Here is a 72,089-nt window from a genome sequence, read left to right on the forward strand (position 1 = left end):
ACTGCAGGTGCCCCTAATCACACTGGTCTGTCCGGAGGTCCCAGAAGGTAGAGAGGAGCCCCTTATAATTATCTGGACGAACATGAGAATTTACCCTATTCTTATGGATTGGCTTAAAAAAAAAAAAGAGAGATCAACCATCGGGCTGTCCCAGTTATATTGTGTGAAAGTGGAAGACACCTCTAAGGAGAGAGATGGCCTGTTTGACGTCTGTTTTCTAGGAAGTGAACTCCAGGGAGCAAGTCTTTATTACTGGAGAATGGGACTTGGGAACGGCAAAGGGAGTAAAGCATTGTATTAAGCTCAAAGATGACACACCATTTAGGAAGCATTCCCGGAGGATCAGCCCAGCAGACTTTGAGGTTATGAGGAAACATTTAAAGGGGCTATTAGAGAACCAAGTAATAATTGAGTCCAAAAGCCCATATAGTAACATAGTAACATAGTATCTAAGGTTGAAAAAAGACAATTGTCCATCGGGTTCAACCTATCTGTGGTCTCCTATGCACGATTATTTTGTATAAAATGTTGACTGAAGTTGCTGACTGCCGTTCCGATTAACCCCTCTTTTTTATAATAACCATAGTGCGTGACTATGCCCCGTAACCCTGGATATCCTTATCCATTAGGAATTTATCTAACCCATTCTTAAAGGTGTTGACTGAGTTGGCCATTACAACTCCCTCAGGCAGGGAATTCCAAACACGTATCATCCTTACCGTAAAAAAGCCTTTACGCCGTATTGTGTGGAATCTCCTCTCCTCTAACCTGAGCGAGTGTCCACGAGTTCTCTGTGTTGACCTAACCAAAAACAGGTCCTGCGCAAGATCTGTATATTGTCCCCTTATATATTTGTAAATGTTGATCATGTCCCCTCTTAATCTCCTCTTTTCCAATGTAAACATGCCTAGTCTGGCAAGCCTTTCCTCGTATTCCAGCGTCTCCATATTCTTAATTAGTTTGGTCGCCTGCCTTTGAACCTTTTCTAGCTCCAGGATATCCTTTTTGTAATAAGGTGCCCAGAATTGTACACAGTATTCAAGGTGTGGCCTCACAAGTAATTTATATAACGGGAGTATAATACTCTCGTCCCTAGCATCAATTTCCCGTTTTATGCATGCTAATATTTTATTAGCCTTCTTTGCTGCAGTCCTACTTTGGGTACTACTGCTTAGTTTGCTATCTATGAGGACACCTAAGTCCTTTTCCACAGAATCCCCTAATTTTACCCCATTTAGTAGGTAGGTGTTATTTTTGTTCTTGTTACCACAGTGCATTACCTTACACTTGTCTGTATTGAAGCGCATTCTCCATTTTGCTGCCCAAGCTTCTAATTTAACTAAGTCATTCTGAAGCGACTCAGCATCCCCCTCCACATTTATAACTTTACACAATTTGGTATCATCTGCAAAAATTGACACCATGCTCTCTAGACCTTCTGTTAGGTCGTTAATGAAAATATTGAACAATAGCGGTCCTAATACTGAGCCTTGCGGTACACCACTTAGCACTTCAGTCCAAGTTGAAAAAGATCCATTAACCACACGCGCTGCTCCCTATTATCTAACCAGTTTTTAATCCAAGTGCATATTGTGCTTCCTAGCCCTGATTCTTGTAGCTTGTAGATAAGTCTCATGTGTGGTACAGTATTGAACGCTTTGGCAAAGTCTAAAAAGATTACATCCACCTCTTTACCCTGATCTAGGTTTGCGCTTACTGTTTCATAAAAGCCAAGTAAGTTGGTTTGACAGGATCTGTCCTTCATAAACCCATGTTAATTCCTTTTAATGACCTTATTGACTTCAAGGAACTTCTGAATACTATCTCTTAGATTACCTTCCAATACTTTGCCCACTATAGATGTAAGACTAACTGGTCTATAATTACCTGGTTCAGCTTTACTTCCCTTTTTGAATATAGGCACTACTTCCGCTATACGCCAGTCTTTGGGAACCATACCTGATATTACTGAATCCTTAAAGATCAAAAATAGCGGTTTTGCAAGTTCAGAATGAAGCTCCATTAGAACCCTTGGATGAATACCATCGGGACCTGGTGACTTATTAATCTTTAAATGTTTTAATCGGTCACAGACTACTTCCTCGCTTAAATAAGTACCTATCAGTGGGATATTCTCATTATTGAGATTATATGTTAGTCCCTGAATTGGGTCCTCTCTAGTAAATACTGTTGAAAAAAACTCATTTAGTGTGTCCGCTATGTCATTATCAGTTTTGCTTAAGACTCCCAACTTGTCTTTTAAAGGGCCTATACTCTCCTTCTTTAATCTCTTGCTGTTAATGTATTTAAAGATTTTTTGGGGATTCGCTTTGCTTTCCTTTGCTACTAGTTTTTCAGTGTCTACTTTAGCCGCTCTTATTTCCTTTTTGCAAATTTTGTTACATTCCTTATAGTGCTGAAATGACTCTGCTTCCCCGTCAGATTTGTATTTTTTAAATGCTCACCTTTTCTTGCCCATAAGTTCCTTAATCTTTTTGTTAAGCCACATCGGTTTATGATTTTTATTCCTTTTTTTGCTGCTCGTAGGAATAAATTTGAGTGTATTTTTAGCTTGCAGGAATTTAAGTACCTCTAGTTTCTCTGTAGTATTTTTTACTAAAAACAAACCTTCCCATTCAATATCCCTGAAAAATACCCTCATCTTTTCAAAATTTGCTTTGCTAAATTTTAGAGTCCTAGTTGAGCCAGTATAGGGCTGTTTATGGAAACTGATATTGAATGTGACCATATTGTGGTCGCTGTTTCCTATGGGTTCCCCTACTATAATACCTGATACCAAATCCCCATTGTTTGTTAATACCAGGTCTAAGATTGCATTGTACCTAGTTGGTTCCTCAATTAGTTGAACTAAGTAGTTATCATTAAGTTTGTTTAAAAACATATTGCCCCTAGCAGTATCACATAAATCGTTTTTCCAGTTTATCTCTGGATAGTTAAAATCTCCCATCACTACTATGTATCCTACTCCTGCTGCTCTTTCAATTTGCTTTAGTAACAATTCCTCATCAGATGCGTTGATACCAGGCGGCCTATAGCATAACCTAATACTAACTTTTTAATTCCTTTTTCCCCTGCATGCAATTTCTTCCTATAATGTCTCGACAGTGTCTACAGTCCCCTCCTGAATATCTTCCCGTATATCAGGTTTTAAAAATGGCTTTACGTAAAGACACACCCCTCCACCCTTTTTATTTAGTCTGTCTCTCCTAAACAGTGTATAGCCCTCTAGATTGACTGTCCAATCATGAGATTCGTCCCACCAAGTTTCAGTAATGCCTATAATATCATACTGTTGTCTTGCTGCAAGTATTTCTAGTTCACCCTTTTTACCAGTAATGCTTCTGGCGTTTGCATACATACAACTAAGATAAGTATTTTCCCTTTCGTTAGGGACATCTTTCACCTTATGTTGCAATGATGACCTGTAATCGTCATTGGTTAGTGCTTTGGTAAAATCTCTTTTAGTACCCATGTTAGTAACCTTACTGCCTGCTCTTACCCTACCCCCAACTTCTCCCCCATTTCATTTACTACCGCCATCCCCACTATTCTCACTGCATGACCCGTAGTTTCTAGCTAAACCCTCCCCCCAGGCTCCTAGTTTAAAATCTCCTCCAACCTTCTAACCATCTTTCCCCCCAGCACCGCTACCCCCTCCTCATTCATGTGCAATTCATCACGACAAAAGAGATGGCTCCTGACTGAGAAGTCCGCCCAGTGTTCCAGGAACACAAACCCCTCTTTCCTGCACCAATCCCTAAACCACACATTTACCTCCCTAATCTCCCTCTGCCTCCCTGGACTAGCGCGTGGCATGGGTAATAATTCCGAGAATATTACCTTAGATGTCCTTGCCTTCAGTTTCTTTAGTAAGTCCCTATAGTCTTTCTTAAGGACATCCCACCTTCCGCTAACTTTGTCATTGGTGCAAACATGCACCAAGACCGCCGGGTCTTTCCCAGCCCCTCCCAACAAACTATCTACCCGGTCCGCGATGTGCCGTACCCGAGCACCCGGGAGACAACAGACTGTACGGCGATCACGGTCCCGGTAGCAGATTGCCCTATCTGCTTTCCTGATGATAGAATCCCCTACCACCACCATTTGACTAGGTACATCACTATCTTTTATCCTAACCGCGCCAGAGGGACCGCTCCTCTGGATGCTAGAGGGAGCAGTCTCCTCCGGCACCGTCATTTCTTCACTATCATCCTCCGATTCCTCGTCCATTCGGGAAAATTTGTTCTGGTTTTATAGTTCGGAGATGTCGAGCCTCCCCCTCTTTTTCTTCCTTCTAATTGTGACCAAGCTGGCTACCTGATCATCATCCTCTTCTACCAGTGACCCCTCCCACAACTCCTCCACCGTTCTGTCTAAACTTCGCTCGAGATTGTGAATCTCCCTCAGTCGCGTAACGGTTTGCTCTAGATCAGTTACCTGGGCTTCCAGGGCAACCGTTCACACACACCTCGTGCAGATGTAATCACGCTGGGCCGGTAGCTCCAGGTGTGCATACATCTTGCACGACATGCACTGAGTGAGGTCCCCAATCACAGCCCCTCCCATATTGCTTGTAAGGTCTAACTCCCTGTTACTCTCAAAGAAAAAGCAGCAAAAATAAAAAGTAGAAGACAAACAATCTCACTTATACAATAATTAAGCTGGCTTATACTTATCTATCTTTGTGCAGTTCTTGGTCCTTCACTTTTATGCAGCCGTAGTACTCTCTCCTGTGGCACCTATACTCCACTTAGCAGTTGCAGTTGTTCCAGCTCACTGCACCTCCTTTTCACTCGGCTTCCAGCTCCTGCTTTTGCTGTTACCAACTCACACTTACAAATCCAAGCAGCACTTTAAAATACAAGCCCTTACAAAGAGAAAGCTCCAAAGAGTCTAATCACTGATTATATAGGCTCAGCCAGCTGCTTTAGTCAGCCCCTCCTCCTCCTGATTACTCATCATATGCCTTACCGAAAGTCGTGGCACGGAAGAAAAACGGAAATATCCGGATGTGTATCTATTATAGGACATTGAATCAAAGAACAGTGGCTGATCTATACACGGTACCCCGGATAGATGAGGCCCTAGATTGTTTACAGGGGAGTGTTCTATTTTCTCTTACGTCCTAGAGGATGATGGGGACTCCGTAAGTACCATGGGGGTATAGACGGACTCCGCAGGAGACATGGGCACTCTAAGACCTTTTAATGGGCGTGAGCTGGCTCCTCCCTCTATACCCCTCCTCCAGACCTCAGTTAGATTCTGTGCCCAGAGGAGACTGGTCACAAACTAGGGGAACTCTACTGAGTTTCTCTAGAAAATACTTTTGTTAGGTTTTTTATTTTCAGGGAGCACTGCTGGCAACAGGCTCCCTGCTTTGTGGGACTGAGGGGAGAGAAGCAGACCTACTTTACTGATATGCTCTGCTTCTTAGGCTACTGGACACCATTAGCTCCAGAGGGTCGGAACACAGGTGTCGTCCTCGCTGTTCGTCCCAGAGCCGCGCCACCGTCCTCCTCGCAGAGCCAAAAGATAGAAGCCGGGTGAGTATAGGAAGCAAGAAGACTTCAAAGGCGGCAGAAGACTTCAGATCTTCACTGATGTAAGCGCGCAGCGGTCGCGCTGCAAGCCATTGCTCCCACGCACACAACGGCACTGCAAGGGGGGGGGGGGGGGTGCCCTGGGCAGCAATTTTGACCTCATATATAGGCTGGCACAAGTATAGATACTGCTGAGGCAGTATATAAAGCCCCGCCAGTATAAAGAAACAGCGGGACCGAAGCCCGCCATAGAGGGGGCGGAGCTTGTTCCCTCAGCTCTAACCAGCACCATTTTCTCCACAGCTTGCTGCAGAGAAGCTGCTCCCGGACTCTTCCCCTGCTGTACACAAGTAACAGGGTGCAAAACGAGGGGGGAGGGCACATTAATTTGGTGCAAAATGTATTATTATAAAAGCGCTTACTTGTCTGGGACTTTGTTTCAGAACCACAGGGCGCTGGGTGTGTGCTGGCATACTTTCTCTCTGTCTCTCCAAAGGGCCTTATTGTGGGTCTGTCCCCATATCCATATATCCCAGTGTGTGTGGGGTGTCAGTACGTGTGTGTCGACATGGCTGAAGCGGAAGGCTCTTCTAGGGAGGATGCAGAGCAGATGGTAGTATTGTCTCCGGAGGCATCGCCAACGGCTAATTGGGTTGACATGTGGAAAGTTTTGAATGCGAATGTGGCTTTATTACATAAGAGATTGTCAAAGTAGAGTCCAAATGCCAACCAGGGAGTCACTCCATGGCTCTTACTGTGTCACAAGACCCTTTAGGGTCCCAAAAATGTCCCTTTACCCAGATAGCAGACATTGATACTGACACGGATTCCAACTCCAGTGTCGACTATGATGAGGCAAAGTTGCACCCAAGGGAGGCAAAGCGTATTCAATACATGATTATTGCATTAAAAGATGTATTACATATCACAGAGGACCCGTCTGTCCCGGACCCACGGGTCTGTATGTTCAAGGGGAGGTAACATTTCCCCATCACATGAGCTGAACGCTTTATTTGAGACGGCTTGGGAAACTCCAGACAAGAGGCTGCAGATTCCCAAGAGAATTATAATGGCGTATCCTTTCCCCTCACAGGACAGGTTACGGTGGGAATCCTCACCCACGGTGGACAAGGCCCTTACGCGCTTGTCCAAAAAGGTGGCCCTACCGTCCCCGGACACGGCGACCTTAAAAGATCCTATGGATCGCAGACAGGAAACTACCTTAAAGTCAATTTATGCGACTACGGGAGCCCTGCTCAGACCGGTGGTAGCGTCGGCATGTGTGGGGAACGCAATTGAAGCATGGGCAGATAACTTGTCATCTGACATGGACACCCTTGATAAAGACAGTGTTTTGTTTACATTAGGTCACATAAAGGACGCAGCGTTATATATGAGGGAGGCTGCGAGAGATATTGGGCTCTTGGATTCAAGAGCAAATGCCATGGCAATTTCAGCTAGGAGGTCACTGTGGACCCGCCAATGGACTGGGGATGCTGAATCCAAGAGACTTATAGAAGCTTTACCTTACAAAGGTGAAGTTCTGTTTGGGGAAGGCCTTGCGGACCTGGTTTCCACAGCTACCGCGGGTAAGTCTTCTTTTCTGCCTTACATTCCCCCACAGCAAAAGAAAACACCTCAATAACAGATGCAGTCCTTTCGGTCTCATAAATTCAGAAAGGGGCGTGGTACATCCTTCCTCGCCAGAGGTAGAGGTAGGGGGAAAAGAACACCAGCTTCGGTTAGTTCCCAGGAACAAAAGTCCTCCCCGACCTCTACCAAATCCACGGCATGACGCTGGGGCCCCGTTGCGGGAGTCTGCACCAGTGGGGGCACGTCTTCAGCTCTTCAGCCAGGTCTGGGTTCATTCGGACTTGGATCCTTGGGTGATAGGAATTGTGTCCCAAGGCTACAAACTGGTGTTCGAAGAGGTGCCTCCATGCCGATTTTTCAAATCGGCCTTGCCAGCTTCTCTCCCAGAGAGAGCAATAGTTTCGGCGGCTATACAAAAGCTGTGTCAACAGCAAGTGATTATCCAGGTTCCCCAGTTGCAACATGGAAAGGGGTTCTATTCAACCCTGTTTGTGGTCCCGAAGCCGGACGGTTCAGTCAGACCGATTCTGAACCTAAAATCCCTAAATCTATATTTGAAGAGATTCAACTTCAAAATGGAATCTCTCCGGGCAGTGATCTCCAGCCTGGAAGGACGGGATTTTATGGTGTCACTAGACATAAAGGATGCATACCTTCATGCCCCCATATATCCTCTTCAGGCGTTCCTGAGATTCATGTACAGGATTGTCATTACCAGTTTCCGGCGTTGCCGTTTGGGCTTTCCACGGCCCCGAGAATTTTCACCAAGGTAATGGCAGAAATGCTCCTGCGCAAGCAGGGTGTCAAAATTATCCCGTACTTGGACGATCTCCTGATAAAAGCGAGATCAAGAGAACAATTACTGAAGAGCGTGGCTCTCTCTCTGAGGGTGCTACAACAACACGGCTGGCTTCTAAATTTGCCAAAGTCGCAGTTGGTCCCGACAACTTGGCTGTCGTTTTTGGGCATGATTCTGGACACGGAACGGCAGAGGGTTTTTCTCCCAGTGGAAAAAGCTCTAGAACTCCAGAACATGGTCAGGGTTCTGCTGAAACCAAAAAGAGTGTTGATTCATCAATGCACTCGAGTGTTGGGAAAGATGGTGGTGGCCTACGAGGCCATTCCGTTTGGCAGGTACCATGCAAGAACTTTTCAGTGGGACCTACTGAGCAAGTGGTCAGGTTCCCATCTCCAAATGCATCAGATGATAAGCCTGTCCCCCAGGGCCAGGATTTCTCTTCTCTGGTGGCTCCAGAGTGCTCACCTTCTAGAGGGTCGCAGGTTTGGAATTCAAGTTTGGGTTCTTGTGACCACGGACGCGAGCCTCCAGGGTTGGGGAGCAGTCACACAGGGAAAAAACTTTCAGGGAATATGGTCAAGCCAGGAGGCTTGTCTGCACATAAACGTGCTGGAATTAAGGGCCATTTACAATGGCCTGAGATAGGCGGGGCATCTCCTTTGCAACCTACCCGTTCTGATCCAGTCAGACAATATCACAGCCGTGGCGCATGTAAACCGCCAGGGCGGAACAAGGAGCAGAGCAGCAATGGCGGAGGCCACCAGGATTCTTCGCTGGGCGGAAAATCACGTAAGCGTTCTCTGTCCGCGGTATTCATTCCGGGAGTGGACAACTGGGAAGCAGACTTCCTCAGCAGACACGATCTCCATCCAGGAGAGTGGGGACTTCATCAAGAGGTCTTTGTAGAAGTGACAAGTTGTTGGGGACTTCCTCAAATAGACATGATGGTGTCACACCTCAACAAGAAGCTTCGGACATATTGTTCCAGGGCAAGGGACCCTCAGGCAATAGCAGTGGACGCGCTAGTAACACCGTGGGTGTATCAAGCGGTCTATGTGTTCCCTCCGCTTTGTCAAAGTCAGAAAAATATCACGCTGCACGTTGCCATGTATGCACCTCATGCGCGTGCCTGCTGCACGTGCACATTCTCTCCCGTGCGTGCGGATACATGCAGCCGCATGATGGCGCCTCGGCCATGCGCTCGAGCGCGTGGTATGTGCATTTACGGTAGACTTTGTGTGCGTCTAGCGGGCGACTCAATCGTTTAATAATAGAACCAAATAGCTCGTTTTATAGATAATGTTCCCCTTAATGATAACTGTCAGTTTGGTTAATGTGACTTGTTCACGGACTTGGGAATCCCTCTTTACGTGGTACAAAGGGTCTGATTAAGGTTGAACAGCTGTGTCTGTTACCTAACTGAAGAGTATTTTACTAGCAATAATCCGGTGTTGGTTAGGTAAAGATTAATCGCTCCTGCGTGTAGTTATGACCATTAGTAGTTTCTGGACATATTCTATATTTGCAGTTCATTATCCATGCGGCGGGAATCCGGAGATTCCCACCCACCTGAGCTGTTTAAAATAGTCACAGCCCACCTGTTCAAACTAACCTATGACCTTTTGATATGATGCGAGGAGACATTCCTGTGTCCAATGAACAATGAGATTGTAGGTCCCTTTGTAGTATACTGTACCCAGTGTATATAAGATCAGCCAGCCTGAACAGCACTCCCACTCTCTCCACAAACGGTTTTCATATTGACAAATTCGGGGCTGGTACCAGGCTGCGCTGCGATTGTTCCCAGTGTGTGTGTAAGTAATTCTCTGTGATTATCCCGCTCTTTGTTTGTATTGGCCACATTCTCTCTCTCTCTCTGTTTAGTTTAAGACTGTAACGTTATTGTATATTTCTGTTTAGATATTCTGTTAGAATTATATGTTAGTATGTAGTGTATGACTTGTAAACTGTTTTACCCCTTTTCAATATAACTAAAAGCTTGTTAGTAAAGGTGTTGGATCCTTAGCACGGTATTGTGTGTTCATTACATTGCAGAGAGTAATAGGGGCATCTCGATCGCTCAAACAGCTTTAGTGTTAACAAGGTTAAGCAGCGTTATATCGCTACAGTGTTTCAGTACAAGGTTTAAAGTATAAGAATACCCTTTCTGTGTGTCATCTTGTGAGCGTCAGCGCCGCTCGTGATCTCCTCGTGGTCTCGAGAGTCCGCTGCGCTGATAGCGTAGCATTACGGTTGTCGCTCGCCTATAGCGTGCTCGATACCACGCATTAAGCTGTGAGCGAGCGTGCCGCATGTGCGTCTCGATCACGGCCTAGCGTATGCTACGCTAATTACGTACCCTTACGGTACCCCATACGCTAATTGCGTTCTGTGTCTCTTACCCATTATTGTAAAGTTATAAGGTAATCATAAATCAGCATTATCAATTGGCGGCTCGTCCGTCCTCCACATATCCGCACTAGCGAAAACAAACGTTATCCATCAACAAGGGCGGGAAGGCAGTATCCCTTCGTATCATGATACAGTAGTGCTGACTAGATAAGCGCCTGCTTCGCTAGATTGAAGGAGTGCTGGTGGGATCCGGAACCGGAGGTATGAACAATACGCTATTGTTTTTTTAAAACTGTTTATTTCTGTTTTGCGTACGCACGCACGCACACACACAACTGTATCTCTTTTTCATTTGTGTATTTTCACATATCACCTTCCTGTTTGCCATTTCACAATTGATAACGTGCTGAGAAAGATTTGTTGCTATTGGTAGTTAAAAGTTAAAATTAATACTTAAAGGAGTAATTATAAAAACACGCACACAGCCTGGCCTAGTTAAAGGTTGATACAGTGGAATCTGTGTGGTGTTCGGTAAATGATTATAGCTAAATATCATTTACATTGATAAACGTGTTAGCTGTTTTATTGTGGACGTGTCTGGCCTGCGTACACGTGTCTCTAACAAAGGGGCAGAACGAGTGTACGCGACGCAAGGGTCAACGCACGGAGCGTATATTACGCAACGGAGCATCTGGGTACGCCCACATAATACAAATCACACGATAGTATTATTTTAAACAGGCGAAAAGGAGGCAACGCGATAAATAGCGCAAGTCAATTTCAGTGTCCAAAATTTTAATCTAATAGACCCTTCTCTAATTTGCAACCCATCTGGACTAGACTGGGTTACTGAATGAAAGGGATTTCTGCGCAGAAACGAAAGTAAAGTGTATATGAGGTGAAAGAGTGTGTATACATATATATATAAGTTTCTAATTTTTGGGGTTGAACCAAAGGAAATCGAGTTCTCGTGAAGGTACATACGTGTAAGTGACTGCATGGTGGCTTGGGAGGCATCCCTTGTTAAACATTAAAAAAGAGCATTAGAGTATAGCAGACCAGGAGGTCTACTGTAGCACAGACCAGGAGGTCCAGACAGACCAGGAGGTCCAGGTACAGCAGACTAAGAAGTCCGCTATAGATAAAGAGTAGCACAACACCAGAAAGGGTTGGTGCGGAACCCATATAGGCCATTAAAGCTCAGGCTGAAGGAATTCGCAGCCACAATTTTCGATTCCACTGGTCGCTCCGCACATAAGATTAGTTGCTAATGTGCAGAACGATTGTACCGCACGTAATTGTGTGCATTAGTTAGTAACTTGACCCAGTACCATTTGCGTACGCTAGAGGGGTCATAAACGCTATTTGTATATTCTAACGTGATTTGTGTAACATTTTTTTTATTTTAAGGGAAGTTCGCTAGTCACTTGGGAACTATCCAACAACCAATAGTTACTGGAAAGGGTTAATTGCTCTTCGGATCACACCCACATGTTCCAGTAATTAGAGGTTCAGGTCGCAGGGGCCCTAGGTTGAGTACGCCAGCGCTAAGGCAGTGTGTGGGCGTATTGGTCGACGTGGGCGAGTGAGTGGAGTACTCGGTAAACTTCGCCGCCGGCCTACCCCGGACATCTTGGTTTTGTAAGGGTTTGCTGAAGACCCTGATTTGAAGGTCAGAGGTAGTGAAAGCAACACCTGCAAGGATGGGGGCCAGTTGTTCAGGTAGGGGGCGATCAACCTCGGTTCGGGTTGACTTAATAAACCGACCAATCGGGTCGGCAAGGTATGTAATGTGTGAGAAATACGGATCACACACAGAGGTTTTGTGTGATAAATGGGAGAGAATGACTGTGCACGATGGGGAAAAGTTCCCACGGGTAGGCAGTTTTAGCCCAGATGTGTTGCAAAATCTAAGGAGAAGGATATGTCTCATTAAATCTGCAAAGAGACGAATCAAACATTATGACTATTTACAGTTATGGCAACAGGAGGGTGAAATACAGAGAGGATTGGCTCAGGCGGCTGGATCTAACCCTATCAAGAAACTGATAGCCACGGCGCCACCGCCACCATACATAACAGGAGAGCGGGTGGTCACAGAGAATGGCACACTGGTGAATGATAAACATGCACTTAGTAACTGTATAAATGTTAAGAATAATGTGACTAAGATTATCGATGCAAATACTAACCCGTGCAAGCTATACCCTGTTTTAAACTTTCCCCAGGAGTGTGATCAAGAGGATGAGCCAACAACAATATCGTCACTCTCTCTAGCAGCCACCATAGCAGAAACAACCGTGGGCACGGCCCAACCCATAAGATTAGCGTCAAAGCCCCCTAGCGGAGGGACAGGTGAGGTCGTATCATCTGGTAAGTACGGCACCATACACTATGCTGAAACCATTTCACCACATGTTGTAGAATCTACTCAGAAGGATGTTATTGGACTTAATCCCGTTAGGGTAATAGCAGTGCCAAATGGGAAAACTGACACTTCAGGAATCACTCCTGTCAGAAACATCGCCATGCACTGCCCCTTTTCCCGAATGGAATTAAGAACAATGGTGTCTGAATTCCCTGATCCTAGGAAAGATCTAGCTGCTAGTCAGAAATACATTAGAGATCTAGGAAATACTGTGGAGCCCAATAACAAAGACTGGCAGATATTGCTGAGGGCATGTTTACCCTCCAATGTCGACTCAGCAAGATTTTTAGCTGACTGTAAATTAGATGAAGATGTACCCCTTACGGATGTGTACAATCAAGATAATGTAAAGAGAATAAATTTACAATTAAAAGAGTATTTTCCAGCTGTTGCCAAATGGAATAAAATTTTTACCATCAAACAAAAAGAGGGAGAAACAGCTGCTGATTATTTTCATCGGGCACTACAGGAAATGGCTAAGTATACAGGCATAGAAGATATTTCGACAAATGTAAATCATAGAGCAGTAGCAGTATCTGTGTTAATGGAAGGTTTAAAAGAAGTATTAAAGACAAGGGTACAGACCACCCAACCATGTTGGCGAGGTCTGTCGGTGGCTACTTTGAGAGAGGCTGCTGTTGATCATGAACGGAATATCACCAGACACAGGGAGTCACAAAGTGATAAGTTAATGGCCGTAAGTATACAGGCCCTGACCACAAGGCCATCTCTGTATAAATCTCCGACCCCTGTGGGTAAGTCAAATGTGGTAACTTGTTATTACTGTCATAAAGAGGGACATTTTGCACGAGACTGTAAATCAAAGAATGCACAAGGATCATACCAACCCCCTAGACAACGACATAACACACGAAATTGGGAGCAAGGACCGCAGAGACGGAGTTATGAGCCACACGCAGGGGAAACAAAAAGGTATCCCCCAAAAAGAGACTGGCAAGTCACTGATAGATCCCATTTACCCCCTTCACAGGTAATAGCTGCCAACACGATACAGGGAGGCCACCACGCACCATAGGGGCGAGGCCACACCTGTAATCTACAGCCAGTGAAATTAATTGCGAACCTTGGAAGTGAACCCGAGGTTACAATTGATGGAGCTGGTAAATCTCTAAATTTCCTTGTAGATACGGGGGCGGCCAAGTCAGTGATAAATTCGACCGTGGGCATGAGAACCACTGGTAAAACAATTCCAGCCATGGGAGTAACAGGAGTAGTACAGCACTACCCTTTAAGCAAACCCGCAGAGATTACGATAGGGCCTTTGCATACCAAGCATTCTTTCCTGCTGGCTGCATCGGCTCCGACTAATCTCTTAGGGAGAGATTTACTGTGCAAAATGGGGATGCGTCATATACTGTACTCCTGAAGGTGTGTTCATGGATATACCCGAAAACCACGCTCAGGAAGCGCAAGATATGCTAGACTCCCCAACAAGATTAATGTCACACACTGTTATTGTAAATAGGTGTCCGTCCAAGGTAGAAGAAATGATTTCCTAGATACCGGAGTCACTTTGGACCAAAGATGGACAAGACACTGGATTGATGTCAAATGTAGCCCCAGTAGTTGTGCAAGTAAAAGATGGTAGGATAGCTCCAAAAATCCCACAATATCCTCTGAAGCCAGAGGTGGAGTTAGGAGTTTACCCTGTAATAGAGCGCTTGCTACAACAGGGCATTCTGGTAAGGACATCCAGCACTGCAAATAGTCCCATCTTCCCTGTTAAAAAGAGTGGGGGAAGGGGCTACCGATTAGTGCAGGATCTAAGAGGGATCAACAAAATAGTTGAGAGTCAATTCCCCGTAGTGCCAAATCCAGCTGTCATCCTAATGCAAATCCCTCCCACTGCCAAATTTTTCACTGTGATTGACCTCTGCTCCGCTTTCTTCTCGGTACCCCTGCACCCTGACAGCCAATACTTATTTGCATTCACATACAGAGGAGTTCAATATACATGGACTCGCTTACCCCAAGGTTTCATAGACAGTCCAAGTATTTTCTCACAAGCCCTGCATGATTGTTTACAGTCTTTCCAACCAGTGAGTGGATCAGTATTGATACAGTACGTGGACGATTTACTACTGTGTTCAGATTCATTGGAAGCTTCCCTGAGAGATACGAAACAGCTCCTGTCTCATCTTTCAGACACAGGACACAAGGTTTCCAAAGACAAGTTACAATTATGCCAGACTCGTGTGAAGTATTTGGGACACTGTCTAACACAAGGACTGAGACACCTTACCGCTGATAGAATTCAAGCAATTCGTGACATGACCCTGCCACAAACCCAGCAACAGATTAGAACGTTTTTAGGAATGTGTGGGTATTGCCGTAACTGGATCCCAGGTTTTTCCATACTAGCCCTACCTTTGCAGGAGATGGTCTCATCAAGTAAACCTGATCGGAACTCGCACACGGACGAATCCGAGATGGCATTTGAAAGACTAAAACAGTGCCTAACACTGGCACCGGCATTAGGTATGCCTGACTATGGGAAACCCTTTGAGCTGTACGGAACAGAGAGTGCTGGTTGCGCAGCAGGTGTCCTAACCCAGAAGCATGGTGATGCCAGCAGGCCGGTAGCCTACTACAGCGCTCAGCTAGATACGGTAGCGCTATCCCTCTCCACATGCTTGCGAAGCGTTGCAGCGATAGCATTGCTAGTTACAAAAAGCGAAGACGTAGTGCTAGGACACAACCTCACAATCCATACACCACATGCAGTGTCAGCCTTACTAAATTCTGCCCAAACCAGACACGTCTCATCAGCGCGGTTTACAAGATGGGAATTGGCACTGATGGCCCCCGTAAACATTACCATAAGGAGATGCAGCGCATTAAATCCTGCAACGTATCTCCCAGGTGTGCCTGGACAGGCACAAAGGGTGGAGGATGAGAATAATGGTGAAGGAGGATTTAATACAGAGGATGACACACATGATTGTATGGAATATTTGACCCAAAATTTCACGGCAAGGCCTGACATCAGTGACAACCCACTGGAAGATGTAGATTTTACTTTCTACACTGACGGTAGTTGTCACAGACAGACGGACTCGGGAGACTTGTGTACTGGATACGCAGTTGTAGATGACCAAGGTACCATAGAAGCAGAACCGCTAGGCCCACCTCACTCTGCCCAGGTTGCTGAACTGGTTGCCCTAACCAGAGCATGTGAATTGGCTAAGGGCAAGTCAGCCAATATCTACACAGATTCTAGGTACGCCTTCGGGGTAGTCCATGATTTCGGAGCCCTATGGCGCCTCAGAAATTTCATGACGGCAGCTGGTACACCGGTAGCGCATGCAGCTCAAATCAAAAGGCTTCTAACAGCGATACAGGAACCCGACAGAGTGGCTGTTATCAAGTGTAAAGCTCACACATATAGCCAAGACCCGGTATCACTTGGTAACAGCCGAGCAGACGAAGCTGCTAAATCAGCAGCTAGTAACCCCATACAGACAGACAGTACACGACTGATGGTATTTAATACTGTAAACACACAGAAATTGTGTGAAATGCAAAATTTGTGTTCCCCACAGGAAAAGGCAGTTTGGAAGTCAAAAGGATATGACCAGGAGTCCTCAGGACTCTGGACAGATGGACATGGTAAACCAGTGGCACCAAGAGCATACCTTCCAAGTCTAGCGGAAGCAGCACATGGGCTGACTCATCTAGGCAAAGAAGGGATGTGTAAGCTAGTAAGAGCTTATTGGTGCGCCCCAGGATTTTCTTCCCATGCGGGTAAGAGAGCGATGACATGTCTCACCTGCTTGAGGAAGAATATCGGAAAAGCAATACCGACAGAGCCATCTCATATCCCTCCAACAGATGGCCCTTTCCAGGTGATACAAATTGATTTCATACAATTGCCACCTTGTAGAAATGTAAAGTATGTTTTGGTCTGTATTGATGTATTTTCAAATTGGGTTGAAGCATTTCCTGCGGCCACAAATACCGCTGTATTCACTGCAAAGAAAATTGTGCAGGAATTTGTGTGTAGGTACGGTATCCCTAGAATAATTGAAAGTGATAGGGGTACCCACTTTACAGGTGAAGTCTTTCAAACAATGTGTAAGTTGATGGGAATTAATAGTAAGCTGCACACTCCGTACCGCCCCCAGGCGAGCGCTAAGGTGGAAAGAATAAACAGCACTATTAAAAATAAATTGAGCAAGGTAATGACTGAAACAGGACTGTTATGGCCTGAAGCTTTGCCAATCGTATTATACAGCATCAGAACCACTCCCAGGTCCCCTCTTAATCTGTCTCCTTTTGAAATTCTGTTTGGTCGACAACCCCATGTTATGATTAACCCCCAGGATGATTTGAAATGTAACAATGAAGTAACCGTAAAGTACTTGGTTAAGATGAGTAAGCAATTGAGGAATCAGAATGATAATCTAAAGTTGGTGATTCCTGATTTGCCAGACAGTAATTGTCATGACATTGAACCTGGGGATTATGTAATGATACGGAATTTTCTACGCTCAGGTTGCCTTATTGACAGATGGGAAGGACCATATCAAGTCTTATTGACCAACACAACTGCTTTGAAGGTTGCCGAGAGAGAGACTTGGGTCCATTCGTCTCATTGTAAAAAGGTCACTGACCCAGAGAGGTCCCGTGATAAAGAACAGACGGTAGAGGTTGTATCACTAGAGTGTCTGTTCAGGAAGGATTGAGACGACACCTGAGCGCTGAGAATAACAAGACCGGAAGCTTGTCGAGACAGATTTCTTTTTCCCATTTGTTATTTTCTCCAGTTCCCACCTCCCTCCTATTTCCTTTCCCCCTTCTTATTTTCCTCCTTTTTACTCCTCAAAGATGGACTTGCCCCAAGAGACTGTGATCCGGATTTTCCTGTTGACCATGATGTTGACCAGAGCAGTCTGTTTTCGGTGAGAGTACCATGGAGGTCGAGAAAGGATCAGGAATGGGTTCTGATGACCAGGATGCAGGCGTAGATTTCCAAGAACAACATAATCTCCGAGTAAAGGCGAGTATCAGAAAACGATCTGGTAGCATTGACAATAGAAGGAATTGTGAAGGATTGTTAGCTGAAGAGAACTGCATCTGTAGGCATTGTGACAATATAGTTGAGGATGGGTGCATAAAGAAATGTCAGTCCAGTTTTAATGTCCACATGGACCGGCATCCATTGAGTGACTATCACTCCTTAGTGGGTAAAGTGTTAAATCAGACAGACTGTTGGGTATGCTCTCAAGTACCTCAAGGCCATAGCAAATCAGGACTAGTACCATTCCCTTTAACGGTAGGAGAGGTACTTGAGCTAAGCGGTGGGAGGCCGGTGGACAAGAGGTTTAATATCTCTAGTCCTCCTAGTTTGAAGCTCCACCAATATCATGTGGATAGGTCCTTAGTGTGCTTTAACATTTCCAATCCCCGAAAGCTGGGAAATTGGGAAGTGTCATGGAGTAATCAAACCATGACATTCTCACATAGAGCCGACAGATTGCCCATAGACACAGAACTTATACGCCAGATAGCCGACCATAGGAAATTCTTTCGGTATAGGTACACCTTAGGAAGTAGGATCATGCGAGTTGGAGAAGTATCACCAGGATACTGTGCACAGATCGTACAAACTGATACGTGTACTAAACAGATGGAAGAACTAGGGCTAGGAGAGTTCACATGGAAAATTTGTAATATGGTTATGTCACACTCCGTCCCATATGTTCTCCCCGATGATGCATACTTCATATGCGGGAGGAAGGCGTATAAGTGGCTTGCCCCAAACTCAGAAGGGTTATGTTATATTGGAAAAGTACTGCCTGAGGTAATGACTGTATCCCACACTAAAATGAAAGATATTCACCGCAGTGCCCAAGCTCCTTATACTCACACTCATTACGAACACATCGTTAAACGGCACCTGATAGAAAGAACAGAGCATCCGGCTTCTGACCTGATCCATGAATCCACCGGGATTCAATTCCTACTCGCGTTAGATATCACTCGTACCGCTAGAGGAGTGATAAATTATAAATATATATCTGTGCTTGCAAATTTATTAGACAATATCACCGATATGTATGACGACACCTTCAGGTACACTGGGAAAGAGTTACAAGCCTACAAAACAGAACTGGTTCAGCATAGGATGATTCTCAATTACCTCACAGCTGTGACAGGCGGGTATTGTGTAACCCTGGCAACTCAATATGGAATCAAGTGCTGCACGTACATTACAAACAGCACGGAGGACCCAGCCGAGGTCATAGACCAAAAGATGGATGACATTTTACAATAAAAATGGGAGTTCCGAAGGAAACACAATCTCACCCTGGCTGCTGTGGGTAATGAGCTGACCAGTTGGGTGTCATGGTTGAACCCACGAAATTGGTTCTCTGGTTTAGGAGAATGGGCCCAAGGTATTATCATGGATGTAGGGAAATTTCTTTTGTGTATTCTGGGTGTCATCATATTGGTCGGTCTGATATTTAGATGCGTTCGGGTTTTAACAAAGTGTAAACGTAGCGCCCGAGTGATGAGTTTAAGAAGTGGAGATACTGTAATAACAACGACTGATTTGATATATGACCCAACCATTGAGACAATGTTGTGATGAAAATGTGATTCCACGGTCCGTTTCTTTCACCCGTTTCTCCTTTGTTTTCCTCCAAGGTACAAAGACATCCGCTTGGAAGAAGAATTTGACAACCTTTTACACAGACCATTGATGGACAATGCCATAGACCCCCAATATCCCTAGCGATTTTAAAATTTTACGATAGCCCAACACTTTTGTAAGTCTATGGACATTGAGAAAGCTTTTTGATCGCATTTTGGCAAAAGCCCAAAGAGACTACAGTCAACATGTACATCAAGACAAGACACCAGACAAGACTTCAATCGGCAAATGTACATTAAACTCACATAGTTTACGACTGCATTTACCATAATTGCTTCTTATCTTCATCTCTACAACCTTCAGGTAATGACACACATAGTCGATAGAGAATATAGGCACAGATATCAGCACTCACATACCCCCCCATTCATGTATCATCAACTAAAATGTGCTCCCCCATTTTGTTGCAACCAAAAGCCGAAAAGAGCTCGGTAAAGTTTGACAGCCCATCCACAGACCCGTACCACGGGATAAGAAGGAATTCAAATGTATACTTCGCAATACCTCGAAGCTTGATTTAAAACACGTACGGCACGATGATACATGACCCCTCAAACATGGACTCATACATACATGCTTCTACTATCTCACTAGGTCATACCTTTTTCCCACCTTCTTCTCTTCTCCCTTACCCAATCATAGAAATTAATTTTTACATGACATATATTTTTCTCTGTTTGAACTGTTTTCAGGAAGTGGCAGTTATTGGTGACTGCCAAAGGGTGGACTGTCAAAGTCAGAAAAATATCACGCTGCACGTTGCCATGTATGCACCTCATGCGCGTGCCTGCTGCACGTGCACATTCTCTCCCGTGTGTGCGGATACATGCAGCCGCGTGATGGCGCCTCGGCCATGCGCTCGAGCGCGTGGTATGTGCATTTACGGTAGACTTTGTGTGCGTCTAGCGGGCGACTCAATCGTTTAATAATAGAACCAAATAGCTCGTTTTATAGATAATGTTCCCCTTAATGATAACTGTCAGTTTGGTTAATGTGACTTGTTCACGAACTTGGGAATCCCTCTTTACGTGGTACAAAGGGTCTGATTAAGGTTGAACAGCTGTGTCTGGTACCTAACTGAAGAGTATTTTACTAGCAATAATCCGGTGTTGGTTAGGTAAAGATTAATCGCTCCTGCGTGTAGTTATGACCATTAGTAGTTTCTGGACATATTCTATATTTGCAGTTCATTATCCATGCGGCGGGAATCCGGAGATTCCCACCCACCTGAGCTGTTTAAAATAGTCACAGCCCACCTGTTCAAACTAACCTATGACCTTTTGATATGATGCGAGGAGACATTCCTGTGTCCAATGAACAATGAGATTGTAGGTCCCTTTGTAGTATACTGTACCCAGTGTATATAAGATCAGCCAGCCTGAACAGCACTCCCACTCTCTCCACAAACGGTTTTCATATTGACAAACTCGGGGCTGGTACCAGGCTGCGCTGCGATTGTTCCCAGTGTGTGTGTAAGTAATTCTCTATGATTATCCCGCTCTTTGTTTGTATTGGCCACATTCTCTCTCTCTCTCTGTTTAGTTTAAGACTGTAACGTTATTGTATATTTCTGTTTAGATGTTCTGTTAGAATTATATGTTAGTATGTAGTGTATGACTTGTAAACTGTTTTACCCCTTTTCAATATAACTAAAAGCTTGTTAGTAAAGGTGTTGGATCCTTAGCACGGTATTGTGTGTTCATTACATTGCAGAGAGTAATAGGGGCATCTCGATCGCTCAAACAGCTTTAGTGTTAACAAGGTTAAGCAGCGTTATATCGCTACAGTGTTTCAGTACAAAGTTTACAGTATAAGAATACCCTTTCTGTGTGTCATCTTGTGAGCGTCAGCGCCGCTCGTGATCTCCTTGTGGTCTCGAGAGTCCGCTGCGCTGATAGCGTAGCATTACGGTTGTCGCTCGCCTATAGCGTGCTCGACACCACGCATTAAGCTGTGAGCGAGCGTGCCGCATGTGCGTCTCGATCACGGCCTAGCGTATGCTACGCTAATTACGTACCAATTGCGTACTGTGTCTCTTACCCATTATTGTAAAGTTATAAGGTAATCATAAATCAGCATTATCAGCTTCCGCTCATCTCAAAAATGTTGAGAATCATAAGAAGAACAAAAGTTCAGATGATACTCATTGTCCCAGATTGGCCTCGAAGGGCCTGGTATCCAGATCTTCAGATAATGATCACAGAAGATCCTTGGCCGCTTCCTCTCAGAGAGGACCCGTTACAACAGGGGCCGTGTGTGTTCCAAGACTTACCGCGATTACGTTTGACGGCATGGTGGTTGAACACCAGATCCTAGCTAGGAAAGGTATTCCAGGGGAAGTCATCCCTACTCTACTTAAAGCTAGGAAGGAAGTAACGGCGAAGCACTATCACCGTATCTAGAGGAAGGATGTGTCTTGGTGTGAATCCAAGAATGCTCCTACGGAAGAATTCCAGCTGGGTCGTTTTCTCCATTTTCTACAGTCAGGAGTGGATATGGGCCTAAAGTTAGGTTCCATTAAGGTGCAGATTTCGGCCTTATCAATATTCTTTCAGGCAAGGCGGGTGTCAGAATTGGCGGCCTTGTCCCACAAGAGCCCCTATCTGATTTTCCATGTGGATAGAGCGGAATTGAGAACTCGTCCACAATTTCTACCTAAGGTGGTTTCGTCGTTTCACATGAACCAACCTATTGTAGTGCCGGTGGCTACGGATGTCTTGTAGGAGTCCAAGTCCCTTGATGTAGTCAGGGCTTTTTTAAATCTATGTAGCCAGAATGGCTCGTATTAGGAAAACAGAGGCTCTGTTTGTCCTATGGGGGTAATTCCAAGTTGATCGCAGCAGGAACTTTGTTAGCAGTTGGGCAAAACCATGTGCACTGCAGGGGAGGCAGATGTAACATGTGCAGAGAGAGTTAGATTTGGGTGTGGTGAGTTCAATCTGCAATATAGATTGCAGTGTAAACATAAAACAGCCAGTATTTACCCTGCACAGAAACAAAATAACCCACCCAAATCTTACTCTCTCTACACATGTTATATCTGCCCCCCATGCAGTGCACATAGTTTTGCCCAACTGCTAAAAAATTTCCTGCTGCGATTAACTTGGAATTACCCCCTATATGCGGCCAACAAGGTTGGCGCTCCTGCTTCCAAGCAGACTATTGCACGCTGGATCTCTAACACGATTCCGCAGGCTCATTCTACGGCAGGATTGCCATTACCAAAATCGGTGAAGGCCCATTCCACTAGGAAGGTGGGCTCTTCTTGGGCGGCTGCCCGAGGTGTCTCGGCATTACAGCTTTGCCGAGCAGCTACTTGGTCGGGTTCAAACACTTTTGCAAAATTCTATAAGTTTTATACCCTTGCTGATGAGGACCTCCTGTTTGCTCAATCGGTGCTGCAGAGTCATCCGCACTCTCCCACACGGTCTGGAGCTTTGGTATAAACCCCATGGTCCTTACGGAGTCCCCAGCATCCTCTAGGATGTAAGAGAAAATAAGATTTTAAACCTACCGGTAAATATTTTTCTCGTAGTCCGTAGAGGATGCTGGGCACCCGTCCCAGTGCGGAATAAATCTGCAGTTCTTGTACATAGTTACTGATGTAGTTACACGAGAGTTGAGTACGGTTGAGATCAGACTGTTGCTGATTTCTGTTGTTCATGCTGTTAACTGGTTTAGTTATATACCATGTTATACGGTGTGTTTGTGGTGTGGGCTGGTATGTATCTCACCCTTAATTAACAAAATCCTTTTCCTCGAAATGTCCGTCTCCTCTGGGCACAGTTCTATTACTGAGGTCTGGAGGAGGGGCATAGAGGGAGGAGCCAGCTCACGCCCATTAAAAGGTCTTAGCGTGCCCATGTCTCCTGCGGAGCCCGTCTATACCCCCATGGTCCTTACGGAGTCCCCAGCATCCTCTACGGACTAGGAGAAAAAGATTTACCGGTAGGTTTAAAATCTTATTTTCAGTGATTGATCTGCGTAATGGGTATTACTAAATACCGGTGTTCCAAAGACCAATAAAAAAGCTGTGTTTATATGCCCTTTGGGATTCTTTGAGTTTCTTCAAATGCCCAAAGGAGTAAAGGGAGTTCCAGTCACGTTCCAGCGGGCCATAGAGAAGATCATCGGAGACATGAATTACTATGAGGTGATCGTGTATTTGGACAATATCATCGTATTTGGAGCCAATCTGGAAGACCGTAATTGCCGTCTCCTCAAAGTTTTAGACAGGCTACTTGAAGGAGGGCTGAAATTATCACCAGATAAGTGTAACCTGTGTCAACTTAGTGTCAAGTATCTAGGGCACATTGCAAGCAGGGATGGGAAAGCCACGGACTCGGAAAAGGTGAGAGCTGTGAGGAACTGGCCCCACCCTACTCGATTAAAGGAATTAAGATCATTCCTTGGGTTCTGTGGGTACTATCGTTGATTCGTCACAAATTATTCTGTCATTACTAAACCATTAACGGATTTGATGAAAGTATACCCCTCTGGGAACGAGAGGCGGAAATCAAAGAATGTAACGACAAGAGCACTCTACCGGCCAGCTGAATCCTTTGGAGAAAGTTGGACCAGGGAGTGTGAAGACCGGGGAGAGTCAAGGAAAGCCTGACGAATGCCCTGGTGTTGGCATATGCCAACCCCAGTCTGCCATACGTCCTCCATATTGATGCATCTATAAGTGGGCTTGTGGGAGTACTATATCAACAACATTTTGGCGAATTAAGACCAGTATCATTTGCCAGTAGAGGTGTGTCAAGCAGTGAGAAGAGGTACCCGGCACACAAGCTAGAATTTTTGGCCCTAAAGGGGTGCGTGGTGGACAAGTTCCACGATTACCTGTAAGGGGAAAAAATTCGAGGAATGTGTCGTTGTGTACAGGTGGAAAGAGTTGCAGGAAGAGAGTTGTTGAGTGCCTTGGCAGCAACAGCTAAAGCGTTGCCACTCTCTTATTGTTGGCTTAGTCGGATGGAGTTGGAGGGATTGCCTAAAGTAAAGGAGCGTCATCTTAGGCAAGAGCAGATCAAGGATCCAGGCATACAATGGGTGATTCCAGGAGCAGTGAGAACAATAGTTTTGATGACATCTGAGGTGATGGAAGAAGTTCGACTTTTGAGGAAACAGGCGGAAAGCTTGGTGATGTGAAAGGGGGTGTTATATCGATGTTCCAAACTAGGGAATGGCAGGAGAAGATTTCAGCTGGTGTTGCCTAGAAAGCATAGAATCAGAGTGATGCAAGCTCTGCATGACCATCACGGCCATTTGGGATTCAGCAAGACTCTGAAGTTAGTAATTGACCGGTTTTATTGGCCAGGAATTAAGAAGGAAGTGGAGAAGTATTGCAGAAATTGTGGGAAGTGTATCACAAGGAAAACGTTACCGACAAAGGTGGCTCCTTTGGTGATCACTGAAAGTAACGGCCCGATAGACTTAGTATGTATGGACTTTCTGATGCTTGAGGTAGATCCGGGAAAGAACTGCTGCACTCAGCTGTATGTAGTGCTGTCTCTCACCCGTCTACGTCCGCTTAACAGAGCACGGGAAGCTGGAGCCGCTTGTATATGGACGTCTGTGCAGATCTGACTCTCCCCATCAGCTGGTTGGCCACGTCCTTGTTGCAGAAGACCCAGCCGGCAATTTCTGTTTTAAGGAGTCACGTTTGGCCGTCCTTGGTTCCCAGCTTATGGACCAGATCACCATCAGTTGTAGAAATTTGTAGAATGATCAGCAAATTCTCCCTTTTTTATGAAAGATGTATACTTAAGATTGGATACTATCTAGAGTGTGCTTAAGTATTCATACTACATGTGGTAATATATATCAGGGGTTTTCCATTGTTATAGCAATTAGGAAAAGTAATTGATGACTTGTACACATGAATTCTATATAGTAAAAGCAGAATGTTACCCAATCTGTTTATATATGTATATATATATATATATATATATATATTATTTTTTTATTGAATTAATGAATCGGATGGTTATATATTATACAGGAGTTTTCATTCATATATGCACCATTTAGTATTTTAGCGCAAAACAGTAATTTTTTGGTTCTTAAGAGATTTTGAGAGCAAGCTAATTAAGAAGCTTTGTGCAATGTGTAGGATCCTGAAGTCCAGAACTATGCCCTATCATCCGCAAGGTGACCCACAGCCAGAAAGGTTCAATAGAACCTTACTAAATATGTTGGGAACCCTAAGTCCTTTGAATAAGCATTATTGGAGGAAGCATATTGATAGATTAATACACGCGTATAATTGTACACAAAACAAATCTACTGGATATTCACCATATTTCTTAATGTTTGGAAGAGAGGCTAAACTCTCGATAGATGTGCGTATGGGGTTATCCTCAGGAGAAAGATCTTCTACATCGCATGTAAAGTATGTCAAGAAATTATGGGAGGAAGTTAGCTGAGCGGGCTGCCTGCTTAAGTGGAGAAAGGAACAAGATTCAGTATGACAGGAAAGTACGTGACCAAGTGTTAGCCCCTAGGGACAGGGTGTTTACTAAGACAGTTATAGATGCCTCGGAAGTTGAAGACAGCCAATAGGTGTAAAGAGGACCCCTACGTAGTATATAGGATAATGCCAGAAACTGGACAGGGTGCGACTTTAACATACCACCGACAGCATTTACTCCCCATTGGACGGGAGGTGAGGCTGGAAGATAGGAACGGATGTACTACACTGGAAATAACTGAGGTGGCACCATCTGGAAGGATGAATAGGCATATGGAACCCAATGATGGTGAAACCAATATGGAGGAAGAAGAAGGTCAGGGATGTTATTACAGAGATCAGAACATGGACCTGCAAGAGGGAGCTGAGAAAGAGGATATTGGGGTCGCTGGGGAGGATATCGGGGATATGGATCCCAGAGCTTTTGAAGGAGGGGTTCTGAATGAAGAAAGTAGTGACATGCTGGACAGAATTGATAGTTACCCCATGAGGAAGAAGACTTGATGAGGGGGTTGACAGATAGGCCTACAAGGGTTAGGGTCCCCACGGACAGTCCCTAGGATGATACTCCCAAATGTGGTCCTTACCTGGCTCTACTTTCAGTATATCCCCAACAGTTGGAATATGGTGATCTAGTCAAGAGAATCGCGAAGATCACCAGGGGAAGAGTGTAACCATGCCTAATAATGTAAAAAGGGGGGGACACCCCCTGTAGACATGGTAAAGGGCATAGGTGCTGCCTAGTTTATTAAAACAAGGAAGGTTAGGGTTTATAGCAGTGTATACTATAAAACAGTGGAGGAGGAAGAAGCTGCTACAATGTCCCCACGGCAGCATCATCCATATGCCATAGTCAGGGAGCAGGAGTCACGAGCAGTTAGAGAGGAGGTTATAAAAGGGGCTGCTGGTGTGGCAGTTATGGAGAGAGAGCCGGGAGCCTGTCAACAGTGAGGAGGCTGGACCAGTGTGCATCGTTCACCAGGCGGTGAACCGGGCAGAAGTGGGCAGTAAAAGGCGCAGTGATGGAGGACAGGGGGATTTATGGGTTTTTATATTTTGGTTTTGGATTCGGTTCCGCGGCCGTGTTTTGGATTCGGACGCGTTTTGGCAAAACCTCCCTGAAAAAATTTTTGTCGGATTCGGGTGTGTTTTGGATTCGGGTGTTTTTTTACAAAAAACCCTCAAAAATAGCATAAATCATAGAATTTTGGGGTAATTTTGATCACATAGTATTATTAACCTCAATAACCACAATTTCCACTTATTTCCAGTCTATTCTGAACACCTCACACCTCACAATATTATTTTTAGTCCTAAAATTTGCTGGATGACTAAGCTAAGTGACCCAAGTGGCCGGCACAAACACGTGGCCCATCTAGGAGTGGCACTGCAGAGTCAGACAGGATGGCACTTAAAAAAATTAGCCCCAAACATCGCATGATGCAAAGATAAATTAAAAAAAGAGGTGCAAGATGGAATTGTCCTTGGGCCCTCCCACCCACCCTTATGTTGTATAAACAGGACATGCAAACTTTAACAAACCCATCATTTCAGCGACAGGGTCTGCCACACGACTGTGGCTGAAATGACTGGTTGGTTTGGGCCCAGACCAAAAAAGAAGCAATCAATCTCTCCTTGCACAAACTGGCTCTGCAGAGGCAAGATGTCCACCTCTTCCTCATCCTCCAATTCATCACCCTTTTCACTGAGTACATCCCCCTCCTCACAGAGTATTAATTCGTCCCCACTGGAATCCACCATCTCAGGTCCCTGTGTACTTTCTGGAGGCAATTGCTGGTGAATGTCTCCACGGAGGAATTGATTATAATTCATTTTGCTGAACATCATCTTCTCCACATTGTGTGGAAGTAACCTCCTACGCCGATCGCTGACAAGGTTACCGGCTGCACTAAACACTCTTTCGGAGTACATACTGGAGGGGGGGCAACTTAGGTTAAATAAAGCCAGTTTGTGCAAGGGCCTCCAAATTGCCTCTTTTTTCTGCCAGTATACGTACGGACTGTCTGACGTGCCTACTTGGATGCTGTCACTCATATAATCCTCCACCATTCTTTCAATGGTAACAGAATCATATGCAGTGACAGCAGACGACATGTCAGTAATCGATGGCAGGTCTTTCAATCCGGACCAGATGTCAGAACTTGCTCCTGACTGCCCTGCATCACCGCCAGCGGGTGGTTTTGGAAATCTGATCCTTTTCCTCGCAGCTCCAGTGGCGGGAGAAAATGAGCTGTTGGCGGGTCACGTTCCGCTTGACTTGAAAAGTGTCTCACCAGCACTTATGTCTGCCGGAAAGAGAGATACAACGTAGGCTTTAAATCTAGGATCGAGCACGGTGGCCAAAATGTAGTGCTCTGATTTCCTGGTTAAGCGAATGAAGGGCTCCATCCACAAGTCCCACATGCCTAGCGGAATCGCTCCGTTTTAGCTCCTCCTTCAATCTCTCCAGCTGCTTCTGCAAAAGCCTGATAAGGGGAATGGCCTGACTCAGGCTGGCAGTGTCTGAACTGACTTCACATGTGGCACGTTCAAAGGGTTGCAGAACCTTGCACAACGTTGAAATCATTCTCCACTGCGCTTGAGTCAGGTGCATTCCCCCTCCTGTTGCCTATATTGTAGGCAGATGTATAGGCTTGAATGGCCTTTTGCTGCTCCTACATCCTCTGAAGCATATAGAGGGTTGAATTCCACCTCGTTACCACCTCTTGCTTCAGCTGATGGCGGGGCAGCTTCAGGAGTGTTTGCTGGAACTCCAGTCTTCGGCACACGGTGGCTGAATGCCGAAAGTGGCCCGTAATTCTTCTGCCCACCGATAGCATCTCTTGCACGCCCCTGTGGTTTTTTTAAATAATTCTGCACCACCAAATTCAATGTATGTGCAAAACATGGGACGTGCTGGAATTTTCCCAATTGTAATGCATGCACAATTTTAGTGGGGTTGTCCGATGTCACAAATCCCCAGGAGAGTCCAATTGGGGTAAGCCAATCTGCGATGATGTTCCTCAGTTTCCGTAAGAGGTTGTCAGCTGTGTGCCTCTTATGGAAAGCGGTGATACAAAGCGTAGCCTGCCTAGGAACGAGATGGCGTTTGCAAGATGCTGCTTCTGGTGCCGCCGCTGCTGTTGTTGCTGCGGGAGGCAATACATTTACCCAGTGGGCTGTCACAGTCATATAGTCCTGATGTCTGCCTGCTCCACTTGTCCACATGTCCGTGGTTAAGTGGACACTGGGTACAACTGCATTTTTTAGGACACTGGTGAGTCTTTTCCTGACGTCTGTGTACATTATCGGTATCGCCTGCCTAGAGAAGTGGAACTTAGATGGTATTTGGTACTGGGGACACACTACTTCAAGAAATTCTCTAATTGCCTGTGAACTAACGGCGGATACCGGACGTACGTTTAACACCAACACAGCTGCCAAGGCCTGAGTTATCCGCTTTGCAACAGGATGACTCCTGTGATATTTCATCTTCCTCTCAAAGATCTGTTGGACAGTCAATTGCTTACTGGAAGTAGTACAAGTGGTCTTCTGACTTCCCCTCTGGGATGACAATCGACTCCCAGCAGCAACAACAGCAGCAGCGCCAGCAGTAACAACAGCAGCAGTGAGCATCCCACTCAAGGATCCACCAGCGGAATCCCAGTCAGGAGAGGACTCGTCAGACTTGCCAGTGACATGGCCTGCAGGACTATTGGCGTTCCTGTCTAAGGAGGAAATTGATATTGAGGGAGTTGGTGGTGTGGTTTGCAGGAGCTTGGGTACAAGAGGAAGAAGGGATTTAGTTGTCAGTGGACTGCTTCCGCTGTCACCCAAAGATTTTGAACTTGTCAATGACTTCTGATGAATGTGCTCCAGGTTACGTTTAAGGGAGGATGTTCCTAGGTGGTTAACGTCCTGACCCCTACTTATTACAGCGTGACAAAGGCAACACACGGCTTGACACCTGGGCCAGTATTTACTAAAAATCCAAGTTTGGCCGATTTGTGGGGTTTTTTTTCTAAGTCCCAATCCGGGAATTCACTAAGCACCAATCTCGGCAGTGTCTGGTCTATTCGTAATGGTTTGAATGACAACGTTCCGAAATACGAATGAATAGACCATCGGTCAAACGCGGCTGTTATTTCATAGAATACGGGAATTCACTATTCATTCGTATTTGGGTGTTAGTCTCTGAGTGCTCAAATGCGGTCGTATTTTTTTGCGATTCGTTAAAAAAAGCGGCAAAAAAATAGACCTGCTTTTTTCAGTCGTGTTTACATGTGTTGCAAATAAAAAATCACTCACACCTGAATTAGGATGCCTATAAAAGGATGTTAGGCCCATTTCAATACACCTACACACAGAATTGGCAGCAGGACTGTGGGCCAGTGATCTTTTGTGTGCTGTGGGATTCCTTAGACTCAGACATCAGCCTGTAAGTACCCAGGGCCAAGAAACTGAACATGGTTAGCAGGTTGCACAGGTTCTGCGGAGGCTGCGCAGGCCTCGTTTTTTTAGGGGGCGTTTAAACTTGAACGCATTGTCTGATGATAAGGTCATACAGATGTTCCGTCTAAATCGTAACAACATTTTCCTTCTGTATGACCTTGTCAAACTGGGCCTAGACCCTGAGACAGCACGCTCTCGCCCTGTCTCAGGCCTGCACAAACTCCTGGCTGTGTTGCACTTTATGGCTACTGGCAGCTTTCAGGCTGTGTCTGGGGATGTCGTAGGAATCTCACAGCCCTCATTTTCAAGAATCTTAACACAGGTGATGTATACCTAACGACCTCTTCTGTTTTGTGTTTGTTTTCATTTCTAAGTGGCCAGTTCTGTCCTAAAATCTCATGTTTATTGTTCTTTAAAATGTTCACACAGGTGGCTGTTTTACAGCCCCACATCGAGGCCTCAATCTGCTTCCCTACCCAGGAGTCTCAGTGGCATGCCGTCAGGGTAGATTTCTATGAGCTGGCTGGCATGCCCAATGTGCTTGGAGCCATAGATTGCACACACATTCAGCTGAGACCACCTAGGGGCAGGCAGCACATATATACAAACCGCCATTTCGAACACTCCACAAATGTGCAGGTGGTTTGTGATGCAAATCTCAAAATAATGAGTGTTGTTGCTGGTTACCCTGGGGGCTGCCATGACTCCTTCATCCTCAGTCAGTCATCCCTCTTTGATAAGTTTGAGGATGGACAAATGCCAGATGGATGGCTGCTGGGTATGTAATTTGATATGTGTAGGCCTGCGTATTCTTTTTCCAAATACAGGTGCAGATGTATTAACTTGTAGAAGGCATAAGGAAGTGAGAAACCAGTGATCTGTGCAAGGTGATAAAGGCACCAGCCAATCTGCTCCAATATGTAAATTAACATTTAGGAACAGATTGTCTGCTGCCTTTATTACCTTGCACATATTACGGGTTTTTCACTTCCTTATGCCTTCTACAGGTTAATACATCTGCCCCACAGTGTGTTACTTATGTGTTGCTGTATCTTAACATGAATCACGTTACTATATCTGTTTTTTAGGTGATGGAGGATATGGCTGTTTCTCTTGGCTTCTAACTCCATTGTCCCGACCTGATACCCCTGCTGAACACAATTACAATAATGCACTTAACTCCACACGGAATGTGATAGAAAGATGTTTTGGTGTGCTGAAATCTAGGTTTCGGTGTCTGGATAAGTCTGGTGGCCTTTTGTTGTATAGTCCCTCCAAGGTGACTCAAATTGTGTTCTGCTGCTGCTTTCTTCATAACATGTGTTTTGCAACAACATCTGTCACATGTTGAGGAGGAGGAGGAAGAAAGCAGCCAGCAAGCAGAGGAATTAGAGACATCTGGTGATACTTGGAGTACAGATGTAGGGAGGCAGGTTAGGCAACAGATCATCAATCGCTATTTCTAAGGTAAGCTTGGTTTGCTTATTTCATTTGTTGTGTATTCATAAATAGATGTTTTGCCTTTTTTACCAAAATTCATTACTCAGAATGTGTCTGTCTCCTTGACACATACAAACATACCCTCGCTATATGAAAAACAAATGTCGCATGTGTATTGTGTGTATTTTTAATCTCAAAACAACAGATTATGAGTGGCATGCATTAAGTCTGGATAAGTGATCGTAAACTTGCAGTGCTAATTTCTTACAAGCCCACATCATCCATTTAGTATTTCACTTTATCATTGTGTGTAACGTCCTAATGCACAGGTTCACAAACTCGGCCCTCAGGACCACACACAGTGCATGTTTTTCTCGTATCCCAGTAGAAGCACAGGTGTATGAATTACTCACAGACATATGTTAAAAGGTTCACAGGTGGAGCTAATTATGTCAATTGTGATTCTGTGAGGAGACCTGCAAAACATGCACTGTCTGGGTTCCTGAGGGCCGAGTTTGAGAACCTGTGTTCCCAAAAAACACTCCTCAACATATAATATGTTAGCCTTGAGGAATACATGTGTCCCTATGTGTGATGCACCATCATATTTAAGACTCACAAACTTACTGTAATCAGGAATAATTTATTTCCTAATGTTTGATGCTGTAAACTTGATGATGTGTAAGTAAATACACAGTTTGCCACACATATACATTTTCGCTAACGTCCTAGTGGATGCTGGGGACTCCGTAAGGACCATGGGGAATAGACGGGCTCCGCAGGAGACTGGGCACTCTAAAAAAAGATCTAGTACTATCTGGTGTGCACTGGCTCCTCCCTCTATGCCCCTCCTCCAGACCTCAGTTAGAACCTGTGCCCGGCCAGACCTGGGTGCTCCTAGTGGGCTCTCCTGAGCTTGCTAGAAAAGAAAGTATTTTGTCAGGTTTTTTATTTTCAGAGAGCTTCTGCTGGCAACAGACTCTCTGCTACGTGGGACTGAGGGGAGAGAAGCAAATCTACTAACTGTGGCTAGGTTGCGCTTCTTAGGCTACTGGACACCATTAGCTCCAGAGAGATCGAACACAGGAACCTAACCTTGATCGTCCGTTCCCGGAGCCGCGCCGCCGTCCCCCTCGCAGAGCCAGAAGTACAGAAGCAAGAAGACATCGAAATCGGCGGCAAAAGACTCCTGTCTTCACTACAGGTAGCGCACAGCACTGCAGCTGTGCGCCATTGCTCCCACAGCACACCCACACACTCCGGTCACTGTAGGGTGCAGGGCGCAGGGGGGCGCGCCCTGGGCAGCAATTAAGATACCTGATGGCAAAAGTATACATATATACAGTCAGGCACTGTATATATGTACGAGCCCCTCCATTTTTACACATAAGAAGCGGGACAGAAGCCGGCCGCCATTTTCTCTTCACAGCTCCGCTGGAAGGACGCTCCCCAGGCTCTCCCCTGCAGTATACAGGTGCAATAGAGGGTAAAAAAGAGAGGGGGGCACATAAATTTAGGCGCAGATATATGTATATAAAAAACAGCAGCTACTGGGTAAACACTAAGGTACAGTGTAATCCCTGGGTTAATAGCGCTGGGGTGTGTGCTGGCATACTCTCTCTCTGTCTCTCCAAAGGGCCTTGTGGGTGAACTGTCTTCAAATAGAGCATCCCCTGTGTGTGTGGTGTGTTGGTACGTGTGTGTCGACATGTCTGAGGTAAAAGTCTCCCCTAAGGAGAAGATAGAGCAAATATGTGTGTGAGAGGGTGTCTCCGTCAACAACGCCGACACCTGTTTGGATATGTGTAAGTGCTAAGGTGAATTTATTGCACAAAGGATTAGAGAACAGACAGGAAATCTACCCATGTCTGTCCCTATGGCACAGAGACTTTCAGAGTCTCACAATGCTCACTATCCAAAATAATAAACACTGATATCGACACGGAGTTTGACCCCAGTGTCGACTACGATAATGCAAAGTTACAGCCAAATGGCAGAAAAGTATTCAATATATGACTATTGTAATATAAGATGATTTGCATATCACTGATGACTCATTTGTCCCTGACACAAGGGTACACATGTTTAAGGGGAAGAAAGCTGAGGTAAATTTCCCTCCTCTCATGAGGAAAAAGAGCGGGAATCTCCAGACAAGAGACTGCAGCTTCCCACAAAGAATTCTCAGGCGGTATTCTTTCCCTACTAGGGCCAGGATGTGATGGGAATCTTCCCCTAGGGTGTCACTAGCTATTCTCAGGGATCCTGCAGATAGCGTGCACAGTCTGGTACACTACTGAGACCGGCGATTGTGTCGGCATGGGTTTATAGCGCTGTGGCAGCGTGGACAGGTACCTTATCAGCAGAGACCCCAGTATGCATATAGATATATATACGTATATATAGAGATATATATATATTAAAGATGCTGTCTTAAGAGATATGTGTATATATATATATATATATATTGTCAAAGTCAGAAAAATATCACGCTACACACTGCCATATTTGCACCTCATGCGTGTTCCCGCTGCGCGTGCATGAGCTCTCCTGTGCGTGCGCATACTCGCTGTTGCGTGCACCCGCGGGCGCACGGTATGCGCATTTACGGTAGAGTTTGTATACGTCTAGCGTGCGACACAATCGTAACATATTTTAACCATATAATGTATTTTGTAGATTATGGTCCCTTTGATAGAATCTGAAAGTTTAGTTAATGTAGCATGTTCATAGACAAAGAGATCCCTCTTTGTTTGATACGAAGGGTCAGACAGGGGTTATACAGTGGTGTTTAGTATCCATCGGAAGAGTATTTAATTAGCAATATTCCGGTGTTGGTTTGAAGCGGATTAATCGCTCGTGCGAATAGTTATGGACATAAGAAGTTTATGAACATTTACTGTATTTGCACTTTATTACCCATGCGGCGGGAAACCCAGTTTCCCACCCACCTGAGCAGTTAGGAATAGTCACAGCCCACCTGTATGAATCAACCTATGACCTTTTGTTATAATGCGAAGACGAATTCCTGTGTCCAATGAACAATAAGAATATAGGGACCATTGTACTGTATTGTGTGTAGTGTATAAAAGGACAAGCCGATCTGGGCCAGCTCTCTATTCTCTTCAACGGTTCTCATCACTGATAATCGGGAGCTGGACATCCAGAAGGCGCATGCGATTGTTTCCCTTTGTGCCTAAGTTTCTCTGCAACCATATCGTCTTTTATTTAATGTTATAAGCCACTCTCTCTCTCTCTCTCTCTCTCCTTCCCCCTTAAATGTGATTGTTTCTTTATTGTATGTTATGTGTAGTTACTTGGTTAGATATTCTATGTTATTTTGGTAGTGTATAACTTGTACTGTATTATACTTTTTGAACGTTCATTCATTTCCTTAAAAGGCGTTAGACCCTTAGACCGGTATTTGAGTGTTCATTATATTGCAGAGGGTAATAGGAGCGTCTCTATCGCTCAAACAGCTTTAGTGTAAACAAGGTTAAGCAGCGTTATATCGCTACAGTGTTTCAGTACAAGGTCTACAGTATAAGAATATCCTTTCTGTGTGTTACATTCAAGGTCTACTGATTGTTATCTTGTGAGCGTCTGCGCCGCTCGTGATCTCCTCGTGGTCTCGAGCGTCCGCTACGCTGATAGCGTAGCATTACGGTAGTCGCTCACCTATAGTGTGCCCGATACCAACAGCGTATTCTCGCAAGCGTTTGTGTCGCTCGAGCGGCTCGCTCCCGATACAGCGTCCGCTACGCTAAGAGCGTACCCTTACGGTACCTCGTGCGCCAATTGCGTACTGTGTTCTTTAACCTTTTTAGAGTGTTTTAAATAAGATAAATATTAGGCTTTAACAATATATATATAAAACTTGCCCAAAGAGACATGAGTATACGGGGTCCTAGAGTCAAAGCTATGTCGATTTCTGCTTGACGTGTCCTGTAGAATATGCAATGGACAGATGATACTGACTTAAGAGGCATATGCAAGGCTGAGGATTGTGTGGAGAAGGGTTCTCGGACCTGGTCTCCGCATCTATTGCTGGTAATTCTGATATTTTGCCTTATATTCCTGCACAGCCTAGGAAAGCACGGCATTATCAAATGCAGCCTTTCGAATAAAGAAACAAGATTGTACGAGGTGCGTCCTTTCTTGCCAGAGGCGGGGGCAGAGGAAAGAAGCTGCACAACACAGCTAGTTCCCACGGAACAGAAGTCCTCCCCGGCCTCTACAAAAATCCACCGCATGTCGCTTGGGCTCCACAGGCGGAGCTAGGCACGGTGGGGGCATGCCTTCGTAAGTTCAGCCACAAGTGGGTTCACTCCCTGTTAGATCCCTGGGCAATAGATATTGTGTCTCAGGGATACAAGCTGAACTTGGAGAATATGCCCCCTCACCGACGGCCCTGCCGGCTTCCCCCCACAAGAGGGAAGCAGTGTTAACTGCAATTCACAAATTGTATCTTCAACAGGTGGTGGTCAAGGTTCCCCTCCTTCGACAAGAACGGGGTTATTATTCGACCATGTGGTAGTCCCGAAACCAGACGGTTCGGTCAGACCCATATTGAATTTAAAATCCCTGAATTTATACCTGAAAAGGTTCAAGTTCAAGATGGAACCGCTAAGAGCGGTCATGGCAAGCCTGAAAGGGGGAGATTTTATGGTGACTCGGGACATAAAGGATGCATACCTTCATGTCCCCATTTATCCACCTCATCAGGTGTACCTCAGAATTGTGGTACGGATTGTCATTACCAATTTCAGAGTTGCCGTTTGGTCTCTCCATGGCCTGGAGAATATTCACCAAGGTAATGGCGGAAATGATGGTGCTCCTGCGGAAGCAAAGTGTCACTATTATCACGTACTTGGACGATCTCCTCATAAAAGCGAGATCAAGAGAGCAGTTGCTGAACAGCGTATCGCTTTCTCTGGAAGTGTAACGGCAACACGGCTGGATTCTGTATGTTCCAAAGTCGCAGTTGGTTCTTACAGCTCATCTGCCTCTCCTAGGCATGATCCTAGACACAGACCAGAAAAGGGTTTACCTCCCGATAGAGAGAGCTCAGGAGCTCGTGACACTGGTCAGGAATCTATTAAAACCAAAACGGGTGTCAGTGCATCACTGCACTCGAGTCCTGGGAAGTCCTGGGAAGCATCATATGAGTCCTGGGAAGCATCATATGAGTCCTGGGAAGCATCATATGAGGCCATTCTCTTCGGCAGGTTCCATACGAGGACCGTCCAATGGGACTTACTGGACAAGTGGTCCGGATCACATCTTTAGATGCATCGGTTAATAACCCTATCCCCCAGGGTCAGGGTGTCTCTCCTGGGGTGGCTGCAGAGTGCTCACCTTCTCGAAGGTCGCAGTTTCGGCATTCAGGACTGGGTCCTGGTGACCATGGATGCAAGCCTCCAAGGGTGGGGGGCAGTCACACAGGGAAGAAATTTCCAAGGGCTGTGGTCAATGCAGGAGACTTGCCTTCACATCAATATCCTGGAACAAAGGGCCATATACAACGCCCTAAGTCAAGCGGAGACCGTGCTTCGCGACCAACCGGTTCTGATTCAGTCAGACAATATCACCGCAGTGGCTCATGTAAACCGCCAAGGCGGTACAAGGAGCAGGGTGGCGATGGTAGAAGCCACCAGAATTCTTCGCTGGGCGGAGAATCACGTGCAAGCATCTGTCAGCGGTGTTCATTCCGGGAGTGGACAAATGGGAAGCAGACTTCCTCAGCAGACACGACTTCCACCCGTGAGAGTGGGGGCTTCATCACAAAGTCTTCACTCAGATTACAAATCGATGGGAATTGCCACAGGTGGACATGATGGCATCCCGTCTCAAGTATTGCGCCAGGTCAAGAGACCCTCAGGCGATAGCTGTGGACGCACTAGTAACACCGTGGGTGTTCCAGTCGGTCTATGTGTTTCCTCCTCTTCCTCTCATACCCAAGGTGCTGAGAATCGTAAGGAAAAGTGGAGTGAGAACAATACTCATTGTTCCGGATTGGCCAAGAAGGAGTTGGTACCCAGAACTACTAGAGATGATCACAGAGGACCCCTGGCCTCTGCCTCTCAGACAGGACCTGTTGCAACAAGGGCCCTGTCGGTTCCAAGACTTACCGCGGCTGTGTTTGACGGCATGGCAGTTGAACGCCGGATCCTAGCAGAAAAGGGCATTCCGGATGAAGTTATTCCTACGCTGATAAAGGCTAGGAAGGACGTGACAGCAAAACATTATCACCGTATATGGCGAAAATATGTTGCTTGGTGTGAGGCCAGGAAGGCCCCTACAGAAGAATTCCAGCTGGGTCGATTCCTGCACTTCCTACAGTCAGGGGTGACTTTGGGCCTAAAATTAGGGTCCATAAAGGTCCAGATTTTGGCTCTATCCATTTTCTTTCAAAAAGAACTGGCTTCACTGCCTGAGGTTCAGAGGGAGTGCTGCATATTCAGCCCCCTTTTGTGCCACCAGTGGCACCATGGGATCTTAATGTGGTGTTGGATTTTCTGAAATCCCACTGGTTTGAGCCACTTAAGACAGTGGAACTAAAGTATCTCACGTGGAAAGTGGTCATGCTGTTGGCCTTAGCATCGGCTAGGCGTGTGTCAGAATTGGCGGCTTTGTCATGTAAAAGCCCCTATCTGATCTTCCATATGGACAGAGCAGAATTGCGGACTCGTCCACAATTTCTGCCAAAGGTGGTGTCATCTTTTCATTTAAACCAACCTATTGTGGTGCCTGCGGCTACTCGTGACATGGAGGACTCCAAGTTGCTGGACGTAGTCCGGGCTTTGAAGATTTATGTCACCAGAACAGCTGGAGTCAGGAAGACGGACTCGCTGTTTATCCTGTATGCATCCAACAAGCTGGGTGCACCTGCTTCAAAGCAAACTATTGCTCGCTGGATCTGTAACACGATTCAGCAGGCTCATTCTGCGGCTGGATTGCCGCATCCAAAATCAGTGAAAGCCCATTCCACAAGGGAGGTGGGCTCTTCTTAGGCGGCTGCCCGAGGGGTCTCGGCTTTACAGCTTTGCCGAGCTGCTACATGGTCGGGATCAAACACATTTGCAAAATTCTATAAGTTTGATACCCTTGCTGAGGAGGACCTTGTGTTTGCCCATTCGGTTCTGCAGAGTCATCCGCACTCTCCCGTCCATTTGGGAGCTTTGGTATAATCCCCATGGTCCTTACGGAGTCCCCAGCATCCACTAGGACGTTAGAGAAAATAAGATTTTACTCACCGGTAAATCTATTTCTCGTAGTCCGTAGTGGATGCTGGGCGCCCGTCCCAAGTGCGGACTTTCTGCAATACGTGTATATAGTTATTGCTTAATAAAGGGTTATGTTGGCATCCATTGTTGATGCTGTGTTGTTCATACTGTTGACTGGATAAGTGTATCACAAGTTATACGGTGTGATTGGTGTGGCTGGTATGAGTCTTACCCGGGATTCCAAAATCCTTTCCTTATAATGTCAGCTCTTCCGGGCACAGTTTCCTTAATTGAGGTCTGGAGGAGGGGCATAGAGGGAGGAGCCAGTGCACACCAGATAGTACTAGATCTTTCTTTAGAGTGCCCAGTCTCCTGCGGAGCCCGTCTATTCCCCATGGTCCTTACGGAGTCCCCAGCATCCACTACAGACTACGAGAAATAGACTTACCGGTGAGTAAAATCTTATTATTATACACAGTTTTTGGTTTTTGTTGTAAAAGTACATATTTATTTGTTTCAGCATCATGTGTAAAAACATGCTTAATAATTTTTTACACACACAAACATGTCCCAACAATACTGACATTTATTTGGACAATGTTTTTCAAACAAAACAAAGGCAACCTATTACAAGCTTTTTAGGCAACGCAATTGTGTTCTTCTTGTAATGTTGTATAGATAAGATAGCTAATATATGTATCACTAACATTGTAATTTTGATTGTCTGCAGGAAATGAGAATGATTGGAATCTAGAAAGAGTAATGATTAGAAAAAAATCAAGTGGTCAGTTTACTTCCTGCTAACATGTATGTGTGGCTCCATCAACATTTCCCTCCTCCAATACCAAAAAAAAATGTTAATTAATAAATGTGCGTACTAAATTTATGGTTTTTTTTTGGCCCACTTATAATTAATGATGTTGAAAAAAGGGTCAAGGAGCTAAGTGTTATATTTTTTTAGCAACAAAAACACTTGCTAACTATTTTGAGTCACTTATCACAAATGTCTAACTTGTTTTTTTCACGTTTTTTTGGGTGGCTGCTTGTCCTGCCCTTTGCCTTTAGCACTGTCATGTTGTCGTGCTCTGGTGGACCGTCTTGGTGGTGATGAGACTGGCGTGATATTTGGAGTAGTCGTACCAGAACTGCTGCTTGTTTGCTGTTGGTGCATACATCTGAGTGTTTCATTCAAGTTAGTGAGGGTGGCATTGAGTTCACGTGTAGCAGCATTTTGATTGTCTACTATTCTGAATAAACTTTCATTAATCTTTTGATTGTTTTGAAAAATGCTCATATAACTTTGCTGTTGTCTGTTCTGTTCTTCCATTATGCGCTGTAAGTTGCCCATGACCTGTGTAATGTCTGTACGCATGAGTTCCATGGTATTGCCTATTCTGGTTGTTTGTTCATTTTGTCTACTCAGATTTCTTGATATTCTTCTGAGGTGAGATGGTAGGCTTGCAAACATTTGTGTATGCTTATGCAGGCAATCTTCATTAGTGGCCTGCTGTCTAGCCCAAATAGTCCAAAACACCTGATCAGGGCCTTGTGTTCCTGGTGTTGTTGGGCTGTGTTGTGGTGGTGGTGTGCTTTGCTGTGGTGGTGTACTCACAGGTGCTGGGGGGCTCATTCCTTGCATTAATGGCTGCATTTCTAAGATGTTTGTCTCCTCCATATCACTGTGTTGGTGTTGTTGCGGAGGGATGCTGTTCCCAGGACTCGAAGCTGAAATGTTAAACAAATCTCCGTTAGCTATCCATATGTTTGTGAAATGTTAAAAAATCACTACACATGGAACACATGTCATTCACTGTTGCTTTCAACTATTCTGGCTAGCAACATCATCACTCATAGCTTAAATACATACATATGCCTGTCTGAGGCAAATGTGTCTGGTTACTTAATTGTGAAAGCAAACACTTTAGTTTTATTGTAGCTCACATATACTCCACCATAAAAACATATTGGAATACATAATGTGTTACCTTATAGCTTTGTTCAAACAAACATAGTAATGTTTATATATGTATTTTGCAATGTTACCTCAAGCACACATGTGAATTTTGGAAAAACAACCTTACTTTTTGCAAACAAACCAACATGCTTTTTTTGTTGCAGCATCTTACACCCAATGTTATACTGTATGGCTCAAGTGGACATACCTATCTTTACTGGATGTGGACAAGGCCATTTAGCTTGGAAACCATTTCAGCTTTTACTTACTGCGGTAAGTATTTTAGTTTTGGATGTGTTTTGACTTAATGCGGTTATGACTGATTTTGATTATGTTTTGACATTTTACAATTTTTTTTCAGTTTGATACTCACAATCAAGATGAGGGGAGTGTGGATGACGTCTTGGAGGTGTGTCCAAAATTTGGAGTGGGGGTACAGAACATACGGACGATAATCTTCGTGGCGGGGTAGCCTGCTGTGTTTGTGCCGGGACATACGACCTTGCTTTCTTTTCGGCCACAGGTTTTTTGTGGTGATGTCTTACAGAAGTGCTACTTCTGCTGCTCCATACTTCTTTTGATGGACCTTTTAATGAAAGTGCAATTTTGTTATGCCCATTCCTTTACAAGCATACCCTATAGTACAATGGACACTTTACCTGCTTCCGCAGCGTCATCATCATCAGATGTGATAGGAGTTACTGGCCGACGAGTAGTACTGCTTTTTTCAGACACTGTATAAAATGAATTATATAAAAAAAATCATGCTATTGTGTATACATCCACCCATTATGCTTATAAACATTTATTCTTTTAGAAATGCTTGGTTTTTATTTAAAACAAACATAAGGACCAGAAATAAAAAAAAAATAAAAAAAAACAATGATCAAAACACATATGCACTATGGCAACATCAACACAGGAAAACATGTACAGGACACTGACATAGGCCACAAGTTCAAGAAAAGATTTAAAAAAAAAAACACACACACAACTTCATTTTGTATTGGAAGGAAAAATATTACAGATGCAATATATAATTTGCTCTGTGATGTGGCACTCCAAAGACACCTTACCACTATATGAGCAAAAACAAAATGCAGCAATTTATTAAAAAATTACACTGCAGTGTGGTGTCACGGTACAAATACAAGCAAAAAAACAAAACAAAATATTGTTTTTTAAATTAAATAATTAACATTATCTAAAGATGACATTACACATGTAAGTGGTTTCCAAACCACTTTCCAGCACTCCAGCCTCTAACATGACAACCACTTTTATTTAAAAATTGCACATGGATCACTTAAATATAAAACATAGTCACAATTGTTTATAAAAAAACGCCCAAAAGGAAAACATTATTGCAGGACAATTCAGAGACACCCCAAGTCCAACCTACACATGCAAAATATCTGTAAATAAAGTAAGATATTACATTGGCTTTTATATAAAACATTAACCAAAACAATGTATTTGCTGACACACACTTGAAGATGGGAGTAATATGCAACGTCACATGACAAACATTCCAAAAAAAAAAAAAAGAATGGAAATGCAAATACACATGCTCCCCATTCTTCCTGGGCCTATCTGAATCCCGGACATGGGTTGCAGAGACAACTTCTGGAGGTATTACACTCCGCATGGGCTCCTCATACTCCAGATAACTTGCAATATAGGGCTCCCAACCACCGGTTTTCCGAGCCGACTTGGCCTCCTTGGCCATTTTGGACTTGACACGTCGCTTTATGTCATAGTACCATTTGCGGCACGTGTCCTCCGTCCGCTTGACCACCCCCTCACTATTGACAGCAGCAATTACTTTCGCCCACAACACCGTCTTCCTCCGTGTTGGCACCTTGGCGGACTCAGGGCCAAATAGCTGCCTCCGATACTTCATCAGCTCACGCACCAATGCCACATTTTCTGCAAAACTAAACTTAACATTCCGCCCAGTCTTAGTAGTGGTGCGTGGCTGCGGAGCTCTCTGACTGTCACTATCACTTGAGGCTGCTGCAGCAACCTCACCCACCTCCTCCACCTCACTAACCTCACTAACACTCACCTCCTCCACCTGGCCACAATGAGTTGTTTTAAAATCAATTTATGTGTGTGTCTGGTTTGTGCTGTGTATATGTATTTGGCCTTATCCTGTGACAGCTGTCTGATATTGGCTTAATGATGGCCTGTTTGTTCATGCTGCTAATTGGATGATTGGGGGGGGTGGCTGCACCAAGGGTATATATGGTTTCACTATTCAGAGCAGTGCTAGGGAGATGGCAACCTGGTAATCTGGTCTTGACAAAGGCTCTGCTGTGAGCCGAAATGTTGACCTTCTGTTTGTGAGTATGTGATGTCTGGATTAAAAGCTATCAATTTCGCCCTGGAGAAGTCTGGTGAGTGCATCCTTATTTGTGCACATGTATCGTGGAACTTTGTTCTGATAGGACCTGTTCCTGGATTTTGCACCCCAGCAACTGTGATTATTAACGACATGTGAGTGCGGCTCTTCTACAATGGATATATATATATATATATATATACTGGTGGTCAGCAGAATTTTGCACTGTCCTCCTACTATGTACTGCGCACAACTACAATGCAGCACAGATATGGATAGTATACTTGACGACACAGAGGTAGAGCAATGGACTACTGTACCGTACTGCTATATATATATACTGGTGGTCAGCAAAATTCTGCACTGTCCTCCTACTATATACTGCGCACAACTACAATGCAGCACAGCTATGGACAGTATACTTGACGACACAGAGGTAGAGCAATGGACTACTGTACCGTACTGCTATATATATACTGGTGGTCAGCAAAATTCTGCACTGTCCTCCTACTATATACTGTGCACAACTACAATGCAGCACAGATATGGAGCGTTTTCAGGCAGAGAACGTAGATATTTGCAGCACACTGAGCATACGACAGTGGGATGATGATGTTCGGGCGCGTTCTTGTTAACCGAGCAAGGCGGGAAGATCCGAGGCTAGCTCGGACCCGTGTAAACCACATGAAGTTCGGGGGGGTTTGGATCTCGAGGAACCGAGCCCGCTCATCTCTACTTTCCAGTATATGAGGCGACCCCCGCCAAAATCGGTGAAGTGTGGGAATCGCTGACAGTGGGAGCCAAAGTGCAGGGGGTGGAGAGCGGTCTGGCTGGCAGGTCGTCTTCAGGGCAAACCCCGCCCGAGGATCTGAGAGGAAAATCACAGAATAACAGACTCCGCACCATTAGCCTAAGGGAAGGGAAGTAAAACACCTCACCAAATCAGCTCAGAAATATGAGGAGTCGGGGGAGTGTCACAAACTGTCAGAACACGAGTAGCTCAAGGGGGAGAAATAGATATGTAATTTGAGTGCACCCTGTGTAAATGAGTGAACCTGTTAGAGACAGTGAATCCCATAGAAATCCACTGGCTGATAAAAGTACCCAGAGGAGAGTACTCCACTACATGAGTCAGGGCTCAGGGAGATAAGTGAAGTATTATATCTATATAAGCTGAAGTACTGTATTTATATATATGATGAATGCTAGATGTTATTTAAGTGAAGTTTTAATGTCGCTAAGGTGAGATAAAAGCAATCCGCACCATATAGCCCATAGAGACTATAACTTATTTTGAGACAAAGGTTATTGAAAGTAAAAGCATCCAAGAACTAATTGCCTAGCAACAGGAGGTGTATCTACATTCATAGCTGACATTGAGGTACTGCTGCAAAGACATTGGCTCCAGGGGTGTATCTTCCTATTGGCCAGGATGGCACTCGCCAGGGGCGCAAGCCAAGGGGGGGGCGCCGTCCATAGGTGCCACCCATGGGCAGTAGGTAGATTCACTTTTAGAGGCAGCAGCTATACCCCCAACCCCATGTAGTTCCTCACCAGCAGGGATGCCCAGTAATGTTTACAGTATGCAGCAGCGGCTGCTGGGGGGTGTAGTTTATGTAGAGTTTCTTGCCTGTATTGGATGCGGTGCTAGACCCCGGCGCCAATTACAGTGGCTGCTGCTGCATTCTTTGATCATTAATGGGCATCCATGTTGTTGAGGAACTACATGGGGGTGAGGGGATAGCTGTCGCCTCTAAAAGTGAATCTACCTAAAAGTACTGACTTTAATAGTAAAATCAATATGGGGCATATGTGTGTCTGGCACTGTAGGGGCATACGAGTGTCTGGCTCAGTGGGGGGCATATATGTATCTGACATTGTGGGGGCATACGTGTATCTGGCACTGTGGGGGCATTTGAGTGTCCGGCACTGTGGGTGCATACGAGTGCGCGGCACTGTGGGAGCATACAAGTGTGTGGCACTGTAGGGGCATACGAGTGTCCGGCACAGTAGGGGCATACGAGTGTATGGCTCAGTGGGAGCATATGTGTATCTGGTACTGTGGGGGCATATGTGTAACTGGCACTCTACTGGGGGACATTATGAGCATCTGACACTATACTAGGGACATTATGTGTAAGGAGAACTACTGTGGGTATTGTGTGTAAGTCTGCTAATTGTGTGAGTGCGCATGTGTAGGGGGTGTGATTATATATATTTATAGTTTGATATCATTATATAAAATTGTGAGGCCACGCCCACTTTCCCAGGAGCATGCACGCCTTTCCATATTTATATATGTGTGGCATAATGTGTTTAAGGGCATAACGTGGATAATGTACATTACTGTGCTGTGTAATGTGAGTAAGGCACACTACTGTGGTGTAATTTGAATTGGGGTGCTATTGAGTGGCCATGCCCCTTTTTTGGCACACGTTCCTTCCCTATTTCAAATATGGGGGAGGGGGGGGGGCACCAATCCTTTATTTTGCCAGGGGCGCTCGGACCCCTAAATACACCCCTGATTGGCTCACTCAGGTAGAGACATTAACCCAACCAGTGGTGAGAGTTATAATATAATATATAGACTGTGTGCACTCAACGGAGGTGGAAGGGCCAATTTGCTTAGGAAAAACATTGCATATTAATCACAGCCTGTGGGCAGGGGGTTCATAGACTATTGGATAATACCGACATATTGTACTAACGCCCCACCTTTGTAAAGAAAGGGTCTAAGAAAGGGCTCAACCATAAATAGTTATGCACCAATGGTGTCATGGTGCGCCACCAGAACAGAACTTTGCATAGCTGTCCTGTACTCCTTGTAAGTGAATTAGTACGGATTAACCCCTTCAAGCTCCAGTACCATGGACGGGAGCCGTAGACTCAAACACTATTTAAACATTATGGAAGTATACTTCTGGACCTACTAGTGACAGCTAATACATCCTAACGGAAATTAAGGAACCAGGAGTACATTGAAATCTGGGGTTAATGCTGTTGTACTTCTATTGAAATTGGATACAAGAGCAGAGCCGGCCCTAACCAATATGATGCCCTAGGCAAGATTTTGGCTGGTGCCCCCTAGCACCGCCACTAGTTCTGCAGGAGATGCCTGGCATGAGTCATCTGGCAGCTCTGCTAAAGTTTGGCGCCTTTTGTTTATGAAAATGCATCTTATTTGCATTGCTATCTGACTAGGATGCACATGCAGCTTCTGCTGATTAAAATAATATGCAGCATGCCTATATTCTGTGTGCGACTGCGGCTGTATCTGCATACGAAATGCTACATTACAGTGATTTCCAGGAATACACTGCAATGTAGTATTTCATATGCAGATACAGCCGCAGGCACACACAGAATATAGGCATGCCGCATATCATTTTAATCAGCAGAAGCTGCTGGTGCCCCTAAGTATACCAAATGCCATAGGCATTTGCCTAGTTTGCCTATGCCTAAGGCCGGCTCTGTACAAGAGGTAAGGGCCCCAACAGTGCACTAATGTAACATTGGATACCCGGGTCACTCCAACACTGTGTCATTTTGTTAAAAGTGTTTATTGTAGTGCATGCAGGAGTTTTAATGTATAGGCCTAGGTAACACAGTAGCTGACATAGCTAATAATTTCAGTGATCCTATATCTGCACACTTACAAGAGATAAAGAGGTTGAAAGAGGAATTTAGGAAGGAACACAATGACCCTGAATATGATATAGATACCAATTGGTTGTCCTGGTATAACCCAGCCAACTGGTTCACATGTATCAAAGGGTGGGTAGTAGGTATACTGCATATGGTGGGGTATGCGCTGCTTTTATTGCTGGGGTTATAAGTCTTTTCAAAAATAGTAATGTGGGTTATGGGGAAGCTGTGTAACACTGTTGAGAGAACAAAAATGTATCCAGTAAGATGGGTTCATGAGCAACCCCATCCTTGCACAGACACTTATCACAATATCACACATTAAAAGTAAGGAAGTAGTGTGATATGGGAAAATTGACTCTACTGCCATCTTGTTGTTTTATTGTTCCTTTGTACTTTTAATGCTTTGGTGAGCATTGATAACGGGATGTTGCATACAGCATTGTACATTCTTTTGTGCATCATATATCCTGTTGCTACCTGACCTATCAGTATGTGACCTGTGGGATTATGCCCTTTTATGGTATTGCCATATCTGAGGCTGGTCAGTAACCCTATAAGTATGTGACTTTCAGGTGGGTCAGTAGCCTTACACCCAGACTGACTGCAGAAGTACTGGGAGATCTGATGTATCCAGCCTACGTGGTAGGGAGTGGCTCCTGGATTAAGAATTGCTGTAACAGAACATTTTCTGACTGAATGGAAATTGGCAGCTAAGTACATTGAATATTAAACTGCATTTTTCATATATGGTTGTGTGTATTTTTGCCTTCACCTAATACTCTATTGCACTCGTATCACCCTATAACTGTTTCTACCGGGAACAGTAGCTGAGGTACTCTATAGAGGTATGTAAACCTGAGAATTCTGAATAAAGATTACCTGTTATTTAAGATATTATCATTTATTTATTTTATTTATTAACAGTTTCTTATATAGCGCAGCATATTCCGTTGTGCTTTACAATTAGAACAACAGTAATAGAACAAAACTGGGTAAAAACAGACAGACATAGAGGTAGGAAGGCCCTGCTCGCAAGCTTACAATCTATAGGGAAATAGGCATAGATACACAAGGATAGATGCTATCTATTGCATAATGGTCCACCAGATTGCTAGGTTCTTAATGGGTTGGATGATGATACCCCGCAAAGTTGGCCAAGTGTCAAGAGGGTGTAAGACTAAAGAAAGACAACATATGTGATGTTATGAATACTGTATAGAGCATGTAATTAGATAGGGAAGCACTGTAGGTTATACCATACTTACCATTGTTTGACTGATCCAGAAACTTTACCGAGGTGAGGGCGAAGTTGCTGAATTGGTGAACCTAGAAAGGAAAAAGAGAACAGGTATATGAATAACGAAGAGAGTATATCGGTTGCCATTCCCATATACCATCACATCATATTATAGGCTTACCCAAACGGGCTTGAAATAAATAACTGAGTTTGGGTGGAGACACACTTTATTAGTATAGCCCAACCAATCTAGGCTAAGAGAGTATAAAAGACCTGACCCGGGGCCAAGACCAGCATGGGAGGGCTACATTACCAGATAGCGCCTGGTTCCTGTCACTGAGGATGAGCCAGCAGTGGATGGAGAGTCTCTTGGGGCAGCCAGCATCTCCAGGAATGTTGGGTTAACCCCCCAGTGTGATGAAAATGAGCCTGCTGCAAAGCGATGCACCTGCACGAGTGCATACTCTTTTTCAATTTCATGTGTATTCTACACATGTGGGGGGGCTACTTTGGCGCGCCTGGTGTTACTGACCCCAGTGACGCCACTAGGTAGGATCTCTTATGGCACTACAAATAGGTTTTGATAGCCCGTGGATATGTTTGCATGCTGACAATCTATAGGTATGGGGACTATTGTATTTTAGGTTCTTTGCTAGAAGACTAGGACGGAGCTCTTACAGAATGGAAGAGGGAAATCCAGATTTCTCAAATCATTTTATTGCAGTTTGGCAGTTTAGGGATTTGCAAACTGCCACTGATCAGATGCAGTTTGAGTTTTCAGCCTCCAAACTGCAGGATAATAAATCGTGAGGATTTGTTCTAAAGACCACTTTCAAGATGTGACAATTTGTACTCTTTAAACAAAACTGCCCCTTGGTAAATTTCCTTTTTAAACTCAATTTCCTTTTTCAGGTGGTCTCCATAAAGAGGAAATTAAGGAAATCGTTTAAAGTTTGCCTGTGAAAGTTTTTTCTTTTTCATCCTCTAGGGGTCACTGGAGTTACTCTTGGGATATGAACGGGCGTTAGCAGGGATATGCACAATTAATTATTTAAATTAGTAGCCCTTATAACTTCTCCATGCCCACTATCCCCCAGTGTTTTTTTTGTGCTCATTGGCAAGGGATAGAAGCACATGTGGAAGGTTTCCACATGTATTTTTATTTTTAATTTTATTTTTAATTTTTTACTACATTCCTTCCTGGCTTATTCAAAAGTTTAAGTCCGGGATGTTAGTTGCTACATTGCAGCTGGTGGCTTGTCAGAGCTCAGATGGAAGAGCACTGCCATAGATCACATTCAGCAGGAAGCTGATTGCAACCTAAGACTGTAGAAGGAGCTGGACAGGTCTTATTGCAAAAGCCCTGTTATAGCCTCCACAAAGTGCAGCTGGGTTGCAGGATAAGCTGGACGGTGCTTATTAAGAAAAGCCCCATCATAGACTTCACTGGGTGCGGCTGCTGCTGCAGAGGAGTTAGACAGAATTTGAAGAAGAAACCCCGTCTTGAGCTCCACGTGAATCAGGTATGGAGCGGTAAGGCAGTTTATTGGAAACTGGAAGCTATGCTAAAAGCTACGTATACAGCAATAGGGGTATTGCTTAGACCCGCTCTGGTGGGTGTTTGGGTTAATAAAGTGGTTGTTGCTTGGGCAACACAGCTCAAGTTAGGCCTACAGCAAGATTTTCCTTTGGACCAGCTTAGTCTTCTGGCGGATCACATTTGTGAATCAGCTGAGTACTTAGGTACAGCTTCTATGGATGTCGGGCGAGTTGGCTCTCGCATTTCAAATACTTTAGTAGCATCTCAACGTGCACTTTGGCTTCGTGCTTGGCAGGCAGAGGCAGAGTCTAAACATTTTGTTTGGTTCTGAACTGGACATATGGATTTCTCAGGCCACTGGAGGGAAGTCGGTTTTCCTTCCATTGCCTACACAGGTACCTAAACGGAAATACGCTGGTCCAGCGTTCAAATCCTTTAGACCTCAGCCGGGCTAGAGGAATAACCATTCAGAGTAGACGTGGTAGGGGACGTAGGTTTCAACAAACCACTAGCCGTTGTCAAGACACTAAGACCACTGACAAACCGGTGGCATGACGGATTGCCAGCCCATCTCAGGTCCCCAGTTGCGGGAGCACGCCTTTAACCGTTTCACCTGGCGTGGTCTCATACATCCACAGAGGGGTGGATCCGCAATTTAGTATTCAAAGGTTACAAAGGTTACAAAGATAGAGTTCGATTGTCTTCCACCAGTGCGGTTTTTCAAGACAAGTCTAGCTATGTCCAGAGAAAAAAAAGTAGTACTATAAACCGCGATTCAGTCTCTCATAGATTCAGCAGTTTTAGTTTGGGTTCCAGTCCACCAACAGGGTCAGGGTTATTATTCCAGTCTGTTTGTAGTACCAAAGCCGGATGGCTCGGTCAGACCCATATTGAACCTGAAAGGTCTCAATCTGTACGTCACTTACTACAGATTCAAGATGGAATCCCTGAGGTCTGTTATTGCTGGTCTGGAACAACAGGAATTCATGATTTTGTTGGATCTAAAGGATGCATACTTACACATTCCAATTTGGCCACCGCATTAAGCGTACTTAAGGTTTGCGGTACAGCAAAACCATTATCAGTTTCAGGCTCTACCATTTGGCCTCTCGTCGGCACCTCGGATTTTTACAAAGGTGATGCCTGTGATGATATCTCATCTCAGAGCTCTGGGAGTGACAATAGTTCCGTACTTGGACGATCTGCTCATCAAAGCTCCCTCTCAACAGAAACTCCTTCAACATGCCTTACTAATGTACAATGTACTAATTCAGCATAGTTGGATTATCAATTTCAAAAAATCAAGCCTAATTCAGTCTCAAAGACTTCTTAGGAATGATTTTTGATACGGTGGATCAACTAATTTTCCTACCAGAACAAAATATTCAGAGCATTCGTGGGTTGGTACAATGCGTGCTCAAACCTCAGAAGGTCTCGGTGCTCTTGTGCGTTCGACTATTGGGGAAGATAGTGGCATCTTTTGAAGCTCTCCAATTCGGAAGATTTCACTCACGGCCTTTTCAGCTGTATCTTCTCGCACAGTGGTCAGACTCGCATCTTCAGATCCATCAGTTGGTGCGGTTGTCTCCAAGAGCCAGAATATCACTACTCTGGTGGCTCCAGGTACGCAATCTCTCCGCAGGAAGAAGGTTTGGAGTCTGGAAATGGATTACCCTGACCACAGACGCAAGTCGCAGAGATTGAGGAGCAGTGGTCCTAGATTGTCAATTTCAGGGTCTCTGGTCAGACCAAGAAAAGTTACTATCAATAAATGTCCTAGAATTCAGGGCCATTTACAATGCATTACATCAGGCAGATCGCATGCTCCACAGTCAGTCTGTACAGGTTCAGTCAGACAATGCGAAGGCAGTCGCACACATCAACAAAACAAGGAGGGACTCGCAGTCGCATGGTCATACGAGAGGTTGCTTGAATCCTGAATTGGCCCAAGGGTCACCGGGTGATATTGTTGGCAATCTTCATTCCAGGAGTGGACAACTGGGAGGCTTATTATCTCAATCATCAGGATTTCCATCCAGGAGAATGGATATTAAATCCAGAAGTGTTCCAGATGTTAGTCCAGCGTTGGGGGTTCCCACAAGTAGATCTCATGGCTTCTCGCCAAAATCATCAATTACCCAGTATGTGTCCAGAACAAGAGATCCAAGGGCAGTTGCAGTGGATGCTCTTTCAATCGCATGGCCATACAGCCTTGTATATCTGTTTCCACCATTACCGCTGCTACCCCGGTTGCTAAAGCGGATCAAACAAGAGTCCACGACAGTCATACTAGTGGCGCCTCATTGGCCTCAGAGAGCGTGGTTCTTGGATCTTCGAGATCTTCTCATAGACAAACCATGGATGCTCCCGTTACATCCAGGCCTGCTTACAGCAAGTCCATTCCTATACCCCAATTTAGCGTGACTACGTTTGACGGCGTGGCTGTTGAAATCGCTATCTTGAGATGAAGGGGCATTCCAGAAACAGTTATTCCTACCTTGTTATGTGCTAGGAAGCCAGTTACAGCAGCTCATTACCACAGAATTTGGCTTGCTTATATAGACTGGTGTGTACTCCGGAATTTTCCAACATTAGCTTTCAAGCTATCCCATTTTTTGCTATTTTTACAGTCAGGTTTAGATGCAGGACTACGGTTGTCTACACTAAAGGTGCAGGTTTCTGCATTATCAATTTACTTTCAAAGACGGTTGGCTCTTTTGCCAACAGTTCACACTTTTCTGCAAGGTGTTATCAGAGTTCAACCTCCATTTATACCACCTATAGCACCATGGGACTTAAATCTGGTTTTAGATTTTGTACAGTCCTCAGTTTTTGAACCTTTACAGAAGGTAGATATTAAGTTTCTCACCTGGAAAACAGTTTTTCTTTTGGCCTTAGCTTCAGCAAGGCGAGTTTCAGAATTGCGTGCTTTTTCATGCAAACCACCGTATCTAGTGTTTCATGATGATAGAGTGGAACTGCGGATGAATCCCGCTTTCCTACCTAAGGTGGTATCTTCTTTTCATATCAATCAACCAATTGTAGTCCCTGTGTTATCAGAGGATGCAGGGACTCCAGTTACTTTAGATGATGTACTCGCTCTTCGCGTCTACGTTGCCCAAACTTCAACAGTACGTAAGACGGACACTTTGTTTGACCTATATGATACAGTCAAGATAGGTCAGGCAACTTCCAAGCAGACCTTGGCCAGATGGATTAAGTTGATCATAGGTCAGGCGTACTTTCATGCTGGTCAACAACCACCAGCATCAATTTCGGCTCATTCTACTCATTCAGTGGGAACGTCATGGGCGGCAGGTCGTAGCGCTTCTATGACACATCTTTGTCAGGTGGCCACATGGTCATCAGTACACACGTTTGTCCGCTTTTATAAGTTTGATACGTTTGCAACATGAGCATCAAGCTTTGTCGTTACAGGGGCCAAACAGCTCTGCCACCCAAGGAGAGAACTTTGGTAGCTCCGAAGAGTAACTCCAGTGACCCCTAGAGGATGAAAAAGAAAATAGGATTTTGGTACTTACCAGGTAAATCCTTTTCTTTGAATCCATAGGGGTCACTGGACGCCCGTCCAGAGCAGTTTGACCTGGGTTGTGTTCAGTTCAGTAGAGTTTATGGCCCTCATTCCGAGTTGATCGCTAAGAGTCATCGCATCGCAAATGTCCGAAATGTAAGTATCTGCGCATGCGCAAATGCGTGATTACGCATGCGCGAAGACATACGTACGACAACTGTGCAAAATTACTTTGAACAAAAAAAGCCGTAACTGCCAAACGAAAACAAGGAGTGGCGTGGGCGTGGCGGAGGCGAGACTTCGCAATGCTCCGACATGGGCGTGAAAGTGGGCGTACTGTGTGGGAGTATGCAACTTGCAATGGGCGTGTTTTTCGCACATAAACTTTGTCGCTGTTAAAACTAACATAGGAAACCGTAGCAACATTCACGCAGCAGCAGAGTAGGTCTGCAGTTACTCTACATTTGCGAAGTACTGGTACAAGTGTGTATGCAGTAATTAGCAGTTAATTGGAGAGCACATTCATCTGATGTTCAATTACTTGTTAATTACTGAGCCCATGAAAGTTACCAACCAGCAATTGACTGAACACACATTACATGTTTATTCTACTCACATATTAATCTCACACACTGCTAAATAAGGTTGTTATTTGTGTTTAACTTGGTGTGTAAGCATTGTGCAGAAATGTTTGAATGTGTGTTAGACTACTAAATACAAACAAGTTACATTTTTATTTTAAGTTAGATAATTCTGCCACATTCTGATCAATTAACCAGCACCCACATAATGCCGCATACACTGATTTATTTTTCAAAGTCACAATAATATAGGTTTTTAACATCTGTCAATGTTTTCAATGATGTCATGTTGTCCAAAGATATTTTATCAAGTTGTCGTGTCTGTTTTATTAATATGGACCTTAAAGTGTGGTGCAAAACAAACTTTTTTTTTTAAACTAAAAATTTTTTAAGGATAATTAGCAGATTGGTCACCAAGTGTCTATATGTTGACATAATATTTTTGTAAGTAAGATTTTGCTAATGCATTACCTTCAAGAAATTGCACACATTTTGAAATTATATTTTTTATTTCAGAAATAATATGATCCAACATTTAAACATGGCTCCACATGAGTCTCACAGGCAGAGATAGACCAAGCACCAAGCAGATGGCACTGACAAAAATTATATTGCAGAACTCAGTACTCTGCAAATTTCTGCTTCTGACAAAAGTAAATTATAAATTCAACATATTTCACACCCTGCCACACAAAAATGTGACACAAACTGAGAAATAATTAGTATCCACCACACAAACACAACAATACACAGCACACTAGTGAGAGGAAGATGGCTCTGTTGTTTTTTAAAAGAAACTCACAGGCTACAATTCCTCCAAACAGAAAAAAAGACATTTCACTAAGAGGGAGTGATCCATTCTGGCCACACAAGCCAAGTCCAAAATAACATAGAGGCAACTACAAAAACATGGGTGCTGCCCATCTGGAGAGACATCACTTTCTTCTTTTTGGCCCCGCCTGAGGCTGATCTTCTTTGCTTGGTCTGCGGAGTGACCTTCGTTGGGCCTGCCCAGTGTCCTGTTCTTCCTGGGCAGGGGCAGGGGAGGGAGCCGATGTGGTTGGCTCTCTGCCACTGTGGGCAAGGGAGACAGCGATGGCCTGGAGCCCTTGCAAGATGTTAGTTGCAAGGCTTTGGTTTGAGGAGGCCAGTTGTTCTTGGGCCTGCCTGATCTCTGCCAGACTTTGGCAGAGTTGAGCAACACCTTGCTCAACACAGGTTCGGATCTCAGTGAGCCGGACAGTTATCTGGCTTACCTCCCGGATGACCCCGTCTTGAAATGTGTTTAGGCTCTCACCATACCTAGCAATTTCAAGCAGGATCTCCGGGATAGCAGAGGGTTGGGTGGGGGGGCCAGTAGGAACCTGCATAGGTGGGTTTTGTAGGCCCACACTGGCAGACCCACTAGGTCCCTCCACCTCAGCCTCAACCACATAACCGGCCTGTGACTCAAACTGTTCACCCCCCTGTGCTGTGTTTTGTGGCAAGCAAATAGAAGAATGTGTGGGGGAAAAGTTGGAGTCTAAATTAGTTTAAGATTATTAATACAGTTCAAATTTCAGACAAATACATGTGTAAACTTACCTTCCAAGTCATGTCCCGTCACAATCTCAGGCAGGTCCGTGTCCATATGAGACACCCCTTGGCCCTCCTCAGAACTCACACAGGCCATCGCCATCTCCTCCAAGTCAGTATACTCCACAGCGACAGGTGGTCCCCCCCCTGTTGCCCTTGAGGCATTCCACTCCGCAGCCCTCTTTGCCTTCAGGCGGGATTTGAAGTCGGCCCACCTACATAAATATTGTGAAAGAGGGAAAAAGTTGAGTCTTCTTATTGTTCAAAGTAAATATCTAGCACACATGTTCTGCTTGTGTTTGCTAGACATAACATGACATGTAACTACATTTTTTAGGCAACTTAGCACAGAAAAAGGATTCTCAAGATGCACTTACCGTCGTCTCACTTCCTGTGATGTTCTGACGACAGAGCCAACTTCATTCACAGATTTTGTGATGTCTCTCCAGATGCGTTCTTTGGAAGCAGCCCCCATGTTTTTGGGGCCCCTATGTATTTTGGACATGGCCTGCGTGACCAAGACACGCAACTCCCTCTTAGTGAATGCAGGCTGTCTTTTTTTCCGTCTGGAGGTAGCCTGTGAGGTTTCTTCAGGTTGGTCATCTCCATCTTCCTCCTCACTAGCAGCTTCTGTCTGCTGTGTTTGTGTGGCTAAAGTCAATTCTCCCTCAGTTTGCTCACTATGTGTGTGTGGCAGGGTATCCACACTCAATTCTTGAGGTTCAGAAGCAGAAATTTGCAGAGTACTAGGTCCTGCCTCAACATCCGCAGAGGCGGATTCTAACAAGCGCCTTTGCCACTCTATGCGTTGTTTCTGCAATGCCATCTGCTGCTCTGCAATGCGGTCTATCTCTGCTGCGATTTGCTCACGAGAAGCCATGTTTGTGATGACGTGTACGCCGAGGTGTGTGCGCTTATATACCTACGTGCGAATCGTTAATTCACACAGGTGTACACTATTAATCTGGTGAATGATTGCACTGCTTATTTAAGGGCCGAGTTTGCACGCTGTGAGTGTAGGTAGTTTGGAGTTTCATTTGTTTGTTGGCTTGTGCGTGAAGGTGCTAGTGGAATTTGCAGAGTGAGTAATTGTCAAGCATACCTTTGTCCTTTTCTTTGCGTTTTGAATATAGGCAGTCATTTTTTGTGTGTATTTTCGTTTGTGAGTATTCTGTTTTTTTTTTTTTTTTTTTGTGTTTGCAAGTTTTTGTAATACATTTTAATGTTTTAATTTTTATAACACATATATATTTTGCAAGTCCATTTGTGAAAATATTCCCGTGCTTCTTTGTTTTGACTGTCATTAGTGTTCTCTTCTAGGAATCTACTTTTTGGTGAGAAAAACCAATTTTGTCTTTATTTTTGGGTGTGGTCCACAAAAACAAGACTTTATTTCTTTAGGAGCAGGTAAGTGTCGTTGGCCTGTGTTGGAGTTTGTTTGTTGGAAGTGTCTGTATGCTGTTTTTGACTGTCATTTGTGTTCTCTTGTAGGTTTTGTTTTTTTGGTGAAACAAACCAATTTTGACTTTATTTTTGGGTGTGGTCCACAAAAACAAGACTTTATTTCTTTAGGAGCAGGTAAGTGTCGTTGGCCTGTGTTGGTGCTTGTTTTTTTATTAAATTTTTAAATAATTTTTGTGTAAAGTTTGCTAAACAAAGTGTTTGGGGTTTCCAGGATTGATCTGCAAAGTAGTGTTTGTCTTTCCTGGACTAGGTACTAAATTTTTTATTTGTGTTTTTTTTTTGCTTTTCATAAGATTTTTTGCATTAATATATGTTTTTTATATCCAAATATTAAATGTAGTTTTATTTGCATTTTTTTTTTGTATTTTTTACATGAATTCAACACAGAAAAAATGTACGCTCCTGCAGTAAGTTGACACCACAATTGTAAAAACAGTTATTGTGTTAAATTTAGTAAAACTTTGTTTTTATTAAAATTGACATTTCTTAACATTCTCTCCAAAAAGTGTGTGATGTCAATACATATTGCGGCAGAAGCCCTACCTCCCCAAACCACGCCAGCACTCCCACCCCAACCGCCAGCCCCACAACCACAGCCGGCTCCTCATCAACCAAGGCAACGGAGGCGTGCTAGGCCACCAATTTTCAGAACCCGTGTCATACTTTTTGGGATGCCAGATGATGTGGTGGTGCGTAGATACCGGCTGCCACCACATCTAATCCTAGACACTCTCTCCATAATAGAGAGTGATCTGGAGTCTGAAATTCGGTATCCTACAGCAATACCACCATTGACACAATTCCTTGCAGTGTTACATTTTTTGGCCACAGGATCATTCCAGCATGTTGTTGGAGACCTGGTTGGCATGTCGCAGGGCCAGTTCAGTAAGGTCCTGCGACGTGTCTGCCAGGCTTTCATCAAGCGTGTTAAGCAATTTATTGCTATGCCTTTGGATGTTGGTGCCCTAGATGTGGTGAAGCGGCAATTTGCGGAAGGTGGTAGTCGCTTTCCACATGTTATTGGGGTTGTGGATGGCACACATGTTGCTATTCAGCCACCAAGACATAATGAAGAAATTTATAGAAACAGGAAACTGTTTCATTCTCTGAATGTAATGGTTGTTTGTGGGCCATCCCTCCAGATCCTTTCCCTGAACGCAAAGTTTACAGGGAGTTCCCATGATGCGTATGTCATTAGACAATCAGGGATATGGCAGAGATTAAGATCAAGTCAACAACCAGACATGTGGTTATTGGGTGAGTTGTTGCTCAATTTTTTTCGTTAAAAAGTAACAACAATATATGAAATTTGAGATCTAAAATGTGGCTCTTATTCCAACAGGAGACCGTGGATATCCTTGCACCCCCTGGCTCATGACTCCTTACCGTAATCCCAGGCCAGGACCACAGATGGCATTTAACTCCGCGCTTACTGCCACTAGGCAGCTGGTGGAGCGCACAATTGGTGTCCTGAAAGGGCGCTTTCGTGTGCTCCACCGCACGGGTGGCGACATCATGTATTCGCCGGAGATGGCAAGTAAAATAGTGGTCCTGTGCGCAATACTCCATAATATCGCGGTAAGGAGTAGTGTTGAGCTTCCTCAGGCAGAGGAATTGCCTGATGAGGAGCCAGGGGTTGTGCCACGCTTCGGTGGGGGGAGTGTGACACGGAGGGGGAGCCAAGTGAGGGCAAGAATCGTAGCAGAACATTTCAGGTATAGTGTTTTTCCTATTTATATTTGCACAAATAATACAACCCAGTATGCTTATGTATTTTTAAACATGATTGCATTTAGTATGTTCTTGTAAAGTGATTGGGGAATGCTGTTGTTGTGTTTGAATGGTTTTTTATTTTTAAACATAAAAAACAAAAGCACGTTAAGCTGACAATGTTTATGTAATAATTTAAATACTGTAATGTTAATAAATAGTGTCCTTATTTATTTTATATCCTCAAATCCTGATTATGTAAACAAACACACAAACAAATGATACTCAATGTTTGACACTTTGTGACTGTCCAGCTGAATGATCACACGACCTGTGGTGAGTACACAGATATGTTTATTAATTTTCAGTAAAGTCTGTCTCTGTGTGTTTTATCTAATTGTTTCTAACAAACATTTTCGCTTCTGCTAATGCGAATTTCCGCTCGTGCAAAATAACACTCTGCTCTTCACAGCATTGCAAAGATCAATAAAGTTATTAGAAATGACATATTTTTGGCCAATCACATGCTACCAGACACTATAAATATATGCCCAAATAAGGAAAACGCCATTGCCATGATGCGTGCAGCACCGTTCTCCAGGCGGGAGCTCCGCGTGCTGGTGGCGGTGATGGACCGCCGCGTAGGCCGCGTTGGGCGCTTCATCCCCAATCGGGTGAAGCGCGAGGCCTACGCGGAGGTCCGCCGCCTGCTGCGGACTCGCGTCCGCAGCAGGCGGACAATCATCCAGCTGGAGAGGCGCTGGAGTGATCTCCGCAGGCGGACTCCAGATCTGTTGGCGGAGATCCGCCAGCAAATCCGTGCTCTCCATACACGAAGTAAGTTACATTACATACGATTTTTAACTTAAAATGTGCTAATGTTTGCTTGTTTTTCTTTGTTTCCGACGCATTGTTGAAAACCATTGTGCAAAACCATGTGCACTGCAGGGGAAGCATATGTAACATGTGCAGAGTGTGTAAGATTGTGGTGGTGTGTGTTAAAGCATTTTTTAAATTTGCAGTGTTAAAATAAAACAGGCTGGATTTTCCATGGCCATAATTTCTAAACACACCCAAATCTAACTCTCTCGGCACATGTTATATATGCAACCCCTGCAGAGCACATGCTTTTGTCCAAATGCAAAATAAATTCCTGCTGTAATCCCCTTGGAATTACCAAGATTTTACAGTAAGTGGTAGGCTAATTGCATCCTTCAGTGTATTTTTTTGGAAATTAGGACAGTGTGTGTGGTTAGGGAAAACAGTACTGACTGTAGTAAAGTGACACGAAACAAGTGCATGTTTTCAAGAAATAAGAAGCAGCCTGGAAACTGCTCCAAAATACTGGATCAGTGCTGGCTATATAATAAGGTGCCTTGAATACTAATCTGGTGATGGTGCCTAGACCAATCACTATGACTCAATGGACTAGATTAAGGAATGAGCTTCAAAGTTCACGTTTTGAAACATTTTATTTGCTGTGGCCAACATGAAGAGGATCTTAACATGTTTGAGTTTCAAAATAAAATATATTTAAAAAAAAATATGTAACAGAACATTGATATGAACAAATGAATACTATGCAATTTTGCATAATTTAACAATGTTTACAAAATTTACATTCTAGGACAACAACAACGGCACAACTCCCCACCCCCTTCCCCTTCCCACTCACCCTCCCCTTCTCACTCCCCCTCCCCTTCTCATTCCCCCTCCCCTTCTCACTCCCCCTCCCCTTCACAGTCCCCCTCCCCTTCTCACTCCCCCTCCCCTTCACAGTCCCCCTCAGCTTCCCAGTCCCCATCATCTTCCCAGTCCACCTCATCTTCCAAGGCCCCCTCATCTTCCCTGGCCCACTCCACTTTCCATTCCCCTTCTCACCACACCTCTCCATCTCTTTCTGGGACCCCTTCTCCTCCTTCCCATACCCCTTCTCCTTCATCTTCGTCATCCCCATCTGAACCCCCCTCACCCTCTATTGCCTTACATTTCTCTCCACCCCCCTCGCCCTCGCAATCAGACCCCCCCTCTGAAATTGTTGCTCCAATCCAGCCTCCTTCCCAAATCCCTCCTCCTTCCCCAATCCCTCCTCCTTCCCCAATCCATCCTCCTTCCCCAATCCCTCCTCCTTCCCCAATCCCTCCTCCTTTCACCATCCCTCAGCCGGCTTCACCGATCATGACAAGCTCACCACCCAGTGAATGGGCACAGGAAGCCCCTGACGAACCATCCGGGAGTCAGGATGTTGCCGTGGAAAGTAAGTTTGGTTTTGGTGTCGAAATGATTACCCACTTACACTTACAATGCCAAAACATGCAGGGTTGTACTGTTTGAATTCTTGTCCCCAGGACAAAATTTGGTTATTTTCCTCATGGTGTACATGTTGCCTTTACATATTTGTGAGTGTCATTATATGTACAGTGTGTATGTGTGCAATATTTTGTGTGTCCACTCTAGGTTGACACTCATTAGGTAGCCAGGGTTGGCAGGACAACAGGGTTTATATGTGTTAGTTTTGAAGGCCAACAGTTAGACCTGAGTGGAGTTTAGTATGTTGTTGTCGATTTACACTTGGGCCTGTGTAGTCAGAAAATTTTAACTTACAAAACACATGCTTCACTTTGTTATGTAGACTAATGACACACTGATTTGTGGTGGGAAAGTTACATTCACAAAATGAAAAAAAAATCAAATAAACCCTGTTTGCACTTATTTAGTAAGGGCAGCTTTCAGGGAGTGTGGGAATGCTATGATATGGTGGCCTTCGGAAGATATTGATATGCAGTGTGAGGAGGCAGGACCAAACCCCTTTTAAATAATGCCACAAATAAAGGATGTGAATGAATGGCAACATGGTGTAACAGTGTTGAAGATGGAACATAGGGGGAAAATCCAAGATGTTTGCATGCCGGACAAATTTAAGCAGTTGGGCCAAACCATGTGCACTGCAGGGGAGGCAGATATAACATGTGCAGAGAGACTTCGATGTGATTGGGTAATTTTGATTCTGTGCAGGGTAAATACTGGCTGCTTTATTTTTAATGTGCTAATTAGATAGAAGATTGAACACATCACACCCAAATCTAACTCTCTCTGCACATGTTATATCTGCCTCCCCTGCAGTGCAAATGGTTTGGAGCAACTACTTAAATTTTTAAAGCTGCAATCAACTTGGAATTACCACCATAACTTTAACATGGGATGTTGCCCAGAACAAACAATACAATTAATCTTGACTATTGGGGAACAACTTCTACAAGTTATTAAATTTATTTAGCCTTGTTTGCTATGGCCAACGCTACATCTTACAATGAAATCACATAGGAGCAAATGTAGGCCATGCTCTTTACAATTGTAATAAGTCACACAAAAAAACTGAGCATGCTGGCTTTTTTTAAGGCTAATGATTGAACCCTAAAACAGTCATGATGTATCAACTTTGCCATTAAGCAGGCCTGTCCAAACTGCGCAACTGCAACTGTAGAAAAACTACACATCCCAGCATGCCCTTACACAGGTTTTTCATTCCCTGGCACCAAAACTGAGTCAACGACTGCTGGTATATGTAGTTTCACACAAGCAGGAGGAATGCAGTTTGGACCTGCATGCATTAAAGTGTGCTTTGTGCCTTGCTAGGCTAATAAGCAATGTGAGTAAGTTAGTAATGTTTGTTATCTCTTAATTACAGATGTTGCCGTTGGAGATCCAACATCCTTGCAGGATATAGTTGGCAGTATGAGGCGCCATCTCCAGGCCTTGGTGGGGCTTTTGGACGCCATGCAAAAATTTTGTTAATTTTATTATTATAATTTTAAATATTATAAAAAAGGTTAATATCAGTATTCCACTTTTAAAAAAATAAAAACTAATAAATTTAAAAACTTCAGCGGCTCTTTATTATTTAGTCATGCAATAAAGGAACAGCAGATTGCAGAACAAACATTTCTTACCTTAAACATTTCAAACATCTAACGTAAGTTTTTTTAAATCAACAACTAAAACATGTTATTGGCTTTTGAAACATGCATACACCTTCATTCACATACAAAAACTCTACTTTAATAAATTCTAAAAACACATTAGACCAAGCACATTGCAAACATCTATATTTATATTAAACATGTAAATAAAAGGAGGTTATTTTATGGCTACAAAGTGTTTTTCTGGGATTTCAACAAATACTTAATTGATCATGACCATTTCAATTAATTCACTAATTGGATTTGTTATTGAGGAGGGCTTGTGGACTTTGATTTGGAAGGTGTTAGTCCACTTAATAGTATAAAAACAAATTGTGGTGCGTTTTTCAGCAAAAGTGATCACTTTAACTGAAAAATGTGTAAATATACTACAACTTAGTATTTGTACGAAGAAGTATGTGTTTATGCGATGGGTTCGCATTGCTGCGAGGATTTCGCATTGTTGCGATGTCATTTGCCGTACGCCCACTTTGTGTAATAATGCGTGCGAATGTGCTAAAATACGTTGGGGGCGGATGTTCGCAAATTTACTACATTAACGCAACTTTACTAATAGGCTGTGCGAACGAAAAACTTAGCGAACAACTCGGAATGAGGGCCCATGTTACCACATTTTCTCCGACTGGTGTAAGGCTAAGAGTTAATTAGCTATTGTAATGTCAACTTTATACTTGTTCGTTATGTTATGTGTCAACTCTTTTGTTGTCTGTTATGTTATAATGTTTTATATAGTTTATTGTAGTGATGAGCGGGTTCGGTTTCTCGGAAACCGAACCCCCCCGAACTTCACGCTTTTTACACGGGTCCGAGGCAGACTCGGATCTTCCCGCCTTGCTCGGTTAACCCGAGCGCGCCCGAACGTCATCATCCCGCTGTCGGATTCTCGCGAGGCTCGGATTCTATCGCGAGACTCAGATTCTATATAAGGAGCCGCGCGTCGCCGCCATTTTCACACGTGCATTGAGATTGATAGGGAGAGGACGTTGCTGGCGTCCTCTCCGTTTAGAGTAGACTAGAGAGTAGTAGAGACACTTGATTTACTAATTTTGGGGAGCATATTAGGAGTACTACTTGCTGATAGTGTGACCAGTGACCACCAGTTTAATTAATCCGTTCTCTGCCTGAAAAAAACCGATACACAGTGTGACACAGTCACATACCATATCTGTGCTCAGCCTCAGTGTGCTGCATCATCTATGTAATACTGTATATCTGACTGTGCTGAGTGCTCACTGCTCACACAGCTTAATTGTGGGGGAGACTGGGGAGCAGTTATAGCAGGAGTACATATTTTAACAGTGCACACTTTTGCTGCCAGAGTGCCACTGCCAGTGTGACTGACCAGTGACCACTGACCACCAGTATATTGTGATTGTCTGCCTGAAAAAGTTAAACACTCGTCGTGTGGTGTTTTTATTCTATAAACGCATTCTGCTGACAGTGTCCAGCAGGTCCGTCATTATATAATATATACCTGTCCGGCTGCAGTAGTGATATATATATATTTTTTATATCATTATCATCCAGTCTATATTAGCACTGCAGCAGACGCAGTACGGTAGTCCACGGCTGTAGCTACCTCTGTGTCGGCAGTCGCTCGTCCATCCATAATTGTATACCACCTACCCGTGGTGGTGTTTTTTTTTTTCTATCTTCTTGATACTAGTAGCTTACTTTAGGAGTCTGCAGTGCTGAGCTGACAGTGTCCAGCAGGTCCGTCATTATATAATATATACCTGTCCGGCTGCAGTAGTGATATATATATATTTTTTATATCATTATCATCCAGTCTATATTAGCAGCAGACGCAGTACGGTAGTCCACGGCTGTAGCTACCTCTGTGTCGGCAGTCGCTCGTCCATCCATAATTGTATACCACCTACCCGTGGTGTTTTTTTTTTTTCTATTTTCTTGATACTAGTAGCTTACTTTAGGAGTCTGCAGTGCTGAGCTGACAGTGTCCAGCTGGTCCGTCATTATATAATATATACCTGTCCGGCTGCAGTAGTGATATATATATATATATATTTTTTTTATCTCATTATCATTCAGTCTATATTAGCAGCAGACGCAGTACGGTAGTCCACGTCTGTAGCTACCTCTGTGTCGGCAGTCGCTCGTCCATCCATAATTGTATACCACCTACCCGTGGTGTTTTTTTTTTTCTATCTTCTTGATACTTGTAGCTTACTTTAGGAGTCTGCAGTGCTGAGCTGACAGTGTCCAGCAGGTCCGTCATTATATAATATATACCTGTCCGGCTGCAGTAGTGATATATATATATATTTTTTATATCATTATCATCCAGTCTATATTAGCAGCAGACGCAGTACGGTAGTCCACGGCTGTAGCTACCTCTGTGTCGGCAGTCACTCGTCCATCCATAATTGTATACCACCTACCTGTGGTGTTTTTTTTTTCTATCTTCTTGATACTACTAGTAGCTTACTTTAGGAGTCTGCAGTGCTGAGCTGACAGTGTCCAGCAGGTCCGTCATTATAAAATATATACCTGTCCGGCTGCAGTAGTGATATATATATATATTTTATATCTCATTATCATCCAGTCTATATTAGCAGCAGATGCAGTACGGTAGTCCACGGCTGTAGCTACCTCTGTGTCGGCAGTCGCTCGTCCATCCATAATTGTATACCACCTACCCGTGGTGTTTTTTTTTTCTATCTTCTTGATACTAGTGGCTTACTTTAGGTGTCTGCAGTGCTGAGCTGACAGTGTCCAGCAGGTCCGTTATTATATAATATATACCTGTCCGGCTGCAGTAGTGATATATATATATATATATTTTTTATATCATTATCATCCAGTTTATATTAGCAGCAGACACAGTACGGTAGTCCACGGCTGTAGCTACCTCTGTGTCGGCAGTCGCTCGTCCATCCATAATTGTATACCACCTACCTGTGGTGTTTTTTTTTTTTTCTATCTTCTTGATACTAGTAGCTTACTTTAGGAGTCTGCAGTGCTGAGCTGACAGTGTCCAGCAGGTCCGTCATTATATAATATATACCTGTCCGGCTGCAGTAGTATTATATATATATATTTTTTATATCATTATCATCCAGTCTATATTAGCAGCAGACGCAGTACGGTAGTCCACGGCTGTAGCTACCTCTGTGTCGGCAGTCGCTCGTCCATCCATAATTGTATACCACCTACCTGTGGTGTTTTTTTTTTCTATCTTCTTGATACTAGTAGCTTACTTTAGGAGTCTGCAGTGCTGACAGTGTCCAGCAGGTCCGTCATTATATAATATATACCTGTCCGGCTGCAGTAGTGATATATATATATTTTTTATATCATTATCATCCAGTCTATATTAGCAGCAGACGCAGTACGGTAGTCCACGGCTGTAGCTACCTCTGTGTCGGCAGTCACTCGTCCATCCATAATTGTATACCACCTACCTGTGGTGTTTTTTTTTTCTATCTTCTTGATACTACTAGTAGCTTACTTTAGGAGTCTGCAGTGCTGAGCTGACAGTGTCCAGCAGGTCCGTCATTATAAAATATATACCTGTCCGGCTGCAGTAGTGATATATATATATATTTTATATCTCATTATCATCCAGTCTATATTAGCAGCAGATGCAGTACGGTAGTCCACGGCTGTAGCTACCTCTGTGTCGGCAGTCGCTCGTCCATCCATAATTGTATACCACCTACCCGTGGTGTTTTTTTTTTTCTATCTTCTTGATACTAGTGGCTTACTTTAGGTGTCTGCAGTGCTGAGCTGACAGTGTCCAGCAGGTCCGTTATTATATAATATATACCTGTCCGGCTGCAGTAGTGATATATATATATATATATTTTTTTTATATCATTATCATCCAGTTTATATTAGCAGCAGACGCAGTACGGTAGTCCACGGCTGTAGCTACCTCTGTGTCGGCAGTCGCTCGTCCATCCATAATTGTATACCACCTACCTGTGGTGTTTTTTTTTTTTTCTATCTTCTTGATACTAGTAGCTTACTTTAGGAGTCTGCAGAGCTGAGCTGACAGTGTCCAGCAGGTCCGTCATTATATAATATATACCTGTCCGGCTGCAGTAGTATTATATATATATATTTTTTATATCATTATCATCCAGTCTATATTAGCAGCAGACGCAGTACGGTAGTCCACGGCTGTAGCTACCTCTGTGTCGGCAGTCGCTCGTCCATCCATAATTGTATACCACCTACCTGTGGTGTTTTTTTTTTTTCTATCTTCTTGATACTAGTAGCTTACTTTAGGAGTCTGCAGTGCTGACAGTGTCCAGCAGGTCCGTCATTATATAATATATCCCTGTCCGGCTGCAGTAGTGATATATATATATTTTTTATATCATTATCATCCAGTCTATATTAGCAGCAGACGCAGTACGGTAGTCCACGGCTGTAGCTACCTCTGCGTCGGCAGTCGCTCGTCCATCGATAAGTATACTAGTATCCATCCATCTCCATTGTTTACCTGAGGTGCCTTTTAGTTGTGCCTATTAAAATATGGAGAACAAAAATGTTGAGGTTCCAAAAATAGGGAAAGATCAAGATCGACTTCCACCTCGTGCTGAAACTGCTGCCACTAGTCATGGCCGAGACGATGAAATGCCAGCAACGTTGTCTGCCAAGGCCGATGCCCAATGTCATAGTACAGAGCATGTAAAATCCAAAACACCGAAAATTTTTCGGGTTTTGTGTTTTGGTTTTGGGTTCGGTTCCGCGGCCGTGTTTTGGGTTCGAACGCGTTTTGGCAAAACCTCACCGAATTTTTTTTGTCGGATTCGGGTGTGTTTTGGATTCGGGTGTTTTTTTAAAAAAACCCTAAAAAACAGCTTAAATCATAGAATTTGGGGGTCATTTTGATCCCAAAGTATTATTAACCTCAATAACCATAATTTCCACTCATTTTCAGTCTATTCTGAACACCTCACACCTCACAATATTATTTTTAGTCCTAAAATTTGCACCGAGGTCGCTGGATGACTAAGCTCAGCGACCCAAGTGGCCGACACAAACACCTGGCCCATCTAGGAGTGGCACTGCAGTGTCACGCAGGATGGCCCTTCCAAAAAACACTCCCCAAACAGCACATGACGCAAAGAAAAAAAGAGGCGCAATGAGGTAGCTGTGTGACTAAGCTCAGCGACCCAAGTGGCCGACACAAACACCTGGCCCATCTAGGAGTGGCACTGCAGTGTCAGGCAGGATGGCCCTTCCAAAAAATACTCCCCAAACAGCACATGACGCAAAGAAGAAAAAAAAGAGGCGCAATGAGGTAGCTGTGTGACTAAGCTCAGCGACCCTAGTGGCCGACACAAACACCTGGCCCATCTAGGAGTGGCACTGCAGTGTCGGGCAGGATGGCCCTTCCAAAAAACCTTTTCCTCGCACCCCCAGTTGCGGGAGAATGTGAAGGAGGAGATGTTGACAGGTCGCGTTCCGCTTGACTTGACAATTTTCTCACCAGCAGTTCTTTGAACCCCTGCAGACTTGTGTCTGCCGGAAAGAGAGATCCAAGGTAGGTTTTAAATCTAGGATCAAGCACGGTGGCCAAAATGTAGTGCTCTGATTTCAACAGATTGACCACCCGTGAATCCTTGTTAAGCGAATTAAGGGCTCCATCCACAAGTCCCACATGCCTAGCGGAATCGCTCTGTGTTAGCTCCTCCTTCAATGTCTCCAGCTTCTTCTGCAAAAGCCTGATGAGGGGAATGACCTGACTCAGGCTGGAAGTGTCTGAACTGACTTTACGTGTGGCAAGTTCAAAAGGTTGCAGAACCTTGCACAACGTTGAAATCATTCTCCACTGCGCTTGAGACAGGTGCATTCCACCTCCTATATCGTGCTCAGTTGTATAGGCTTGAATGGCCTTTTGCTGCTCCTCCAACCTCTGAAGCATATAGAGGGTTGAATTCCACCTCGTTACCACTTCTTGCTTCAGATGATGGCAGGGCAGGTTCAGGCGTTTTTGGTGTTGCTCCAGTCTTCTGTACGTGGTGCCTGTACGCCGAAAGTGTCCCGCAATTCTTCTGGCCACCGACAGCATCTCTTGCACGCCCCTCTCGTTTTTTAAATAATTCTGCACCACCAAATTCAAGGTATGTGCAAAACATGGGACGTGCTGGAATTTGCCCATATTTAATGCACACACAATATTGCTGGCGTTGTCCGATGCCACAAATCCACAGGAGAGTCCAATTGGGGTAAGCCATTCTGCGATGATCTTCTTCAGTTGCCGTAAGAGATTTTTAGCTGTGTGCGTATTCTGGAAAGCGGTGATACAAAGCGTAGCCTGCCTAGGAAAGAGTTGGCGTTTGCGAGATGCTGCTACTGGTGCCGCCGCTGCTGTTCTTGCGGCGGGAGTCCATACATCTACCCAGTGGGCTGTCACAGTCATATAGTCCTGAGTCTGCCCTGCTCCACTTGTCCACATGTCCGTGGTTAAGTGGACATTGGGTACAACTGCATTTTTTAGGACACTGGTGAGTCTTTTTCTGAGGTCTGTGTACATTTTCGGTATCGCCTGCCTAGAGAAATGGAACCTAGATGGTATTTGGTACCGGGGACACAGTACCTCAAACAAGTCTATAGTTGGCTCTGCAGTAATGATGGATACCGGAACCACGTTTCTCACCGCCCAGGATGCCAAGGCCTCAGTTATCCGCTTTGCAGCAGGATGACTGCTGTGAAATTTCATCTTCCTCGCAAAGGACTGTTGGACAGTCAATTGCTTGGTGGAAGTAGTAAAAGTGGTCTTACGACTTCCCCTCTGGGATGACCATCGACTCCCAGCAGCAACAACAGCAGCGCCAGCAGCAGTAGGCGTTACACGCAAGGATGCATCGGAGGAATCCCAGGCAGGAGAGGACTCGTCAGAATTGCCAGTGACATGGCCTGCAGGACTATTGGCATTCCTGGGGAAGGAGGAAATTGACACTGAGGGAGTTGGTGGGGTGGTTTGCGTGAGCTTGGTTACAAGAGGAAGGGATTTAGTGGTCAGTGGACTGCTTCCGCTGTCGCCCAAAGTTTTTGAACTTGTCACTGACTAATGATGAATGCGCTGCAGGTGACGTATAAGGGAGGATGTTCCGAGGTGGTTAACGTCCTTACCCCTACTTAATACAGCTTGACAAAGGCAACACACGGCTTGACAAATGTTGTCCGCATTTCTGTTGAAATACTTCCACACCGAAGAGCTGATTTTTTTGGTATTTTCACCAGGCATGTCAATGGCCCTATTCCTCCCACGGACAACAGGTGTCTCCCCGGGTGCCTGACTTAAACAAACCACCTCACCATCAGAATCCTCCTGGTCAATTTCCTCCCCAGCGCCAGCAACACCCATATCCTCCTCATCCTGGTGTACTTCAACACTGACATCTTCAATCTGACTATCAGGAACTGGACTGCGGGTGCTCCTTCCAGCACTTGCAGGGGGCGTGCAAATGGTGGAAGGCGCATGCTCTTCACGTCCAGTGTTGGGAAGGTCAGGCATCGCAAACGACACAATTGGACTCTCCTTGTGGATTTGTGATTTCGAAGAACGCACAGTTCTTTGCTGTGCTTTTGCCAGCTTGAGTCTTTTCATTTTTCTAGCGAGAGGCTGAGTGCTTCCATCCTCATGTGAAGCTGAACCACTAGCCATGAACATAGGCAAGGGCCTCAGCCGTTCCTTGCCACTCCGTGTGGTAAATGGCATATTGGCAAGTTTACGCTTCTCCTCCGACAATTTTATTTTAGATTTTTGAGTCCTTTTTTTACTGATATTTGGTGTTTTGGATTTTACATGCTCTGTACTATGACATTGGGCATCGGCCTTGGCAGACGACGTTGCTGGCATTTCATTGTCTCGGCCATGACTAGTGGCAGCAGCTTCAGCACGAGGTGGAAGTCGATCTTGATCTTTCCCTATTTTTGGAACCTCAACATTTTTGTTCTCCATATTTTAATAGGCACAACTAAAAGGCACCCTCAGGTAAACAATGGAGATGGATGGATACTAGTATACTTATGGATTGACGAGCGACTGCCGACACAGAGGTAGCTACAGCCGTGGACTACCGTACTGCGTCTGCTGCTAATATAGACTGGATGATAATGAGATATAAAATATATATATATATCACTACTGCAGCCGGACAGGTATATATTATATAATGACGGACCTGATGGACACTGTCAGCACTGCAGACTCCTAAAGTAAGCTACTAGTATCAAGAAGATAGAGAAAAAAAACACACCACAGGTAGGTGGTATACAATTATGGATGGACGAGCGACTGCCGACACAGAGGTAGCTACAGCCGTGGACTACTGTACTGCGTCTGCTGCTAATATAGACTGGATGATAATGATATAAAAAATATATATATATATCACTACTGCAGCCGGACAGGTATATATTATATAATGACGGACCTGCTGGACACTGTCAGCTCAGCACTGCAGACTCCTAAAGTAAGCTACTAGTAGTATCAAGAAGATAGAAAAAAAAAAAACACCACAGGTAGGTGGTATACAATTATGGATGGACGAGCGACTGCCGACACAGAGGTAGCTACAGCCGTGGACTACCGTACTGCGTCTGCTGCTAATATAGACTGGATGATAATGATATAAAAATATATATATATATCACTACTGCAGCCGGACAGGTATATATTATATAATGACAGACCTGCTGGACACTGTCAGCTCAGCACTGCAGACTCCTAAAGTAAGCTACTAGTATCAAGAAGATAGAAAAAGAAAAAAACACCACGGGTAGGTGGTATACAATTATGGATGGACGAGCGACTGCCGACACAGAGGTAGCTACAGCCATGGACTACCGTACTGCGTCTGCTGCTAATATAGACTGGATGATAATGATATAAAAAATATATATATATATCACTACTGCAGCCGGACAGGTATATATTATATAATGACGGACCTGCTGGACACTGTCAGCTCAGCACTGCAGACTCCTAAAGTAAGCTACTAGTATCAAGAAGATAGAAAGAAAAAAAACCACCACGGGTAGGTGGTATACAATTATGGATGGACGAGCGACTGCCGACACAGAGGTAGCTACAGCCGTGGACTACCGTACTGCGTCTGCTGCTAATATAGACTGGATGATAATGAGATATAAAATATATATATATATATCACTACTGCAGCCGGACAGGTATATATTATATAATGACGGACCTGCTGGACACTGTCAGCTCAGCATTGCAGACTCCTAAAGTAAGCTACTAGTATCAAGAAGATAGAAAAAAAAAAACACCATGGGTAGGTGGTATACAATTATGGATGGACGAGCGACTGCCGACACAGAGGTAGCTACAGCCGTGGACTACCGTACTGCGTCTGCTGCAGTGCTAATATAGACTGGATGATAATGATATAAAAAATATATATATATATCACTACTGCAGCCGGACAGGTATATATTATATAATGACGGACCTGCTGGACACTGTCAGCAGAATGCGTTTATAGAATAAAAACACCACACGACGAGTGTTTAACTTTTTCA

This window comes from Pseudophryne corroboree, chromosome 2, assembly GCF_028390025.1.
Source record: "Pseudophryne corroboree isolate aPseCor3 chromosome 2, aPseCor3.hap2, whole genome shotgun sequence".
Lineage (NCBI taxonomy): Eukaryota > Metazoa > Chordata > Amphibia > Anura > Myobatrachidae > Pseudophryne > Pseudophryne corroboree.